The sequence below is a fragment of the Eretmochelys imbricata genome, chromosome 1 (genome assembly GCF_965152235.1).
Source record: "Eretmochelys imbricata isolate rEreImb1 chromosome 1, rEreImb1.hap1, whole genome shotgun sequence".
Lineage (NCBI taxonomy): Eukaryota > Metazoa > Chordata > Testudines > Cheloniidae > Eretmochelys > Eretmochelys imbricata.
This window is the reverse complement of record NC_135572.1, coordinates 355,775,032-355,846,969: the sequence shown is the minus strand read 5'-3', so window position 1 is coordinate 355,846,969 and position 71,938 is coordinate 355,775,032.

Below are 71,938 nucleotides of genomic sequence, written 5' to 3'. Positions count from 1 at the left end.
CTGTTTAGACGAGAAGGAAGGAGGGAACCTAATGGAAGAGTAGGCCCCTGGGGGCCTGGCCAGGAGGGAAAGGTGGACCCAGAAGAGAGCAGGTTGGAGAAGGGAGCCTGTGGGACACAGAGCAGGAAGCAACCCAGGGGGCAAGCAGCAAAGTTGGGGACTGAACAGACCTTGGCTGGGTGTTGTAAGGTCCCTGAGCTGGAGTACAGGGCAGGCCCGGGTTCTCCTACCTGCCCCTGGGGAAGTGACACTGGCGGGGCAGTGAGCTGGAAGACTTCCTGGGTCTGCAGGAGTGACAGGGTCAGGGCACTAGACATGAGGACTGCTGGACACCCCTTGAACAGAGGAGACTTTGAAGGACTCTTCAAAGGGGGGAGCGCTGAGCAACCTGGCCGGAGGGCTGAGTCACTGAGAGGCAGCAGCAGCTCCTGGAGGAAGAGAGGGCTGCAGACCGAGAGCGGGAGTTGGCGTGTGACCGCAGGAAGGGGTGTTGACCTCACAGAGCTAATCCCCAGAATGGCCAGGCACCACCCTCACAGCATGTCAAGCAGCCCCACCCCACCATCAAGCTGTCTTCACATTCCCAGCCGGTGTGGTAGACATCTGCTAGGTCGCCTTCAAGTGTTCCTCACAGCTAGTTTTCATTGTACTTTGGGCGTAAGCTCATTTGCCTCCAGAACAGATGATTGGCCTCTGTGGTGGAAGATCTGGGACAGAGTGGGAGGGGTTTCAGATGGTTTTGCTCACTGGGATTCTGGAGCTGCCGTGGGAGCTTCAGCCTAAATTCGTGTCTGCACAGGAAAGTCTTCTTGACCGTGTTCTTTATGCTATATTTATACAGGTATCACAAACCCGAAGACAGCTTCCGTCACTTGCCTTGTGAAACTCAGTGTCCATACTGCCCTGAAATTAGTGCACAGCATTCTGGGCAGGTATCCAAGGTGGAATCTGTGGCCACTAGGCTCATTGCACAATGGGTCACATATTGCGATGAGTTAAGGGCCACCTTCTGGCATTCTGGGGCTTCTTCAAATTCTCCCCATTCCTTCCATGGGATCCCATAATCAGTCTGGTTTTCACTAGCCGGTCCCATTTTCAGCCAGTTTCAATACAAACGTTCAAAAATGGCTGTCAGGCCACACGGAGGAAGCCCGTCTGGGCAGCGCGATCCTGACAGTTGTTAATATAATCAAGGTGCTCCAGGTGGATGGGAGGCTTTGGAGTAGATGGGAGACTGCTGCCATCATGCTTCCAACGACGCCACATGGATACCGCTAGGGGAGGAGGATGAAACCTGGCAGCTGCTGCTGTGTGATACTTTCCTGAACCAGTGTCTCTGGGCGGAGCACGGATTATGGGCTTGGCCAACCAGCCCTACCTGGTGAGACAGAACAGCAGGGGTGCAATGTCTGTCCTTTTGCAGTTGAGAAAGTTAAAAGCGTCTCTGTTTTCTGGGCTCTCAAGAGGCTGCAGGACAGGGGGAGGCTGGGGTGTTACTCATGAGCGCATGCAACAGGGTTCTCCAGCGAACCTGTTTGCTTCGTCATAAGCTCCGGCATCCTTCCTTGCTTGTCCCCTTTTTTTTTTGTCCGTTTGGTCCAGGCATTCCCTGGGAAACTGCTTAGAATGTTTCCAGCTCTTCACTCTCTTGTCCTGGCCCTGCTGCACGTGTATGGTCAGCATTACCGGGAGACTTGTTTTTGTAATTCTGCTGCTATTCCTTAGCTTGGATATGGCACTGGGAAAATCCCAGAAGTGCCTCGCCTTCTGCGTGCTCTCTGCTGATCTTAACGTTCCAGCGACCGCTGGAAGGATGGAACTGAAGGCACTTCTCTGCCCAGAACATCCAGGACCACCGGGAAGCAGGTGGCTATTGTGGATTTGGGGTCTGTACACTTGCCACAAGCTAGAGTTGCAAACCGTTGCGCTTGGACTTGTGCCAGCATTGAAACAGACATTTGATCAATATGACCCCCAGAGCAGCGGTGAGTGCCCAGTAACCAGACAGGCCAATCCAGACATGAAGCAATGCAGTGTGGGATAGCAGTGGGAGGACTGCTTGACGCCGTATAGTGAATTCCAAATGGGGACACATGCCCATGAGGCTGATGGTGGCATATCTCATTCCATAAGAGTTATGCTGCTTCCAAAGTGGTTTAATTATACGAGGATAAGATGCAAGCTAAAGTGGGGAAATGTCCCTTGTGTGGGGAGGGCAAAGCAGGTTATGCTGGAAAAACTAAAGTGCCACTAGAAACCTTCCCATGTCAAAAAGATCTTAAATCTCCTTATAAACATCCCAGAGATCCTCCCCGCAAAGCCAGTGTACACTGGGCCTAACATTCCTGACATTTTCTAAGAGACCAATCCAGGAGGAAAAACTCCTCACAAAAACCTTTCAGCCCTTCATTACACACCAGCCAAAAAGTAAAAGCCCAGCTTTTAACAAGCCCTTTGCTGGTCACCTCTAAGCAAGCACCAAGCCGGTGGGGTGGGGTGGGGGGGCATCTCTCCATTGTCAGCACCTGGTGCCTCTGCATGGGCAGGTGGTGAGTTCGAGTCCCATGCTGTGCTCAGATCCACAGATGATATTGCATGCAGTATCAGAGGAGGTGCTGGCTCGAGCCCCCACCAGTAACCTGGGACAATTACACACCACCCCGGGTGCCTCTGAGAGGCAGTACTTCCTATCTCGCAGAGCCTGCGTGTAGGAAAGGCACTTTTCATGGAAGAAGGGAAGTCAGCCGACGTTAATGAGGGAAAATGCCACAAGCAGGATTCATAATCATAAACCTGTGAGCAGGACAGCGTGCGGGGGGCAGTCACCTGCTTCTCTACTGTGACCTCTGCAGGTCAGTCTCTTGAGGTTTGTGCCCAGCTCTTAGTAACTTTCAGCTCTCAGCAATTGTCATCTCCTAATGGGGGAATTTCAGAAACGCTGTCCCACAACAGGTGATTTCGGCTCTAGTGAGCACTTAATCAAACAAAGGACTCCTACTGGAGCCTACTTAGCTCTGTCTTTGAACAGTGGGGAGGGACAGGTTAAACCATGCTGGGGGCAGAGTCTCTGAGAGAGAGCCATGCCTCCTGGGTCCTCAATCAGGACAGGCAAAGCCCAGTTCTGCTGCCCTTTACTCATACACTAAAGACAGCAACATTGATAACAACTGTGTCTCTCTGTGCCTCAAAGCAACACCCTGGCACCCCCATGTTCACCACTACCGTGTAATTACGATATGTTTTGTACAAAGTATGCCTTGTAAAGTATCATTCTAAAAGTCTGGATCTGTTGAACATTAATACCCTGTTAGATTGTATGTGCTATCATTGTATGGGAAGTTATGAAGTTTTGCTATGTGTGTGTTACTGAAATATGTTCTGAAGTTGGAAACACCCACGACCAGCCTTTCAGGTACAACAATGAAGAAGCTAGACAGTGCTAATGACCCCATTAAAGGGAATCCACATGCCCAAAGACTATCTCAGGAATTGTTTAAAATGGAGGCTTCCCAGAGGGAGCACGAAGGCAATGGAGGATGCTTGACCGGGGTGGGGGGACCCTCCATCATGAGCAAAGATCTTTCCAGAAAGCTGGAAGAAACTATAAAAGAGGGGAAGTGACACCATCACTTGGCCTCACTCCCCCTACAACACAGTACCCAAAAACATCAAAGGAACAAAGACTGAACTGGGGAAGGAGGTCCCAGGCAGGAAAGAAGAAAGTCCACCAAGCTTTCATGCTGGAGTGTGCTTTGGTCCAAAACTAGCTACTGTGCTATACAGGAGGCCTGTGATATCCGGGGTGGTGGTGGTGGGGGTCAGATTAGATGAGCTAATGGTTTCTTCTGGCCTTAAAGTCTAGAAATCTCTGAAAACCTGAGTGTGGCACATTGAGCAGCCTCTGATGTTTTCATGAGTGGCCTGCTTGATCCCCAGAGCGAGCAGTGAGTGAGTGGGGTGATACAGGGCGAGCAGCTCAAACATCCAAAGGGGCTGACCAGGGGCAGGACATTAGCCCTGCAGGGCAGGGGTGGGTGTGGCAGTGACATCACAAGGGCCTTTTGCAGCACCTCAGCTGATTGGTCAAAGGAGTTTGGGAGGCGGTGATCTCACAGAGAGTCCATGACAATGGCCAGGCAGGACAGGCTGCAGGGCAGGGGGATCTCAGAGACCCCCGGGGCTTTGCTGCCATGAGTCTCCTTCCCGAGGTCTCCACTTGAGGACTGAGGGAGAATTCAGGTTCAGGTACGTGAGCGCGAGGAGGAGCCTCTTCGGAGTTTCCCCCTTTCCCACTGCTAATTTAGCTAGAAAACGGTTTGGAACCTGTTCATCCTGAGCCATCTGGTGCCGGCCAAATTCTGGGCACGGGAAACTCTAGGTTAAGGGGGGAGAATTTTTTCCCCACCTAGGCCTTTGTCCCTTAGAGTCACTGAGGACATTGCAGTTTGTATCTCTTCTGTTTTCCCTTTTCCCTCTTCCCTCCCTCCACTGGCGAGGAGGGGGCTGCTCTCCTGCCCTCGTTGTGGGGGGCCCTCACAAAGCGATGGGACAGGAAGAGTGCTCGGACCGTGATCCCCACTGGGGATCTGGGTCATCCTTTGGGCCAGGTGGTGAGAACCCTCAGCCTTCTGCCCCGCAGAGTTTCAACGCTGATTGGCTGAGCTGGGGGCTAAAGCTGGACTCTTTCTACTCCATCAGTTTACCTGACACCTTAGAGAGTCAAACATGCTGTAGGTCTCCTCCTGCAGCAACAGAACGAGCCTGTTCCCAAGAGCCCTTCCTTGCCGCTGAGTCCTGATGGCCTTTGATCAGGGCCAGGTGCCTGATAGACAATCATGTGCCCTACATGGGCTCTTTGCTTTTAAATTAGCTTCCCATACGTAGCCTGGGCCCAGATTCCCCTTAAAGGGACCAGCAACCCCTTGACACCTCTGCACTGACATTCGTTTGTCTACATGGAGCTATTTATCTAGGTTTCTCAGTTGGTGCCCATCACCATAGTATCTGAGGGCCAAGTATCCGAGTGTCATTTGTCCTGTGCAGAGGCAATCTCTGTTCCCCCTTAACGAGAGACTGACTGTTTTGTTCTAATTCAATATAAAGGTGCATGAGCGATAGTGAGCAGGGGCTTGTTTACACTAAAATGTTGTACTGCCTGATCACTACTAGTATAATTAAAACACTACAATCTCCCTAGTATGGACACAGACATATCAGTATAAAGGGGCTTTATACCAGTGTAATGAGGGGAATAAGCTACATCGGTATAATGCACTTTTATGAGGATATAAACTGTGTGCAGCTAGAAGCTGTGCTGGGACAACTATTAAGGTAGATATAAATAAATGCATCCCTACCCAAAATAGTTATATAAGTACAAAGAACTGTGTGCAGACCAGGCCTTTAAACTTTAGGAAACACCAGAATGAAGGCTGCTTGTACAACCTTAGCAGAGTGTCGGTGTGCATATGTATTATGATACAGACTCACCTGTGTGGCCTTGGGGTCAATTCCCTCCCCCTCTCTGCATCAGTTTCCTCCAAACTACCAGGGGAAGTGGTGGTTTCTCCATCTCTTGACGTCTTCTAATGAATACTAGATGCCTTTCCGGGGTGTGCTTTGGTCCCAAACTAGCCACTGTGCTATACAGGAGGCCTGTGATATCCGGGGTGGTGGTGGTGGGGGTCAGATTAGATGAGCTAATGGTTTCTTCTGGCCTTAAAGTCTAGAAATCTCTGAAAACCTGAGTGTGGCACATTGAGCAGCCTCTGATGTTTTCATGAGTGGCCTGCTTGATCCCCAGAGCGAGCAGTGAGTGAGTGGGGTGATACAGGGCGAGCAGCTCAGACATCCAAAGGGGCTGACCAGGGGCAGGACATTAGCCCTGCAGGGCAGGGGTGGGTGTGGCAGTGACATCACAAGGGCCTTTTGCAGCACCTCAGCTGATTGGTCAAAGGAGTTTGGGAGGTGGTGACCTCACAGAGAATCCATGACAATGGCCAGGCAGGACAGGCTGCAGGGCAGGGGTGACCTCAGAGACCCCCGGGGCTTTGCTGCCATGAGTCTCCTTCCCGAGGTCTCCCCTTGAGGACTGAGGGAGAATTCAGGTTCAGGTACGTGAGTGCAAGGAGGAGCCTCTTCGGAGTTTCCCCCTTTCCCACTGCTAATTTAGCTAGAAAATGGTTTGGAACCTGTTCATCCTGAGCCATCTGGTGCCGGCCAAATTCTGGGCACGGGAAACTCTAGGTTAAGGGGGGAGAATTTTTTCCCCACCTAGGCCTTTGTCCCTTAGAGTCACTGAGGACATTGCGGTTTGTATCTCTTCTGTTTTCCCTTTTCCCTGCTTCCCTCCCTCCACTGGCGAGGAGGGGGCTGCTTTCCCGCCCTCGTTGTGGGGGACCCTCACAAAGCGATGGGACAGGAAGAGTGCTCGGACCGTGATCCCCACTGGGGATCTGGGTCATCCTTTGGGCCAGGTGGTGAGAACCCTCAGCCTTCTGCCCCGCAGAGTTTCAACGCTGATTGGCTGAGCTGGAGGTCTAGTGACAGAGAGGAGATTCAGGACTTTGTTCTCTTTTAAAACCCAGCAAATAAGCCATAACCAATCATCTGCTTGATGGATTGTGCTGCTCCTCTCCATTAATTGTCTCTGAGCCATTCCTGGTTCTCTCTAACGTTCTAGTTCCTCTAAAACATTTGCTGAATCATTACTATGAACAGTGGTTGGTCTGTAGCTCATTTGAGATCACTTTATTCTGATCATTTAGTGTGTGAAATTCAAGATTGACGGTTAGTTTGAAAGTCAGGGACTCCTGGGTCCTATTCCAAACTCTGCCCCGGACCGGCTGTGTGACGTAAGACAAGTTGCTGTACCTTTCTCAGCCTTAGTTTCCCTGCTCTGTCAATTAGGACAACAATCCTCTCATACCTAGCTCGCGGCCGGGGGAGGTTGAGAAGGTGTGACGATCCATTTGAGAGTATCACTAATAGCAGTGTATAATATGCGGCATCCTATCATGTTGAGTCTTGGCAGATTGTGATGTAATGCAATAGAACCCCGTTTATCCGACTCTCCATTATCCGGCTCTCCATATTAACCGAACAATCAGCACACCGCAGTCCAGAAGCAGGCGATTTCTCCTGTGAGGGCTGGATGGTGCTGCAGCCTTGCACTTTCCCATTCTCCAGCTTATCCGAACTTTTGATTATTTGATCTGGCCCCGGTCCCAATTAGAAGTGATAAACGGGGTTCTGCTGTATAATAGCTGAAATATTCTATTCTATTTGTACTTTATTATATTTAAATCATTAAGAGGAGCAGCTACTTAGCCCAGACTGAAGCATCTTCTCTAGTTTTCGAGATCAAAGGGTCTCCTCTTTGTGTGCGATGAGACAGTGTAACTGTATGTGACAAGCAGGAGATGCAACACAACAACAGCAGCAGCTCAGGAGTTGTCAGTGCAGCAATAAGAACAGCAGCAACGCCTCGTCCAACAAATAGCGACCCTCTGTGATGGGGTGAACTCGCCCCGTACTGAACAGGGAAGGGTTAACGCCACACTGTGGAAGCCATGCCCCTCACCTGTTGGGGCAAATTCCTAAAGTTTGTGTTTGTTTTGTTTCTATCATTATGACTCATTGTACTGGTATGGAATCCATTTTGTGACCCAACATGGAGGATTTGGTCATGTGACTGGAAGGGCAGTTGGAGTGTTTCCCGCCCTTTTTAACAGTCAGTGGTGGCGCCAGCGGCAAACAAGGACCAGTTTGGACCGGATTTACTGGGGGATTCTACGGGACTTCCCAAAGGGGCTTGGAGCCAGAGAATCTATCTAAGGCCGACAGTTACCTCAGTTGGGGGCTGCTCATCCGAGAGGCAGGGGCACGGGTGCTGCTTCCACAGGGCGTCGAGACTCCGGACCAATTGTCACCCACGGCCATTACCATCTCCCACGGTCACCATCCACCGTCGTTAGCCGCCCGTGAGCGCCCAGCTGCCACTTCTGCGTCACGAGGAGCTGGAGAGAAGGACAAGCCAGCGCGGGATCACCTCAGCGTTCCTCTCCCGAGGCTCTGTACGAGCCAAAGGATCAAGGTCCTGGGCAGCCCTCAGAAGGGTGATCTTGTAGGTTATACTTACCTTATACTCTTGGGCCTTGGCTTCAGGCCACACATTCACTGAGCTACTGTCCCTGTAAAGCAAATAAGAGTCAGTTCATGTTCATGCATCTTCCCATTCCCATTTGTGTACCTCGGTTTCCCCTAACTCAACACACCTTGTTTGGTTTATAGACGTCTGCTTCCATTGGCATTATTCCATCATAGGGAGGGAAGGGAGGTTATACAATAGCGGGTGGCTGCCAACCCGATGACAGATGCTGTAGAAGATTGTGAGCTCAGGTATAGTTAGGGGGCTCCCTGCTGCCTTTCCGATTTTTTTATTTCTTGTACCTAACAAGTGGTGACCGCAGTAGGACTTCTGAGATTGGTTGTTGCCATCCGGAAGTCCATTTCATTTGGTTTTCATTGGTACAGTGACCAGCATGGCCCAACGGCTCGGGGCGGGATCGCTGGGGGTTTGGTCCCGGCACTAAGGGCAAGAAGGCGCAGAGCCTACGGCTTGCCGGCTTGGATAGGGAAACCCGCTAACACGTGTTTCTTTCCTCCCTTGGTTTAATTTTTGCCGAGAGATAGTTTTTGTCTCGAGAATGGCCGGATCGGGTCCAGGCGCTCGAGAAGTCATTCCACTCGGAGTGACTAGGGGACGGCTTGGCCTCCCCAGGAGTCAAATGGCTTGGCTGCCTTTTAGTAAGGGGCTAGTTCAGCAACCATGAACACTTGACTGAACAGGAGAGGTTTACAGAGCATGGCTGTTGCAAGGCACAGCAACACAGGGGCATCCGTGTCGTTCGCTGTCGCCGAGGGCATTCTGGAAAACCCTCAGGCAGGCCAGCGAAGGCGGAGACCAACCTCTGTAATCTTCCTTTATTTTTGTCTCTGCTGGACAAGTTTTATGGACGGCGGAGGTAAGGCCCTTAGGATTTTTCCTCGAGATGGACCGTGACTTCTCACTGAAAGGATGGGAGTTGGAGTCAAAAAAACTTCCTAAGACTTTGCAGTTGATTTATGTGGCAAGGGTAGAAAGGGTGGAAGGAAGGGGTATTATTTGGCCCTGATGACCTGGCTACCTTTATCACTCTATGGGAACACTACAGCCTATGTAAGAAACAGCCGAAGAAGGCAGAAAGGCGTAGTGCTTTGTTGTACGGCTTAGCGTTGGCTAGCCAGGAATTGCACAGGGCGGTAACTAAACTGAAAGCTGAAATCACCTCTCTCCAGACTGGGAGGGAGGAAATTAAACAGCAGTTAGACCAAGTGGTTTTAAATAACAACGCTGAAAAAACAAGGACTGCTGCATTAACTAATCAGATCTTCAAAAAGAACAGGAGGACTTGTGGCACCTTAGAGACTAACAAATTTATTAGAGCATAAGCTTTTGTGAGCTACAGCTCACTTCATCAGATGCATACAGTGGAAAATACAAGAGGAAAATATATATATACACAGAGAACATGAAACGATAGGTGTTACCATATAGACTCTAACAAGAGTGATCAGGAAAGGTGAGCTATTACCAGCAGGAGAGCGGGGTGGGGGGCAACCTTTTGTAGTGATAATCAAGGTGGGCCATTTCCAGCACTTTACAAGAACAGTAGGAGGGGAAATAAACAAGGAGAAAGAGTTTTACTTTGTGTAATGACACATCCACTCCCAGTCCTTATTCAAGCCTAAGTTAATTGTGTCCAGTTTGCAAATTAATTCCAATTCAGCAGTCTCTAGTTGGAGTCTGTCTCTGAAGTCTTTTTGTCAAAGAATTGCCACTTTTAGGTCTGTAATTGAGTGACCAAAGAGATAGAAGTGTTCTCCGACTGGTTTTTGAATGTTACAATTCTTGACGTCTGATTTGTGTCCATTTATTCTTTTACGTAGAGACTGTCCAGTTTGACCAATGTACATAGCAGAGGGGCATTGCTGGCACATGATGGCATAGATCATATTGGTAGATGCGCAGGTGAACGAGCCTCCGATAGAGTGGCTGATGTGATTAGGCCCTACGATGGTGTCCCCTGAATAGATATGTGGACACAGTTGGCAACGGGCTTCGTTGCAAGGATAGGTTCTTGGGTTAGTGGTTCTGTTGTGTGGTGTGTGGTTGCTGGTGAGTATTTGCTTCAGGTGGGGGGCTGTCTGTAAGCAAGGACTGGCCTGTCTCCCAAGATCTGTGAGAGTGATGAGTCATAGAATCATAGAATCATAGAATATCAGGGTTGGAAGGGACCTCAGGAGGTCATCTAGTCCAACCCCCTGCTCAAAGCAGGACCAATCCCCAACTAAATCATCCCAGCCAGGGCTTTGTCAAGCCTGACCTTAAAAACTTCTAAGGAAGGAGATTCCACCACCTCCCTAGGTAACGCATTCCAGTGTTTCACCACCCTCCTAGTGAAAAAGTTTTCCTAATATCCAACCTAAACCTCCCCCACTGCAACAAGAGACCATTACTCCTTGTCTTGTCCTCTTCTACCACTGAGAATAGTCTAGAACCATCCTCTTTGGAACCACCTCTCAGGTAGTTGAAAGGAGCTATCAAATCCCCCCTCATTCTTCTCTTCTGCAGACTAAACAATCCCAGTTCCCTCAGCCTCTCCTCATAAGTCATGTGTTCCAGACCCCTAATAATTTTTGTTGCCCTTCGCTGGACTCTCTCCAATTTATCCACATCCTTCTTGTAGTGTGGGGCCCAAAACTGGACACAGTACTCCAGATGAGGCCTCACCAATGTTGAATAGAGGGGGACAATCACATCCCTCGATCTGCTCGCTATGCCCCTACTTATACATCCCAAAATGCCATTAGCGTTCTTGGCAACAAGGGCACACTGCTGACTCATATCCAGCTTCTCGTCCACTGTCACCTCTAGGTCCTTTTTCGCAGAACTGCTGCCTAGCCATTCGGTCCCTAGTCTGTAGCTGTGCATTGGGTCATCCTTCAGGATAGGTTGTAGATCCTTGATGATGCACTGGAGAGGTTTTAGTTGGGGGCTTAAGGTGATGGCTAGTGGCGTTCTGTTATTTTCTTTGTTGGGCCTGTCCTGTAGTAGGTAACTTCTGGGTACTCTTCTGGCTCTGTCAATCTGTTTCTTCACTTCAGGAGGTGGGTATTGTAGTTGTAAGAATGCTTGATAGAGATCTTGTAGGTGTTTGTTTCTTTCTGAGGGGCTGCAGCAAACGCGGCTGTATCGTACAGCTTGGCCGTAGACGATGGATCGTGTGGTGTGGTCTGGATGAAAGCTGGAGGCATGTAGGTAAGTATAGTGGTCAGTAGGTTTCTGGTATAGGATAGTGTTTATGTGACCATCGCTTATTAGCACCGTAGTGTCCCGGAAGTGGATCTCTTGTGTGGACTGGTCCAGGTTGAAGTTGAAGGTGGGATGGAAATTGTTGAAATCATGGTGGAATTCCTCAAGGGCTTCTTTGCCATGGGTCCAGATGATGAAAATGTCATCAGTGTAGTGCAAGTAGAGTAGGGGCATTAGGGGACGGGAGCTGAGGAAGCGTTGTTCTAAGTCAGCCATAAAAATGTTGGCATACTGTGGGGTCATGTGGGTACCCATAGCAGTGCCGCTGATTTGAAGGTATACATTGTCCCCAAATATGAAATAGTTATGGGTGAGGACAAAGTCACAAAGTTCAGCCACCAGGTTTGCCATGACATTATTGGGGATACTGTTCCTGACGACTTGTAGTCCATCTTTGTGTGGGATGTTGGTGTAGAGGGCTTCTACATCCATAGTGGCCAGGATGGTGTTTTCAGGAAGATCACTGATGGATTGTAGTTTCCTCAGGAAGTCAGTGGTGTCTCGAAGATAGCTGGGAGTGCTGGTAGCGTAGTTCCTGAGGAGGGAGTCTACATAGCCAGACAATCCTGCTGTCAGTGTGCCAATGCCTGAGATGATGGGGCATCCAGGATTTCCAGGACAGGCCCAACAAAGAAAATAACAGAACGCCACTAGCCATCACCTTCAGCCCCCAACTCAAACCTCTCCAATGCATCATCAAGGATCTACAAACTATCCTGAAGGACGACCCATAACTCTCACAGATCTTGGGAGACAGGCCAGTCCTTGCTTACAGACAGCCCCCCAACCTGAAGCAAATACTCACCAGCAAGCACACAACACACAACAGAACCACTAACCCAGGAACCTATCCTTGCAACAAAGCCTGTTGCCAACTGTGTCCACATATCTATTCAGGGGACACCATCATAGGGCCTAATCACATCAGCCACACTATCAGAGGCTCGTTCACCTGCGCATCTACCAATGTGATCTATGCCATCATGTGCCAGCAATGCCCTTCTGCCATGTACATTGGTCAAACTGGACAGTCTCTACGTAAAAGAATAAATGGACACAAATCAGACGTCAAGAATTGTAACATTCAAAAACCGGTTGGAGAACACTTCAATCTCTTTGGTCACTCGATTACAGACCTAAAAGTGGCAATTCTTCAACAAAAAGACTTCAAAAACAGACTCCAACGAGAGACCGCTGAATTGGAATTAATTTGCAAACTGGACACAATTAACTTAGGCTTGAATAAGGACTGGGAGTGGATGTGTCATTACACAAAGTAAAACTCTTTCTCCTTGTTTATTTCCCCTCCTACTGTTCTTGTAAAGTGCTGGAAATGGCCCACCTTGATTATCACTACAAAAGGTTTCTTTCCCCCCCCCTCCTGCTGGTAATAGCTCACCTTTCCTGATCACTCTTGTTAGAGTCTGTATGGTAACACCCATCGTTTCATGTTCTCTGTGTATATACATATCTTCCTCTTGTATTTTCCACTGTATGCATCCAATGAAGTGAGCTGTAGCTCACGAAAGCTTATGCTCAAATAAATTTGTTAGTCTCTAAGGTGCCACAAGTCCTCCTTTTCTTTTTGTGGATACGGACTAATTCATAGCTGCTACTCTGAAACCTAATCAGATCTTGCAGCTGGAATCACGAGTGGCACAGGCTCACAGACAGGCCACTACAGCAGACAGCGCTGCAGAAATCCATAGCCTGGAACTTAAGGAAACCCAAGCAGCCATTAGAAGGCTGATGCAAGAGGTCAGAGAAAATGCTGCTCAAAAAACAGATCATAGGGAATGCAAAAGAACTACAGAAGAGCTACAGCTGGAGCTGAGCTCCTGTAGAGGTCTACATAGTGCCAGACACCAGGATCCCCTGAAACAAGGAGGGGAGCTGGGAATTTACTAAAGAAATGGAAGAAGGGGAAGCTGTTTATCCCCCTCAGTATACCCCTTGTGCTGCCAAGGAGCGGGCACACTCGGTAAAACCTACTGCACCATGGATGGAAGAAGCCCCTCCAATGGCCCCGATTGTGACTTCAGTCACCAGGTATCATGGTCAGAGTGACCAACCCCCCATGGTAAAAGAGGGGGATAAAGTTCTGACACCAGAACAAGCGCGGGCGTTAGGCAGACAGCTTGTGAAATGTAACAAGGAGTCAGTACTAGAATGTCTCACCCGTGTGTCTATTACACCCCGCTTAACTCAGGATGATTTTATAACATTATTAAGGGAGTGTATGTCTGCTGAGGATTTCCACAATATACCATGTGATATTATATTGACTACTGGTAAAGATCAGTGAGAGGTATTGCGTGGTGTTTATACTATGTTCCATCCTAATGTGAATATTATTGGGCAAGCGTACACAGAGAGGCAGAATAATGGGGAAAAGCCCGAGTGATACTTTATGCACAAGAAGCTTCTATTCTGGCTTGCAGGGTGTTACCAAATTTGCCCGTTACTTTGGGGTATGCTCATTTATTAGGAAAAAGAACGAGGAGTACTTGTGGCATCTTAGAGACTAACAAATTTATTTGAGCATAAGCTTTTGTGGGCTAAAACCCACTTCATCGGATGTATGCAGGGGAAAATACAGTAGGAAGATATACATAGATATATATACTCAGAGAATGTGAAACAATGGGCGTTACCATACACACTATAACAAGAGTGATCAATTAAGGTGAGCTATTACCAGCAGCAGAGAAAATCCCCCTGTAGTGACAATCAGGATGGCCCACCTCCAACAGCCAACAAGAAGGTGTGAGCGACAGTGGGAGCCGGGCGGGGAGAGGGGGGGAATAAGCATGGGGAAATAGTTTTATTTTCCCCCCCGTGCTATCGCACTACTTCTCCCTTCTGCAAGTCCCCTCCCAATGGAGCTATCCAGTGCGTACACACACACACACACACACACACACACATTAACAGAGCAAATCTGAGTGGACCAGGTCAATCAGCACTTTCAAGCTGCCCCCCCTTATATGCCCCTGGGCTCAGCAGACATGCTGGCACGGCTGTGAGCCCAGGTGCAGCCGTTGTTACCGCAGGTTCACACTGCAGTGTGGACATGCTGGCACGGCTGTGAGCCCGGGTGCAGCCGTTGTTACCGCAGGTTCACACTGCAGTGTGGACATGCTGGCACGGCTGTGAGCCCGGGTGCAGCCGTTGTTACCGCAGATTCACACTGCAGTGTGGACATGCGTGCACGGCTGTGAGCCCCGGGTGCAGCCGTTGTTACCGCAGGTTCACACTGCAGTGTGGACATGCTGGCACGGCTGTGAGCCCAGGTGCAGCCGTTGTTACCGCAGGTTCACACTGCAGTGTGGACATGCTGGCACGGCTGTGAGCCCGGGTGCAGCCGTTGTTACCGCAGGTTCACACTGCAGTGTGGACATGCTGGCACGGCTGTGAGCCCCGGGTGCAGCCGTTGTTACCGCAGGTTCACACTGCAGTGTGGACATGCTGGCACGGCTGTGAGCCCTGGACTCAGCGGACATGTTGGTGGACTGGTCGAAGCAGCACTTTCGAGCTGCCACCCTTATATGCCACAGCTTCAGCACGTCCCTCTCCCCGCTTTCACGTCACAATTGTTCTGGTCATAACCCACTTGATGAGCAAACGCCACAGTATTTTGGGGCGCTGCAGGGATCTTTAGCTTAGGTAAAAGAAGTGTTGCTGCAGAGAAAATGGGGGAAGCTAAAAACACAAAGAGTAAAGTGCAGAGAGAGAGAGGGAAGCAACCAGCTTAACCGTAAAAGTTATTTATTGAATAATAGTGATAACTACACAAGGAGAGCCTAAACCAACATAACAGTTACATTATTACAGGTTACAAAAATCATATATAAAGAACTATACCTGCCTGAGGTAGAAAAGAAAACAGAGAGCAAGAGAGAGAGAGATCTCACCCACTCCAGGAGGCTTGAACTGGTCAGGGTTCCCAGGGGATGGTGGTAGCTCAGGGTCCTGAGTGCTGGAGACAGACAGAGCCCCCAGCACAATCAGGCAGGAGAAGATGAAATCCCAGTGGAACTGATTCAGAGTTTGGATCCAGGCATCAGAACACTTACTGGAGCGTGAGTAGGGGTTTTTGTAAGGAAAATACAGTGGTTCAAGGGAGAACACTAGATTTGTTTATGTGTAAACTGATGAATCAAGGGTTTTCTTAAATTGGTTAGTCTCTAAGGTGCCACAAGTACTCCTTTTCCTTTTACAATAGGAGCTGATCACTCATGGCTATGGGTGGTGTTTCTTCCAGGGAGCTCACAATGCAACTAGGTTGCTTCAGTATTTTGGATATCAGTCAAGGATTCATTACTAGAATTGGTCTGATATCTGCTGAGCTGGGTGTGTGCAGGCATAGGTTCATTAACATCTGGAGCAGAGATCCCCCAGGATGCAGTGCTTCCCTGCTTTTCTGGTCCCAGAGTTCAGTGCAGTTCTTGCCTTGGAATCTCTATTTTCCATTCTGTATGCTGATGGAGATGCCTCCCAGTCGCATCTTTGATTCCGGGAGGTCCCGGAAACGCCCTGACCGCCTGTGACGTTATTGACATGAAGTGTGACCATATAGAGATCATTGTTGCAACCAAGGTCCTGTAGTTGCACCAAATCTGGTACAAAGGAGGTCAAGTGGGATGTCTATGGGAAGGTTATGATTTGCTGGTTATGATGATACTATCTGTATGCATGTATCGTTATTGTATTTAAAGTTATAAGTATTGGTCTCTCCTGTCTGTAGTTCAAACTTGTCCTATGCTTCTGGGTGACACTCCAGACTCCACCTCTGCACTGGCATCGAGGGAAACCCTGATTTACTCAGAAATTCCTTTATTAAATCCAAAGGCCAAATGGGGCTTACAGAATTTCTCTAACCATGCCTGGAAAGCCTAACTAATAAGTAAGCCCCTTCGTTTTCCATTTAAACTGATTTTCACTGGAAATTGCCCAGGTTTTACAAAAGCATTATTCCATTTTTTCTGATTTTCACCCTATTTTTGTAATATCCAAATATATAAAAAATAACTTGTTGTATTAAGAAAATACAATCCATTCCATGAGATATCTGTGTTACGAGAATACTTTAGCCTGTGTGTGTGCAAAGCTGCCTGTGGAAATAAGGCTCTGTATTAGTCCAGAAGATACACACACTAAACAAACAGGCACACAGGCAAGCGCTGAAGTGACTGCGCATCTGAACGTACTGATGAATCTCATGCCCACCGTGTAAACATTTCAAGCTGTTAGCAGATAAAGATTTGACACACACTAAAATGGGAAGAAAACAAAAATCGGAATCAGAATATGGTTCAGAACACAAGGAAGTATTCAAAAGTTTAAACAAAAACAAAAACAGGAAAAAAGGATGGAGTTGAGTGTATGTGCTGCAAATGGTGGGGCCCAATTATTAAATGTAAATAGTTATAGGCTCATAGTTCTAAGTCTACAACAGTAAACTGTTTATTCAAATGAAAAGTTTTGCTTGGGGATTACAGATGTATTGTGTTCTTAAGCTCTGAGACGGCGTTCTGTTTTAGTTCTGCAGCAAACCACCCTGATGAACGGAATTCAAAGCATTAATCTACTGAATACTTTTCCCCCGTCTTTCCATCCACCAAAATAAACCCCAATATTTACCCAGAAAAATTCTTTATAGATTTTTTGCACTATTTTCATCTGTTCTTGTTGTTGTGGTAAAACACACTGGTAAATTCCCAGAAAAAATTAAATAAAATAAAAACTGAAAACTTCGAGCAGGGGGTTGGACTAGATGACCTTCAGGGGTCCCTTCCAACCCTGATATTCTATGATTCTATGATTCTATGATTCTAAGGGCCCTATTAATAAGCAATTTATTACAGCCAAACAGTAACAAAACATTGGTAAGCTCTTGATCAAGATACTTACAAATGGGCTCAACCCAGAGATGCTTAGACCCGTATTGATCGGCCCCAACGTGATCAGGTATTAGCAATAAACCCTTTAAGAGTTTCCCTTTAACAAACAAACAATGTTGCCAGTTACTGACTTCAGCTAAAAACCAATTGGCGACAGTTCACCCTGATTTCCAGTCTTAATCCAGATAAGATTCATAACCTCCTTTCTCCCCAAGGCCTTTCCTCATCTCTTTCCCTCCTTCCTCCTGACCAGCTGCTTTTTTGTTGCACCTGGATTCATATAGGAGAAAAACACTACTTAATTTGTGCCAGGGCTGAGCCCCGGCACCTCGGGGCCTGGCAGGTCAGAGCCCCGGCGCCTCTTGGCCCGGCAGGTCAGAGCCCCGGCACCTCTGGGCCCGGCAGGTCAGAGCCCCGGCACCTCTGGGCCCGGCAGGTCAGAGCCCCGGCACCTCTGGGCCTGGCAGGTCAGAGCCCCGGCACCTCTGGGCCCGGCAGGTCAGAGCCCCGGCACCTCTGGGCCTGGCAGGTCAGAGCCCCGGCACCTCTCGGCCTGGCAGGTCAGAGTCCCGGCGCCTCTGGGCCCGGCAGGTCAGAGCCCCGGCGCCTCTGGGCCCGGCAGGTCAGAGCCCCGGCGCCTCTGGGCCTGCAGGTCAGAGCCCCGGCTCCTCTGGGCCCGGCAGGTCAGAGCCCCGGAACCTCTGGGCCTGGCAGGTCAGAGCCCCGGCACCTCTCGGCCCGGCAGGTCAGAGCCCCGGTGCCTCTGGGCCCGGCAGCTCAGAGACCCAGCGCCTCTGGGCCCGGCAGGTCAGAGCCCCGGCACCTCTGGGCCCGGCAGGTCAGAGCCCCGGCACCTCTGGGCCCGGCAGGTCAGAGCCCCGGCACCTCTGGGCCTGGCAGGTCAGAGCCCCGGCACCTCTGGGTTCGGCAGTTCAGAGCCCCGACACGTCTGGGCCCGGCAGTTCAGAGCCCCGGCACCTCTGGGCCTGGCAGGTCAGAGCCCCGGCGCCTCTGGGCCTGGCAGGTCAGAGCCCCGGCACCTCTCGGCCCGGCAGGTCAGAGCCCCGGCACCTCTCGGCCTGGCAGGTCAGAGCCCCGGCTCCTCTGGGCCCGGCAGGTCAGAGCCCCAGCACCTCTGGGCCTGGCAGGTCAGAGCCCCGGTGCCTCTGGGCCCGGCAGCTCAGAGACCCAGCGCCTCTCGGCCCGGCAGGTCAGAGCCCTGGCGCCTCTCGGCCCGGCAGGTCAGAGCCCCGGCACCTCTCGGCCTGGCAGGTCAGAGCCCCGGCACCTCTCGGCCTGGCAGGTCAGAGCCCCGGCGCCTCTGGGCCCGGCAGGTCAGAGCCCCGGCGCCTCTGGGCCCGGCAGGTCAGAGCCCTGGCGCCTCTGGGCCTGGCAGGTCAGAGCCCCGGCACCTCTGGGCCCGGCAGGTCAGAGCCCCGGCTCCTCTGGGCCCGGCAGGTCAGAGCCCCGGCACCTCTCGGCCTGGCAGGTCAGAGCCCCGGTGCCTCTGGGCCCGGCAGCTCAGAGACCCAGCGCCTCTCGGCCCGGCAGGTCAGAGCCCCGGCACCTCTCGGCCTGGCAGGTCAGAGCCCCGGCACCTCTCGGCCCAGCAGGTCAGAGCCCCGGCACCTCTGGGCCTGGCAGGTCAGAGCCCCGGCTCTTCTGGGCCTGGCAGGTCAGAGCCCCGGCAACTCTGGGCCCGGCAGGTCAGAGCCCCGGCACCTCTCGGCCCGGCAGGTCAGAGCCCCGGCACCTCTGGGCCCGGCAGGTCAGAGCCCCGGCACCTCTGGGCCTGGCAGGTCAGAGCCCCGGCACCTCTGGGCCCGGCAGGTCAGAGCCCCGGCACCTCTGGGCCTGGCAGGTCAGAGCCCCGGCACCTCTCGGCCTGGCAGGTCAGAGTCCCGGCGCCTCTGGGCCCGGCAGGTCAGAGCCCCGGCGCCTCTGGGCCCGGCAGGTCAGAGCCCCGGCGCCTCTGGGCCTGCAGGTCAGAGCCCCGGCTCCTCTGGGCCCGGCAGGTCAGAGCCCCGGAACCTCTGGGCCTGGCAGGTCAGAGCCCCGGCACCTCTCGGCCCGGCAGGTCAGAGCCCCGGTGCCTCTGGGCCCGGCAGCTCAGAGACCCAGCGCCTCTGGGCCCGGCAGGTCAGAGCCCCGGCACCTCTGGGCCCGGCAGGTCAGAGCCCCGGCACCTCTGGGCCTGGCAGGTCAGAGCCCCGGCACCTCTGGGTTCGGCAGTTCAGAGCCCCGACACGTCTGGGCCCGGCAGTTCAGAGCCCCGGCACCTCTGGGCCTGGCAGTTCAGAGCCCCGGCGCCTCTGGGCCTGGCAGGTCAGAGCCCCGGCACCTCTCGGCCCGGCAGGTCAGAGCCCCGGCACCTCTCGGCCTGGCAGGTCAGAGCCCCGGCTCCTCTGGGCCCGGCAGGTCAGAGCCCCGGTGCCTCTGGGCCCGGCAGCTCAGAGACCCAGCGCCTCTCGGCCCGGCAGGTCAGAGCCCTGGCGCCTCTCGGCCCGGCAGGTCAGAGCCCCGGCACCTCTCGGCCTGGCAGGTCAGAGCCCCGGCACCTCTCGGCCTGGCAGGTCAGAGCCCCGGCGCCTCTGGGCCCGGCAGGTCAGAGCCCTGGCGCCTCTGGGCCTGGCAGGTCAGAGCCCCGGCGCCTCTGGGCCCGGCAGGTCAGAGCCCCGGCTCCTCTGGGCCCGGCAGGTCAGAGCCCCGGCACCTCTCGGCCTGGCAGGTCAGAGCCCCGGTGCCTCTGGGCCCGGCAGCTCAGAGACCCAGCGCCTCTCGGCCCGGCAGGTCAGAGCCCCGGCACCTCTCGGCCTGGCAGGTCAGAGCCCCGGCACCTCTCGGCCCAGCAGGTCAGAGCCCCGGCACCTCTGGGCCTGGCAGGTCAGAGCCCCGGCTCTTCTGGGCCTGGCAGGTCAGAGCCCCGGCAACTCTGGGCCCGGCAGGTCAGAGCCCCGGCACCTCTCGGCCTGGCAGGTCAGAGCCCCGGTGCCTCTGGGCCCGGCAGCTCAGAGACCCGGCGCCTCTCGGCCCGGCAGGTCAGAGCCCCGGCACCTCTCGGCCTGGCAGGTCAGAGCCCCGGCACCTCTCGGCCCGGCAGGTCAGAGCCCCGGCACCTCTGGGCCTGGCAGGTCAGAGCCCCGGCTCTTCTGGGCCTGGCAGGTCAGAGCCCCGGCTCCTCTGGGCCCGGCAGGTCAGAGCCCCGGCACCTCTGGGCCCGGCAGGTCAGAGCCCCGGCACCTCTGGGCCTGGCAGGTCAGAGCCCCGGCGCCTCTGGGCCTGGCAGGTCAGAGCCCCGGCACCTCTCGGCCCGGCAGGTCAGAGCCCCGGCACCTCTCGGCCCGGCAGGTCAGAGCCCCGGCACCTCTCGGCCCGGCAGATCAGAGCCCCGGCTCCTCTGGGCCCGGCAGTTCAGAGCCCCGGCACCTCTCGGCCTGGCAGGTCAGAGCCCCGGCGCCTCTGGGCCCGGCAGGTCAGAGCCCTGGCGCCTCTGGGCTTGCTGCATCAGTTATGAATGTAAAAAAATTGCTTCAGCCCCAGCATCTCTTTCATTACAAATTAAGCGCTGGAAATAACTCTGATGGGTGGGGTGGGAAGGTCCATGTTGGCTCCTTTTAAGAGAGATTCTTCTTGTCTTGTTGAAAACCATCTGCAGTCACCTCTCTCGGTCAGAGGCCTTTTTAGAAACCGCCCCTCATTTTGTTAGTTATTCTTGGAACCAGACATCCGCCGTACTTTGGTCCTTCTGGCCTTATAGCTCATTATTTTCAAGGCCTTCCTTCTGCTTGCTACTCACTGGTTTTCTTTAACACACACACACACACACACACACACACACACACACACACACACACACACACACACACACACACACACACACACACACACACACACACTTCCTTACCCAAACTTAAGCTAACTTTAATTCTTCAATGTTATGCGTATTCTACATTCATAGAATCACAGAGTATCAGGGTTGGAAGGGACCTCAGGAGATATCTAGTCCAACCCCTGCTCAAAGCAGGACCAATCCCCAACTAAATCATCCCAGCCAGGGCTTTGTCAAGCCTGACCTTAAAAATAACTAAGGAAGGAGATTCCACCACCTCCCTAGGTAACGCATTCCAGTGTTTCAACACCCTCCTAGTGAAAAAGTTTTTCCTAATCTCCAACCTAAACCTCCCCCACTGCAATTTGAGACCATTACTCCTTGTTCTGTCATCTGCTACCATTGAGAACAGTCTAGAGCCATCCTCTTTGGAACCCCCTTTCAGGTAGTTGAAAGCAGCTATCAAATCCCCCCTCATTCTTCTCTTCCGCAGACTAAACAATCCCAGTTCCCTCAGCCTCTCCTCATAAGTCATGTGTTCCAGACCCCTAATAATTTTTGTTGCCCTCCGCTGGACTCTTTCCAATTTTTCCACATCCTTCTTGTAGTGTGGGGCCCAAAACTGGACACAGTACTCCAGATGAGGCCTCACCAATGTCGAATAGAGGGGGACGATCACATCCCTCGATCTGCTGGCAATGCCCCTATGTATACAGCCCAAAATGCCATTGGCCTTCTTGGCAGCAAGGGCACACTGCTGACTCATATCCAGCTTCTCGTCCACTGTCACCCCTAGGTCCTTTTCTGCAGAACTGCTGCCGAGCCATTGGTCCCTAGTCTGTAGCTGTGCATTGGGTTCTTCCGTCCTAAGTGCAGGACTCTGCACTTGTCCTTGTTGAACCTCATCAGATTTCTTTTGGCCCAATCCTCTAATTTGTCTAGGTCCCTCTGTATCCTATCCCTACCCTCCAGCCTATCTACCTCTCCTCCCAGTTTAGTGTCATCTGCAAACTTGCTGAGGGTGCAATCCACACCATCCTCCAGATCATTTATGAAGATATTGTACAAAACCGGCCCCAGGACCGACCCTTGGGGCACTCCACTTGATACCGGCTGCCAACTAGACATGGAGCCATTGATCACTACCCATTGAGCCCGACAATCTAGCCAACTTTCTATCCACCTTATAGTCCATACATTGTCAAACAATTATTTAGATTAGCCAGGGCCAGAGAGCACTATGAGGAATTTGAGAGACCTAACAAAGCCAGGAAATGGGCAACACGATGGCCGATGAAATTCAGTGTTGAAAAACACAAAGCATTGCACATTGGAGGGAAAAGATTAAATTACTCATACACCTTGCAGGGCTCTAAATGAACTGTATCAATTAAGGAAGGGACCTTGGCGTCGTTGCAGAGTGCGCAGTGGGCAGCTGTGGTCGGAAAAGCAAACGAGATGCCGGGATGTGAACCAATGCACAGGTGCAGGAACTAGGGGTGCGGCGGGTGCAGCTGCACCCCCAGGTTACACTGTGGAAAGTTTGCTGGTGCTGTCAGGACGAAGTTAGCGTTATTCCGTGAATCCTGGAGCTGTGCTGCACCCGTGTGGTGTGAGCGGGAATTGCACTTTGCTTTTGGACACACACACACACATGGTTTAAAGAACAGGAGGACTTGTGGCACCTTAGAGACTAACCAATTTATTTGAGCATAAGCTTTCGTGAGTTACAGCTCACTTCATCGGATGCTGTAGCTCACGAAAGCTTATGCTCAAATAAATTGGTTAGTCTCTAAGGTGCCACAAGTCCTCCTTTTCTTTTTGTGAATACAGACTAACACGGCTGTTACTCTGAAACCTGTCAATTTATTTGAGCATAAGCTTTCGTGAGCTACAGCTCACTTCATCGGCTGCATCTGATGAAGTGAGCTGTAGATCACGAAAGCTTATGCTCTAACAAATTTGTTAGCCTCTAAGGTGCCACAAGTACTCCTTTTCTTTATACGGATACAGACTAACACGGCTGCTACTCTGAAACCTGACACATGGTTTAGTTTCCTTAGCTGGCTTTCAGCCCCCCCCACCCCCCCTCCCCCGCCCCCACCACCACTATAAAAAGTGCCACTGACGGAATGGGATGGAGAATAATACTGAAAACAAACATAATGCCTTTACCTAACTCCGTCTGCCCTGGATGCCGTCTGCAGTGCTAGTTAGCCCATCTCAGAAAGGATATTGCAGAACTGGCGGTTCTGAGAAGGGCAGTGAGAGTGACCAAGGGCCTGGAAACATGCTCTGACCAGCGGAGATTGAAAGGACTGGGATTATGACATTTGAAAGTATGTGAATAAGAGAGGACGTGACAGACATAAATAATACAATGAATGGTTCAGAAAGTAGCTTGGAAGCTTTTCTGCATCTCAACAACTCTGGTCTTCCTAGCCTCTTCGTCAGGCCGAGTGGACTTTGGCACATGTCCTTGTCCCACTTTCTCACAAAGCACAGAAATAACCAGAGAGGATAGTTCATACTGCTGGAGGAAACACCGGGCAATAGGATAAATGTACCCAGATGTGCTTCTGCACCAGGGAATGCAGCATATCATAGAATCACAGAGTATCAGGGTTGGAAGGGACCTCAGGAGGTCATCTAGTCCAACCCCCTGCTCAAAGCAGGACCAATCCCCAACTAAATCATCCCAGCCAGGGCTTTGTCAAGCCTGACCTTAAAAATAACTAAGGAAGGAGATTCCACCACCTCCCTAGGTAACGCATTCCAGTGTTTCACCACCCTCCTAGTGAAAAAGTTTTTCCTAATATCCAACCTAAACCTCCCCCACTGCAACTTGAGACCATTACTCCTTGTTCTGTCATCTGCTACCACTGAGAACAGTCTAGATCCATCCTCTTTGGAACCACCTTTCAGGTAGTTGAAAGCAGCTATCAAATCCCCCCTCATTCTTCTCTTCCGCACACTAAACAATCCCAGTTCCCTCAGCCTCTCCTCATAAGTCATGTGTTCCAGTCCCCTAATCATTTTTGTTGCCCTCCGCTGAACTCTTTCCAATTTTTCCACATCCTTCTTGTAGTGGGGGGCCCAAAACTGGACACAGTACTCCAGATGAGGCCTCACCAATGTCGAATAGAGGGGAACGATCACGTCCCTCGATCTACTGGCAATGCCCCTACTTATACATCCCAAAATGCCATTGGCCTTCTTGGCAACAAGGGCACACTGTTGACTTATATCCATCTTCTCGTCCATTGTAACCCCTAGGTCCTTTTCTGCAGAACTGCTGCCGAGCCATTCAGTCCTTAGTTTGTAGCGGTGCATGGGATTCTTCTGTCCTAAGTGCAGGACTCTGCACTTGTCCTTGTTGAACCTCATCAGATTTCTTTTGGCCCAATCCTCTAATTTGTCTAGGGCCCTCTGTATCCTATCCCTACCCTCCAGCATATCTACCACTCCTCCCAGTTTAGTGTCATCTGCAAACTTGCTGAGGGTGCAATCCACACCATCCTCCAGATCATTTATGAAGATATTGAACAAAACCGGCCCCAGGACCGACCCTTGGGGCACTCGGCTTTATACCGGCTGCCAGCTAGACATGGAACCCTTGATCACTACCCGTTGATCCTGACTATCTAGCTAGCTTTCTATCCACCTTATAGTCCATTCATCCAGCCCATACTTCTTTAACTTGCAGGGAAGAATACTGTGGGAGACCATGTCAAAAGCTTTGCTAAAGTCAAGGAACAACACGTCCACTGCTTTTCCCTCATCTATAGAACCAGTTATCTCGTCACAGAAGGCAATTATATTAGTCAGGCATGACTTGCTCTTGGTGAATCCATGCTGACTATTCCTGCTCACTTTCGTCTCCTCCTAGTGCTTCAGATTGATTCCTTGAGGACCTGCTCCATGATTTTTCCAGGGACTGAGGTGAGGCTGACTGGCCTGTAGTTCCCAGGATCCTCCTTCTTCCCCTTTTTAAAGATGGGCACTACATTAGCCTTTTTCCAGTCGTCCGGGACCTCCCCCGATCGCCACGAGTTTTCAAAGATAATGGCCAATGGCTCTGCAATCACATGCGCCAACTCTTTAAGCACCCTCAGATGCAGTACATCCGGCCCCATGGACTTTTGTGCTCGTCCAGCTTTTCTAAATAGTCCCGAACCACTTCTTTCTCCACAGAGGGCTAGTCACCTCCTCCCCATCCTGTGCTGCCCAGTGCAGCAGTCTGGGAGCTGACCTTTTTCGTGAAGACAGAGGCAAAAAAAGCATTGAGTACATTAGCTTTTTCCACATCCTGTGTCACTGGGTTGCCTCCCTCATTCAGTAAGGGGCCCACACTTTCCTTGACCTTCTTCTTGTTGCTAATATACCTGAAGAAACCCTTCTTGTTACTCTTAACATCTCTTGCTAGCTGCAACTCCAATTGTGCCTTGGTCTTCCTGATTACACCCCTGCATGTTCGAGCAATATTTTATTGCTCCTCCCTGGTCATTTGTCCAAATCTTCCACTTCTTGTAAGCTTCTTTTTAGTGTTTAAGATCAGCAAGGATTTCACTGTTAAGCCAAGTTGGTTGCCTGTCATATTTACTATTCTTTCTACACATAGGGATGGTTTGTTCCTGTAACCTCAATAAGAATTCTTTAAAATACAGCCAGCTCTCCTGGACTCCTTTCCCCCTCATGTTATTCTCCCAGGGGATCCTGCCCATCAGTTCCCTGAGGGAGTCAAAGTCTGCTTTTCTGAAGTCCAGCGTCCATATTCTGCTGCTCTCCTTTCTTCCTTGTTTTAGGATCCTGAACTCGACCATCTCATGGTCACTGCCTCCCAGGTTCCCATCCACTTTTGCTTCCCCTACTAATTCTTCCTGGCTTGTGAGCAGAAGGTCAAGAAGAACTTTGCCCCAAGTTGGTTCCTCCAGTATTTGCACCAGGAAATTGTCCCCTACACCTTCCAAAAACTTCTTGGATTGTCTGTGCACCGCTGTATTGCTCTCCCACCGGATGTCAGGGCGATTGAAGTCTCCCATGAGAACCAGGGCCTGCAATCTAGTAACTTCCATTCGTTGCCGGAAGAAAGCCTCGTCTACCACAGCCCCCTGATCTGGTGGTCTATAGCAGACTCCCACCACGACATCACCTTTGTTGCTCACACTTCTAAACTTAATCCACAGACTGTGAGGTTTTTCCTGCAGTTTCATACCAGAGCTCTGAGCAGTCATACTGCTCTCTTACATACAATGCAACTCCCCCACCTTTTCTGCCCTGCCTGTCCTTCCTGAACAGTTTATGTCCATCAATGACAGTGCTCCAGTCATGTGAGTTATCCCACCAATTCTCTGTTATTTCAATCACGTCATAATTCCTTGACTTTGCCAGGACTTCCAGTTCTCCCTGCTTGTTTCCCAGGCTTCTTGCATTTGTGTATAGGCACTTAAACTAACTCACTGATCATTCTGCTTTCTCAGTATGAGCCAGGAGCCCTCCCCTCTTGTGCTCTCCTGCTCGTGCTTCCTCCCGGTATCCCACGTCCCCACTTACCTCAGGGCTTTGGTCTCCTTCCCCCAGTGAACCTAGTTTAAAGCCCTCCTCACTAGGTTAGCCAGCCTGCTTGCGAAAATGCTCTTTCCTCTCTTTGTTAGGTGGAGCCTGTCTCTGCCTAGCACTCCTCCTTCTTGGAACAGCATCCCATGGTCAAAGAATCCAAAGCCTTCTCTCCGACACCACCTGCGTAGCCATTCATTGACTTCCACAATTCAACGGGTCTCTACCCCGGCCTTTTCCTTCCACAGGGAGGATGGATGAGAACACCACTTGTGCCTCAAACTCCTTTATCCTTCTTCCCAGAGCCCGTAGACTGCAGTGATCGGCTCAAGGTCATTCCTGGCAGTATCATTGGTGCCCACGTGGAGAAGCAGGAAGGGGTAGCGATCCGAGGGCTTGATGACTGTCTGAGTTGTGGCACCGGAGAGAATCATGCGCATGTCAGTTTGTATCTTGGGGCTGGTGATAGCAACTCATTACGGAGGGAACTGAGGGTGCACGGGAAGCCACATCCCCTTACACAGCCTTTCCTGGATAGTACCAGGGCTCCCCAGTGGTCAGAGCTTGCCAAAGTATTCCTGCATTTGTGGGGTGTGCAGCAACATCCCAAGAGTGGGGAACAGCCCTGTTAGTGTTCAAAGGAAAAATTGCCAGTTTCAGGAGAAGTCTCCTCCATCCCTTGTGTAGGGCTGGAAGGGCCTGCCTGCGTCACTGAGCCAGTCTGCTGCTGCTGCAGGCAACCCCGTCATGAGATCCCATTCATAAACGTATCCAGCTCCATCGTACAGCGAGTTAGGTTTACACCTGTTGCTCTTACAGCTGGCAGTGCCACATCCCAGGCCCCTTTAGGGCAATCGTTTGCATTTCAGTAGGTGCGCGTGGCAGATAGAACACTCGGCTGGAGGTCTGTTCTGAGCAAGGACATGAAATAATGGCCAAAGCCTGACTTTCCAGTAGCCTTGTAAATATGTAAGAGATGCAGCTCGTAGAAAAGAGATAGTAGGGTGGTAAGTGTGATAGCTTGCAGCTGTGGCTGAGCATGTAGTGCAACACATGAACAGCTCATGATCTAGACGGGGGCTGTCTACAAAAAATAGGAGACCAATCATTAAGTGTGTGATGTGGTAACCAGTAGTATTATATATAAGTGTGTATATAAGCTGATTCATGATTATGTACGTTGGATGTGTGGTATACCCTGTACCCATCCTCTAGGCTTGAACCTGATCAACTCAAGGATAGTTTGATTGTATACCAATAAAGAAACCTCAGGAATGAGTTCAGAGTTGAGCTGAGTTCTTGGGAACTGAGTGGAGAAGGTCTCAGAAGCCACCCTGACATAAACGCAACCTTATCCAAGTCCCATCGTAGCATAAAACCTTAAATCCAACCTCAGCGATGTTGAGACAGAATAACTGAAGAAGGGACTAATTATGAATCTATGAAAAACCTTTCCTCCTACTAGATTCCAAGGCCAGAAGGGACCATTGTGATCATCTATAACACAGGCCAGAGAACTTCCTCCAAATAATTCCTAGAGCAGATCTTCTAGAAAAACATCCAGTCTTGACTGAAAAATTGTCAGTCATGGAGAATCCACCATGATCATTGGTAAATTGTTCCAATGTTCAATTACTCTCACTGTTAAAAATTTACATCTTGCTTCCCGTCTGAATTTGTCTAGCTTCAACTTCCAGCCATTGGATTGTGTTAGACCTTTCTCTGCTAGATTGAAGAGCTCATTATTAAATATTTGTTCCCCATTTAGGTAATTATAGACTGTAACCAAATCATCCCTTGCCCTTCTCTTTGTTAAGCTAAATAGATTGAAATGCTCCTTGAGTCTTTCACTATAATGCAGGTTTTCTCATCCTTTAATCATTCCTGTGGCTCTTCTCTGACACTTCTCCAATTTATCTACATCTATCTTGAATTGTGGGCACCAGAACTGGACAACCAGCAGTTGCATTAGTGCCAAATATAGAGGTAAAATAATCTCCACTCCTACTTGAGATTCCCTGTTTATGCATCCCAGGATCACATTAGCTCTTTTGGTCACACCATCACACTGGGAGCTCATGTTCAACTGATTTTCCACCATGACCTCCATATCTTTTTCAGAGTCACTGGAATAAAATGCAACATGGTTTTACAAAAGGTAGATCATGCCAGACCAACCTGATCTCCTTTGTTGAGAAGATAACTGATTTTTTAGACAAAGGAAATGCAATAGATCTAATCTACCTGGATTTCAGTAAGGCATTTGACACAGTTCCACAGGGGAAATTAGTGAAATTGGAGAAGACTGAGATTAATATGGCAGTTGAAAGGTGGATAAGAAACTGGTTAAAGGGGAGACTACAACGTGTCGTACTGAAAGGTGAACTGTCAGGCTAGAGGGAGGTTATTAGTGGATCAATCTTGGGACCAATCTTATTTAACATTTTTATTAATGATCTTGGCACAAAAAGTGGGATTGTGCTAATAAAATGTGTGGATGATACAAAATTGGGAGGCATTACCAATACGGAGGAGGACCGGAATATCATACAAGAAGATCTGGATGACCTTGTTAACTGGAGTAATAGAAATGGGATTAAATGTAATAGTGCAAAGTGCAAGGTCATGCATTTAGGGACTAACAAGAATTTTTGCTATCAGCGGGGATTTGCCAGTTGGAAGCGAGAGAGGAGGAGAAAGACCTGGGTGTATTGGTTGATCACAGGAGGACTATGAGCTGCTAATGTGATGCAGCCGTGAAAAAGGCTAATGCAGTCCTAGGATGCATCAGGCGAGGTATTTCCAGTAGAGATAAGGAGGTGTTAGTACCATTACACAAGGCACTGGTGAGACCTCACCTGGAATGCTGTGTGCAGTTCTGGTCTCCCATGGTTAAGAAGGATGAATTCAAACTGGAAGAGGTGCAGAGAAGGGCAACTAGGATGATCCAAGGAATGGAAAACCTACTTTATGAGAGAACAAGCTTGGCTTGTTTAGCCTAACCAAAGGAAGGCTGAAGAGAGATGTGATTGCTCCCTATAAATACATCAGAGGGATACATACCAGGGAGGGGGAGGAGTTATTTAAGTTAAGTGCCAATACTGGCACAAAAACAAATGGATATAAACTGTCTAATTTCAAGCCTAAACTTGTTGATGGCCCAGGGTTTCTAACCATCAGAGGAGTGAAGTTCTGGAACAGCCTTCCAAGAAAAGCAGTAGGGGCTAAAAACAGGGATGCTCTTTCAAATTTTGGTTGTGGGGGACAACTTTAACTGTGATTCTGGGGGCTACTTTGGCACCAGAAAACTCTAGTTTTTCTGCAGATAATAACCTTGAAATTAGCTGACAGGAGCATTGTATCTAATTCCTATCTAAAGAAAGAAAAAATACACACACACACACACACACACACCATTTAAAGCCATATTTTAAGTTTATATGTAAGTTTAGAACAATCAGGAGATACTACAGCAAAATATTCCTAGTCCCAAGTCTTGAGGTATCAGTTCTGGAGCTCTAACACAGATCTCAGAAATACACGTTTGATACTTTGTACACTCTCTTTAGTAGAGATAAATAAAACCTGCTTACCCCTGCAATAATTGTTGTTTTTTAAATGTCTTGTGTTCCAAATTGCGAAGAGGAGAATGAGACAGTTAATTTGTTCCAGGAATGCTTAAAGGTAAAGAAATGATTGCAAACAAACAAAAACGACCCCAGAGACAAGCTAAAACAATAGATAACGCCCTGGTCTCATCTTGGCAAAGCTGCCAATGGCCTGATATCCAGGTGTTTTGAAGTTTCACATTCACAGGCTAAAGTTGCCAAGTTATTTAAGTGCCCTGCTCCCACTGTGGATCATACATAGTCCTTTACTCTCTTGAGCACAGAGAGGTACCTCTCCTTTGATGCTGTAGAAACTGGAAGGCTCAACACAATATCTACAATAGAAAGTGAAAACTGGGAACCCCTTAGTAAGTAAGTCAATTTTTTGGTGCAAAGTGCTTCTTGGCAACTTCGACTTCTGCATCCAGATTGCCAGAATTGGTGCCCGTTGATCCATAGTGAAAATAGTTGCAGATCAGTTTATCATCAAGAACATGTTCATTCTTTGTGTCACAAGCAGTTAGTGCAGAAAGCCAACTGGAATTGGCGGTGAATCGTCTATCAAGCTCTACAAGAATTCTGTCCAGAACGGGATAGTAGAAATCAGATTTTATAGATTCTTGAGCGCTCTTGGGAACATCATGTGTACATGACCGACCCAGTGTACTAGAACCAAAAAACAAGGCCAGCTTGGTGGAGATTTTGTGAGGTTTTCTTGCCTTTTTTGTATTGCTGTGCAATTTCCTTGGTAATTATTTCAACTTCCTCACATAGCTCCTTCCATTTGCTTTCAGATGGTCTCATTTCTTGAAGAGCAGCAGCATTGCTTGCTACTAATTCCATGGCACTTAATAAATTCAGGTTTTCATTTTGCAGGTCGTCTGAAGCACTGTTCAAAATCATGAACGTTCTTTCCAAAACCGAGCACCTCAACAGGAAGGAATAGCTCTTTAGCCTGGCCATCAAGCCCTTTGCTAGTTGATGGTCCGTCAGTCTTCTGAACTGAAATGGCTTCCCATGTTTCCACTACCGTGCCATATCTTGCATGCCGTTTGCGGAGGGAGTCATGCCGGCAAAACCAGCGAGTTTCACATTATCTACCTAGCTCAAGTACCTTCTGACCTAGCTTCTGCTGTGATATAACAAACAGTTCCTGGTGCTTGTTACTACGGCTAAAGAAGACGTACGGGTCCTTAGCACATGCAAAGACTTCCTGGCACTGGGTGGTGCTGGAACATGTGTCCGCAATGACTCAGACTGTGAGCATGACCGTGCACATAAATGGCATGTGTAATCCTTTCCTGAATGTGAGCTCATACTCCTGGTAAATGCCCACTCAGCACAGAATCACCATAGAACGATAGAAGTGTAGGACTGGAAGGGACCTCGAGAGGTCATCTAGTCCAGTCCCCTGCACTCACGGCAGGAGTAAGTATTTTCTAGACCATCCCTGGCAGGTGTTGTCCAACCTGCTCTTAAAAATCTCCAATGATGGAGATTCCTCAAGCTCCCGAGGCAATTTATTCCGGTGCTTAACCACCCTGACAGTTGGGAAGTTTTTCTAATGTCCAACCTAAACCTCCCTGGCTGCAATTTAAGCCCATTGCTTCTTGTCCTAGCCTCAGAGATTAAGAACAATTTTTCTCCCTCCTCTTTCTAACAACCTTTTATGTACTTGAAAACTGTCATGTCCCCTCTCAGTCTTCTCTTTTCCAGACTAAACAAACCCAGTTCCTTTAGTCATGTTTTCTAGACCTTTAATCATTTTTGTTGCTCTTCTCTGGACTTTCTCCAATTTGTCCACATCCAGAGGCAGTGGTGAGCTGGAGTTCGCGCGAACGGGTTGTTAAATTCTGAAGCAGTTTAGAACCGGTTATTACCCCACTTCCCTGCAGGGGGCGCTGAGGTTTTGATGGGCTCCGGCTGGGAAGTGATGTCATTCCTCCTCCCGCCACCGGGGGCGCTGCGCTGTGGGAGCCATGTGGGCTGCCGCCTGGCCCTGGGCGCGAGCCCTGGTGCTGCTGCTGCTCCCCCGACCCCTGGCCCTGGGGCTCCCGCTGCAGCCTGGTGGGTCCCCGGCTGCTCTGCTGGGCCTGGGCTGCGTCCTGCTGCTCGGGCTGCTCCAAGCCACTCTCCCCTTGAGCACCCACCACCCTGCCCGCAGCCAGCCCCTGACCCCCCCTGTGTCCAGCCAGTCCCTGCCTCCAGCCACCCCTGCACACCCTGCCCGCAGCCACCCCCTGCACCCCCTGCCCTGCCCGCAGCCAACCCCTGCCTCCAGCCACCCCCGCACCCCCTGCCTCCAGCCAGCCCCTGCCCGCAGCCACCCCCTGCACCCCCTGCCCTGCCCGCAGCCAGCCCCTGCCTCCAGCCACCCCGCACCCCCTGCCTCCAGCCAGCCCCTGCCCGCAGCCACCCCCTGCACCCCCTGCCCTGCCCGCAGCCAACCCCTGCCTCCAGACACCCTGCACCCCCTGCCTCCAGCCACCCCCTGCACCCCCTGCCCTGCCCGCAGCCAACCCCTGCCTCCAGACACCCCGCACCCCCTGCCTCCAGCCAGCCCCTGCCCTCAGCCACCCCTGCACCCCCTGCCCTGCCCGCAGCCAACCCCTGCCTCCAGACACCCCCGCACCCCCTGCCTCCAGCCAGCCCCTGCCCACAGCCACCCCCTGCACCCCCTGCCCTGCCCGCAGCCAACCCCTGCCTCCAGACACCCCGCACCCCCTGCCTCCAGCCAGCCCCTGCACCCCCTGCCCTGCCCGCAGCCAACCCCTGCCTCCAGACACCCCGCACCCCCTGCCTCCAGCCAGCCCCTGCCCGCAGCCACCCCCTGCACCCCCTGCCCTGCCCGCAGCCAGCCCCTGCCTCCAGCCACCCCGCACCCCCTGCCTCCAGCCAGCCCCTGCCCGCAGCCACCCCCTGCACCCCCTGCCCTGCCCGCAGCCAACCCCTGCCTCCAGACACCCTGCACCCCCTGCCTCCAGCCACCCCCTGCACCCCCTGCCCTGCCCGCAGCCAACCCCTGCCTCCAGACACCCCGCACCCCCTGCCTCCAGCCAGCCCCTGCCCTCAGCCACCCCTGCACCCCCTGCCCTGCCCGCAGCCAACCCCTGCCTCCAGACACCCCCGCACCCCCTGCCTCCAGCCAGCCCCTGCCCACAGCCACCCCCTGCACCCCCTGCCCTGCCCGCAGCCAACCCCTGCCTCCAGACACCCCGCACCCCCTGCCTCCAGCCAGCCCCTGCACCCCCTGCCCTGCCCGCAGCCAACCCCTGCCTCCAGACACCCCGCACCCCCTGCCTCCAGCCAGCCCCTGCCCGCAGCCACCCCCTGCACCCCCTGCCCTGCCCGCAGCCAACCCCTGCCTCCAGACACCCCGCACCCCCTGCCTCCAGCCAGCCCCTGCCCGCAGCCACCCCCTGCACCCCCTGCCCTGCCCGCAGCCAACCCCTGCCTCCAGACACCCTGCACCCCCTGCCTCCAGCCACCCCCTGCACCCCCTGCCCTGCCCGCAGCCAACCCCTGCCTCCAGACACCCCGCACCCCCTGCCTCCAGCCAGCCCCTGCCCTCAGCCACCCCTGCACCCCCTGCCCTGCCCGCAGCCAACCCCTGCCTCCAGACACCCCCGCACCCCCTGCCTCCAGCCAGCCCCTGCCCACAGCCACCCCCTGCACCCCCTGCCCTGCCCGCAGCCAACCCCTGCCTCCAGACACTCCGCACCCCCTGCCTCCAGCCAGCCCCTGCACCCCCTGCCCTGCCCGCAGCCAACCCCTGCCTCCAGACACCCCGCACCCCCTGCCTCCAGCCAGCCCCTGCCCGCAGCCACCCCCTGCACCCCCTGCCCTGCCCGCAGCCAACCCCTGCCTCCAGACACCCCGAACCCCCTGCCTCCAGCCAGCCCCTGCCCGCAGCCACCCCCTGCACCCCCTGCCCTGCCCGCAGCCAACCCCTGCCTCCAGACACCCCGCACCCCCTGCCTCCAGCCAGCCCCTGCCCGCAGCCACCCCCTGCACCCCCTGCCCTGCCCGCAGCCAACCCCTGCCTCCAGACACCCCGCACCCCCTGCCTCCAGCCAGCCCCTGCCCTCAGCCACCCCCTGCACCCCCTGCCCTGCCCGCAGCCAACCCCTGCCTCCAGACACCCCACACCCCCTGCCTCCAGCCAGCCGCTGCCCACAGCCACCCCCTGCACCCCCTGCCCTGCCCGCAGCCAACCCCTGCCTCCAGACACCCCCGCACCCCCTGCCCGCAGCCAGCCCCTGACCCCCCCTGTGTCCAGCCAGTCCCTGCCTCCAGCCACCCCTGCACACCCTGCCCGCAGCCACCCCCTTCACCCCCTGCCCTGCCCGCAGCCAACCCCTGCCTCCAGCCACCCCCGCACCCCCTGCCTGCAGCCAGCCCTTGCCTCCAGCCACCCCCGCACCCCCTGCCTGCAGCCAGCCCCCGTCTCCAGCCACCCCCTGCACCCCCTGCCCGCAGCCAGCCCCTGCCCGCAGCCACCCCCTGCACCCCCTGCCCTGCCCGCAGCCAGCCTCTGCCTCCAGCCACCCCTGCATCCCCAGCCTGCAGCCAGCCCCCATCTCCAGCCCACCCCCGCACCCCCTGCCCACAGCCAACCCCTGCCTCCAGACACCCCTGCACCCCCTGCCTCCAGCCAGCCCCCGTCTGCAGCCACCCCCGCACCCCCTGCCCGCAGCCACCCCCCGCACCCCCTGCCTCCAGCCAGCCCCTGCCCACAGCCACGCCCTGCACCCCCTGCCCTGCCCGCAGCCAACCCCTGCCTCCAGCCAGCCCCTGCCCACAGCCACCCCCGCACCCCCTGCCTGCAGCCAGCCCTTGCCTCCAGCCACCCCCGCACCCCCTGCCTGCAGCCAGCCCCCGTCTCCAGCCACCCCCTGCACCCCCTGCCCGCAGCCAGCCCCTGCCCGCAGCCACCCCCTGCACCCCCTGCCCTGCCCGCAGCCAGCCTCTGCCTCCAGCCACCCCTGCATCCCTGCCTCCAGCCAGCCCCCGTCTCCAGCCACCCCCGCAACCCCTGCCTGCAGCCAGCTCCGCACCCCCCTGCCCTGCCTGCAGCCAGCCCCTACCTCCAGTCAGCCCCTGCCCTGCCTCCAGCCAGCTCCACACGCCCTGCCCTGCCTGCAGCCAGCCCCGCACCCCCTGCCTCCAGCTGGCCCCATGTCCACTGGTGCCCTGCAGTTCCCAGGGCAGTAACCCTGCACACCTGCTTCAATGAGGGGGGCAGGGAGCAGCTGGGATGCACACATGTGCACACCTCAGGGTGACCAGACAGCAAGTGTGAAAAATCAGGACAGGGGGTCGGGGGTAATAGGAGCCTATATAAGAAAAAGACCCCAAGATCGGGCCTGTCCCTATAAAATCAGGACATCTGGTCACCCTAGCACACCCCCAGGGAGTGGCGGGGACCTACACATGAACCGGAGCTCATTTCTAGTTCAGGCCCATCTTTCTGAAAAAGAACTTTAGGCAGGGTTAACACACACCCATATTTTCCCAGACAGGTCAGGCTTTTTGGTTCTTAAATCGCCGTCCAAGAGGAATTTTTAAATTTTAAAAATTCCTCCCGGGAAAATACGGACGTATGGTAACCCTGTTGGTACAAAAAATACATACTGGGGCACATCCCTTAAATCAGAACTTTTTATAGGGAACTGGTTGTTAAGATTTTGGCAGCTCATCACTGTCCAGAGGTGAAAGTAAGCCAGTCCGGTCCAGTCCGGTGTACCGGCAAGAGCCAGTACACCGTGCCGGACTGGCTTCCCCAGCTGGCACTTTAAAGGGCCCCAGGCTCCACGCAGCCGCCTGAGCCCCACTGCCGGAGCCCCTGGGGTAGCGGCGGCAGGGCTCCGGCTGTGCTTTAAAGAGCCCGGGGCTCCGGCTGCTGTGGGGAGCCCCGGGCCCTTTTCAGCAACCCCAGGCCCCCCCAGAGCAGCCAGAGCCCCCGGGCCCTTTCAAGCGCCCTCTGAGCCCTTCTGCCGGAACCCCAGGGTAGCGGCAGGGCTCCAGCGCTGATTTAAAGGGCCCGGAGCTCCGCTGCGGTAGCGGTGGCCAGAGCCCGGAGCCCTTTAAATCGGCCCTGAGCCCCAGGGCTCCCAGCTGCCTCTGCAGCTTGTAGCTCTGGAGGTGATTTAAAGGCCCCAGGGCTCCCAGCTGCAGCTGGAGCCCTGGGGCCTTTAAATCTTGATTTAAAGGGCCTGGGTATTTAAAGGCCCCACGTCTTCCAGTTGAGGCCACACCTCTTCCTGTAAAGGCCACGCCCCCTGCTCAGTACTCCAGAGTACTGGTAAATCCTTTAAGTTACTTTCACCCTGTTCACATCCTTCCTGAAATGTGGCACCCAGAACAGGACACAATACTCCAGTTGAGGCCGTATCTGCGCGGGGTAGAGTGGAAGAATTACTTCTCGTGTCTTGCTTACAACACTCCTGCAAATACAGCCCAGAATGATGTTTGCTTTCATTTTTGAAATTGTGTTACACTGTTGACTCATATTTAGCTTGTGATCCACCATGACCCCCAGGGCCCTTTCCACAGTTGTGCTTCCCAGGCAGTCATTTTCCCTTTTGTGTGTGTGCAATATGTCACTGCCCTGGGCAACAGTGTAATTAATAACATGCTTCAAATGCTGTTGTTCTTCAATAACCATTTTTGAAACAGATTCAACACTTAGATTTTCCACATGGCACCAGCCCATGGCACTGCTTGCTGAGCGAGTCCTTTCCCATGGTAGCGTAAAAGGATCCACAGCTGTTCTTTTTTAGCCGCAGCTTTAGTTTCATCAACAAGGGGAGACAAATATTTGGTGTGTCTTTTTAAGCCCTGTCACTTAGGGTGTGTCTACACAGCAAAAGCTGTGCACAGGTCAGCCTACCTGAGGCAGCTTGACTCCAGCTAGCCAGGGAACAATAGCAGGGAAGACAGCACAGTGCAAGTCTGGGAGGGGCTTTGGGTGCACACGTGGCTTGCTAGCCCATTCTGAGGGCTGTGCTGTGCTCTCTTCGTGTCTATTGCTCCCCGGGCTAGCTGGATGCAAGTTAGCTTGGAGAGATGAGCACACGCGCAGCTTCTGCTGTGTGGACATATCTTTAAACCTGGTGATGACGACAGAGGCTGGTGGCACCTTGTCTACATCAGGACTCCCAGATACAATGCTGGTAGTTCGGTGGGGAACTTAGCCAAGTTTAGCAGTGAGTGAATTTCCTAGTGCAGACAAGGCCATTGTCAGACTTAATATCAGTTTCTTCTTCTGGAAAGTAGGATAGTATTACCTTAATCAAGCATAACCTCCACCCATGCTCTGTGACATCGTCAGATTTTAATTTGTGTGCATTTGTCCTGTTAATGGGAGGAGGGGGAAATAGTCCTGAGAGTTGAACTTCTGTTCTGTATGCAGGGATGTGCGTTGTATTTAAGAGTCTGCATGTTTCCTATTTTGATTTATTCTAATAATTTAGATCCTCAATATATTAGCCCCCCACTCTCAGTCTAAACCCTTAGCCCTGGCCAAGCTATCATTTGCCATGAAAAGAAAATTAGTGATTACCGTATAATGAAATCACACACCAGCAAATCATTTCCTGAGTTACTAAAACAGAGATCTCTCTTTTAATTACAGTATGATGTGTATGGTTTACTGACTTTCATAAGCTCATTTGTGTAGTTAATATTTTTATTGTACACTAAAACTGGATTACATTTTTAACCACAGAGATCACTTCCACTCACATTTGACAGCTAGCATTAATGAAAGACATTTGACACGAGGTTAGACATCTTTGTGAGGAATGACGTGTCTATTGTAAATCTCAAATGAGACCACAGAAAAATGGCTTTGTGGTTAGGACATATTTAAAAATTAACCAAGAATGACCTTCAGTGGGTCACTGCAGACTACGTGACTCTGTGAAGATGGATAAAGTAGTTTAAGATGCAAGTCATGTTCTTGTCCATCCTCCCTGTTGAAGGAAAAGGCCCAGGTAGGGACCATTGAATTGTGGAGGTAAATACATGGTTGTGCAGGTGCTGTCGGAGAGAGGGCTTTGGATTCTTCAACCATGGGATGTGGTTCTAGGAAGAATGATTGCTAGGAAAAGATGGAATCCACCTAACGAAGAGAGGGAAGAGCATCTTTGCAGGCAGGCTTGCTAACCTAGTGAGGAGGGCTTTAAACTAGGTTTGCCAGGGGATGGACACCTAAGCCTAGAGGTAAGTGGGGTACTGGGAGGAAAGCCAAGGAGGAGGCCTCCTGATTCACACTGAGAAAGCAGGGCAATTGGCTAGTTATCTTAGGTGCCTGTACACGAACGCAAGAAGCATGGGCAACAAGCAGGAAGAATTGGAAGTCCTGGCACAGTCAAGGAACTCTGATGTGATTGGAATAACAGAGACTTGGTGGGGTAACTCACATGACTGGAGCACTGTCGTGGAGGGGTATAAACTGTTCAGGAAGGACAGGCGGGGGAGAAAAGGTGGGGGAGTTGCACTGTATATAAGAGAGCAGTATGATTGCTCAGAGCTCCAGTGTGAAACTGGAGAAAAGCCCATTGAGAGTCTTTGGATTAAGTTTAGAGGCGGGAGTAACAAGGGTGATGTTGTGGTGGACGTCTGCTATAGACCATCAGACCAGGAGGATGAGGTAGACAAGGCTTTCTTCGGACAACTAACAGAAGTTTCCAGATCACAGGCCCTGGTTCTCATGCAGGACTTCAGGTCACCCTGACATCTGCTGGGAGAGCAATACAGCAGTGCACAGACAATCGAGGAAGTTTTTGGAGAGTTTTGGGGACAACTTCCTGGTGCAAGTGCTGCAGGAACCAACTAGGGGCTGTGCTCCTCTTGACCTGCTGCTCACAAAACAGGGAAGAATTGGTAGGGGAAGTAGAAGTGGATGGGAACCTGGGAGGCACTGACCATGAGATGGTTGAGTTCAGGATCCTGACAAAAGGAAAAAAGGAGAGCAGCAGAATACAGACCCTGGACTTCAGAAAAGCAGACTTTGACTCCCTCAGGGAACTGATGGGCAAGAGCCCCTGGAGACTAATATGAGGGGGAAAGGAGTCCAGGACAGTTGGCTGTATTTTAAAAAAGCCTTATTGAGAGTGCAGGAACAAACCATCTCGATGTGCAGAAAGAATAGCAAATATGGCAGGTGACCAGCTTGGCTTAACAGTGAAATCCTTGCTGATCTTAAACACAAAAAGGAAACTTACAAGAAGTGGAAACTTGGACAGATGACTAGGGAGGAGTATAAAAATATTGCTCGAGCTTGCAGAGGTGGAATCAGGAAGGCCAAAACACAACTGGAGTAGCAGCTAGCAAAGGATGTGGACGGTAACAAGAAGGGTTTCTACAGGTATGTTAGCAACAAGAAGGTGGTCAGGGAAAGTGTGGGCCCCTTACTGAATGAGGGAGGCAACCTAGTGACAGAGGATGTGGAAAAAGCTGAAGGACTCAATGCTTTTTTTGCCTTGGTCTTCACAGACAAGATCAGCTCCCAGACTGCTGCACTGGGCAGCACAGTATGGGGAGGAGGTGAGCAGCTTTCAGCGGTGAAAGAACAGGTTAAGGACTGTTTAGAAAAGCTGGACGTGCACAAGTCCATGGGGCTGGATGCAATGCATCAGAGGGAATTGGCTGATGTGATTGCAGAGTCATTGGCCATTATCTTTTGAAATTTGTGGCAATCCAGGGAGGTCCTGGACAATTAGAAAAAGGCAAATATAGTGCCCATCTTCAAAAAAAGGGAAGAAGGAGAATCCAGGGAACTACAGACCAGTCAGCCTTACTTCAGTCCCTGGAAAAAGATCATGGAGCAGGTCCTCAAGGATTCCATTTTGAAGCACTAGGAGGAGAGGAAGGTGATCAGGGACAGTCAACACAGCCCCGTTCTTTGCATCTTTTCCTCAGGGCTACAATTGTCAGGCCCTCTCTTTCCCAGATCAAGTGAACACAACCAACTGTACTCCAGTGGGCACAGCTAAGGCATCAGCCAGGAGCTGAACTGCTCAGATCCTGCAGATCCTTTTATCTGAGCCTGATGGATGCTGATTGGCTGCTTCTATGCTGCCTCTCTAGGCAGACCTGGAGGACCATCTCTGCTACTCTTTTCCCAGGGCGGAGTGTGTGGAAGGACCGGGGGGTCTCTAATGGGCAGCCTGGAAGCGTCAGGTGCACCTCATCACAGCCCCTCAAGAAGGTATTGTCGCTTCTGGGTAAAAATGTGACAAATCTTTTCAGAGAATGAATTAATTCCCCAATGAGAATAAATATTTTGTACTCAAATGGCTTCTTATATTAGTAACCAGTTATAGCAAGATAATTTAATTATATGTTAATACATTAAAAAAAAGTCTTACTATTCACACCGCACTGGTAAAAGGCTGATTTTGCATTAGATGTTTGCATTTAGATCAGGGGCGGGTAAACTTTTGGGTCTGAGGGCCACATCAGGTTTCTGAAATTGTGTGGAGGGCTGGTTAGGGGAGGCTGTCCCTCCCCAATCAGCCAGGCGTGGTCTGGCCCCTGCTTCTCACCCTCTGAGAGCCCCCCCAGGACTCCTGCCCCATCCAACCACCTTGTCCCCTGGTGGCCCCCCTAGGACTCCTGCCCCATCCACCCCTCCCTGTCCCCTGACCACCCCCGGACCCTCCGCCCCTGACTGCCCCCCGCCACCACATCCAACCCCTCCTCTCATTCCTGACTGCTCCCCTGGGACCCTTGCCCCATCCAACCACCCCTTCTCCCTGACTGCCCCCAGAACCCCTGCCCCTGACGGCCCCCTGCCGCCCCATCCAACTCCCCCTCTCCTTCCTGACTGTCCCCCGGGACCCCTGCCCCCATATGCTGACACTTTCTTAAAACAACATATTAGAATGGGGGGCAGAATCTCATTCTCCCGTGCTGGTCCCTTTTGCAGAACCTGCCTGCTGGATTTCCAGTTCAGAGAATGGCCTGGGAGTGGGAGGGACAGCTCAGTGGGTGATTTGGTTGAGCCTTATTAAATAAATAATGGCACTTCAGAGGGCTCTGTTTTGCGCTGCCCAGCTGGGATGTAGAAAGGTGGCCTGTTAGAAATTCACTGGAATTGTATTTGTTTATTTGAATAGGAAAAGAACCTTAAAACTTGCAGACTATGGATTACATTTGCCAAAGTAACGAGTGATTTTGGGTACTTGCCTTAAAGGGGCCTGATTTTCAGAGGTTGGGTGCTCAATCATTTAAGAAAATCAGCTGCCTTCAGGGTGTCTCAAGTTGGGCACCCGAAATCACTAATCACTTTTGAAAATATAGGCCCATTTACACAGCTAGTCTCTGTACCCTCACGGGCAAGAGAGAAACTATGTCAGCATCCTGGGTCTTGTGTACAATAATATGCTCAAATTGAGTGTGTTCTCGGGCCCCTCACAACCATGCAGAGAAACTGGTGCACATGCAGCCCTAGCATGAGACGCGCACCAAAGCCATATGCCAGAAGGAGACTGAAGGGACTAATGCCAGGAAAAGTTCCACACGCAATGCTCAGTGGTGGAAATTGAGGGAGAGGGGGAGCGCTCCTCGGCCATCTGTTGCTAGGTGGCTGGAAACAGGCAGCAGACATGGGTGAAATGGTAATACCAACCCTTCGGCCTTCTCTAGCACCTGCCACCGAAAGATTTGAAAACACTTTGGTGGGATTTTGGAAAAAAAAGCCAAAGTGATTTAAGAACATGAGTCTGTCGTGTAAAAACTTCCACCCTTTATTCACACCAGCCACTTGAGCCCCTCCCCTGTGCAGAGTTTGGTAGCTATTAACACCTCTGTTTTACAGACTGGCATTTCTTAGTACCTCTGGTTACCTAAGATAACAAAGTTCCTAGGAGAGAGCCATGACCCAGACTGGGGCTGCCTGAGACTTGTTCACCCTGATACATTTGAGTAGGGCCAAGTTCACTGTGATGTGATCTCCAGTTACACCAGGGATAGAATGGGCCCTGTGTGATGCATAAACACAGCCTATGGCCTTGATCTTGCAAACACTTTACTACTGTGAATAGGCCTCACTTCAATGAGCCTGGTGGTGGTAGTGAAGTTAAGCACATGCATAAGCTTCTGCAGGCTTGAGGTGTGTGTAACAAAGTAGCTTCTCAGAGCTGTGATGGGTGGTAGGAAGTGGGCCTAAGGGAGAGTCCTAGAGAGAGCCCAGGTAGGGACTGTGGAGAGGCTTAGAAACAGAGAAAGAATGTTGAGTTAGCATTTCAATTCAGAAAAAGAAAAGGAGTACTTGTGGCACCTTAGAGACTAACCAGTTTATTTGAGCATAAGCTTTCGTGAGCTACAGCTCACTTCATCGGATGCATACTGTGGAAAATACAGTGGGGAGATTTATATACATAGAGAACATGAAACAGTGTGTGTTACCATACACACTGTAACGAGAGTGATCAGGAAAGGTGAGCTATTACCAGCAGGAGAGAAAGAAAACCTTTTGTAGTGATAATCAAGGTGGGCCATTTCCAGCAGTTGACAAGAACGTGTGAGGAACAGTAGGAGGGGCGGAATAAACATGGGGAAAGAGTTTTACTTTGTGTAATGACACATCCACTCCCAGTCTTTATTCAAGCCTAAGTTAATTGTGTCCAGTTTGCAAATTAATTCCAATTCAGTACTCTCTCGTTGGAGTCTGTTTTTGAAGTCTTTTTGTTGAAGAATTGCCACTTTTAGGTCTGTAATCGAGTGACCAAAGAGATTGAAGTGTTCTCCAACCGGTTTTTGAATGTTACAATTCTTGACGTCTGATTTGTGTCCATTTATTCTTTTACGTAGAGACTGTCCAGTTTGACCAATGTACATGGCAGAGGGACATTGCTGGCACATGATGGCATCTATCACATTGGTGGATGTGCAGGTGAACGAGCCTTTGATAGTGTGGCTGATGTGATTTGGCCCTATGATGGTGTCCCCTGAATAGATATGTGGACACAGTTGGCAGCGGGCTTTGTTGCAAGGATAGATTCCTGGGTTAGTGGTTCTGTTGTGTGGTGTGTGGTTGCTGGTGAGTATTTGCTTCAGGTTGGGGGGCTGTCTGTAAGCAAGGACTGGCCTGTCTCCCAAGATCTGTGAGAGTGATGAGTCGTCTTTCAGGATAGGTTGTAGATCCTTGATGATGCGTTGGAGAGGTTTGAGTTGGGGGCTGAAGGTGACGGCTAGTGACGTTCTGTTATTTTCTTTGTTAGGCCTGTCCTGTAGTAGGTGACTTCTGGGAACTCTTCTGGCTCTGTCAATCTGTTTCTTCACTTCCGCAGGTGGGTATTGTAGTTGTAAGAACGCTTGATAGAGATCTTGTAGGTGTTTGTCTCTGTCTGAGGGGTTGGAGCAAATGCGGTTGTATCGTAGAGCTTGGCTGTAGACGATGGATCGTGTGGTGTGGTCTGGATGAAAGCTGGAGGCATGTAGGTAGGAATAGCGGTCAGTAGGTTTCCGGTATAGGATGGTGTTTATGTGACCATCGTTTATTAGCACCATAGTGTCCATAGTGTCAACTCAGAGAGACACCTGTTTTCCATAGCCTCACTGAAGCGGGAAGACATGCCTTTTTCGTTCAGGGCTCGAGTAGCTGGTATTTGGATCTAGCCATCACTCTTTCAGTGGCTCAGCACCTTCAGGGGATGGTCGTGGTAGCACCTTTGGCTCATGAATATGCAGTCTTGCTCATGCATATGCAGCAGGGCTGTAATTCTTCCGCCTCCTGGCTGTTGCTTTTCGGTGTGTTTGTGGGGAGAAATTCTCAGGATGAACTTAAAGCTAAAATCCCAGCTTTACTCAGTTCCCTTACTGAGATCCTTTAGGTCCATCAGAGTTTAAGAGGAGTTGAAAGTTGTTTCAAAACTAGGCCAACTATTTTATGTACACGTCTTTCCGCTTTCTAAACCTTTCTTTTGAAAGATAATTAGGCATGTAAGGGTTAGATTTGTCTTGGTAAATGTCCATAAACATGGATTTCACTGCATGCCCACAAACCAATGAAACGCGATTTCCATCCAGGATAACCCAAATGTACGGACAGGCAAAGAAAGGCAAACGCTGCTTGAAAAGCTCTTGGAGTTTGATGTGAGGCTATTCCCTTTGCATGCTTTGGGAGGGAGGGGGCAGGAGCGGGGGGCGGTGCGCTGTGGGGGAGTTGGAGAAGAGGGGGGCGGGGGGGACTTGGGGGAAGGGGGTGGATGGGGCGGGGCGGGGTCCAGCGCCGAGCACTCACCCGGAATGGGGGAAGCGTCGCCTTTGCCCGCGTTTGCGGGGAGCGGCGGCGGAGGTAAGAAGCGGCCCAGGCTGCGAGCGGCTTCCTCCGTCTGTCCCGCTCCGAGCTGGGGGGTCCCCTGACCGGGGCGGGCGACGTGTCTCTCCCAGCTCCCCTTAACGGGGGGGGGTGTCCCGTCCCCGTCCCCCCGCGCTTCTCTGGCCCGTGGTTAATTTCTGGGGCGTCCCCGGGGGCCCGCTAAGCGCGGTGGGACCCCCGCCGCACCCCCTTCCCCAGGACAGAGCCCGCCGGGGATCAGAATCGGGATCGGGATCCCCCCGAGCGGGCTGTGGGTGGCGAGCGGAGGGAGTCACGCCTGGGGCGGGAGGGTGTCCCCAGTCTTGGGTGGGGGAGACACAGCCCGACCCCTGCCCCCTTACTAGCGATGGGCGCCCTCCGCTCCGCTGGCGCCTGGGGGGTTCCCGGCCAGCGGCGGGGATGGCGCTGCTGGCCAGCCGGCTTCATCCCCCCAATATTCATGATTAACTATCTGGGGATCCTTCCTCCCTCGCCTTCGGCTGGCGCTGGGCTGCGCCTTGCTCTGGGGGAGGCTGAGCGACCTGGTGCTTTGTTTAGCCGAGTCTCTTTCCAAGTCTGCCGGGGCCCCCCCGCTGAATGCCCGCTTGCCTGTTTCAATATACAGACACATCTCGGCGGGGACTGTGAGAGTTTGGAAAGGAGGAGATGAGGGGGCCATGGCAGCCCTCTTCAAATACTGGAAAGGCTGCCTCAAAAAAGAGGGAGAAAAGTCGTTCTCTCTTACCGCGGAGGGCAGGACAAGGGGCGATGGGTGCAACTGCAGCCCGGGAGATTTAGCTGAAATCTCAGGAAACACTTCCCAACCACCAGAGCCGTGGGACCCTGGGACAGGCGCCTCGGGAGGTCGGGAAATCCCTTTGCTAGCGGTTTTGGAAAGGAGGCTGGGTAGCCACCCGTCCGGGATGGGTTAGACCCAACAAATCCTGCATCTTGGCAGGGGTGGACTCCATGAGCCTTGTGGTCCCCTCTAACCCTTTGGGTCTGTGATTCTAGCCCCGTAAAAAGAGATGGCCTCAGGATGGACCATAGGTATGAAGGCAGGATGGCCCATGGAAAGAAGTGAACTACAGTGGTCATTCCCACATCTAAGGTGGAAGAAAAATTTAGAGAGTTTATTGTGCTCAAAGTAGGAGGACCGGATAATTTCCATCAGGGTGGGTTTGATTTAAATCAAATTGATTTAAATCACGATTTAAATCACTAGTCAGGAAGACTCCGTTTAATCATGGATTTCTACATAAAAGTGCATTCTTGTTGGTGGTTATAACCTTAATACATATTCTTCACAACTGGGAGAGAGATGTAGGTTTCATTTTTAGAAGGGACAGGCTCTACATTTTTAAACAGTGATTTATTTTGAAACCCTTTCAGGTTTAGTTTTACAGCTATATCAGACAATGATTGTTTGATTATTTCATTTACTAGAGGTAACTGAAGCAGATAGTTATGAAGCCATTGGGAGGTGCACTATCTCCAATTCAACAGGTTAATCATGAATATTGGGGGGATTTTCTTGCCAGGCTGTATTAGGAGAACATCACCAGACAGACATTTAAATTGTTTTATTTAACTAAAAACAACAACGTTAAGTATTCCGGATTTTTTTCTTCAACAGCAAACATATAATATTGTAACAAAACAAGCACCTGAATTTTTGAATTTAGTTAAACAGTCACGTTTTTTAAAATCAGGTTTGCTTTTGTTACATTGTTTTAAACTAAAATAGTTACATGAAATCAATTTTTAAAAAACAACAGCAACCACCGTTTTTGCTCTTAACAAGCAACATGCTTGGAGACGCAAATCCACAGTTTGAGAACTGCAAAACTCAGCATCTGCATGGCCCGGGCGCGGAGTGAGCGCGCTGCGGGTCTCTACGCACACACGTGTGTGTTGGCTCCCGACTGGCAGTGACTGCAAGCAAAAGAGGACTTGGGCCAGGAGATCTGACGGGAAAGTGCATGCCCAGGAAGCGGCTTGTGAGAAGGGCAGGGCGGATTTGGTGCCGTTTCACTTTCTTGCGTCTCGTGTGAAATCTGTGAAGGGACAGGACCTGGCTAAGTACTCGTTTACATTAATGTAATGGGAGGGAGATTCCCAAACCTGAGCCGTCCTTTGTAGGTGACAAATCTGAGGAATTGTCACAGATTGAAGTGACACTAGAGGAGGGTTTGGAATTAATTGAGAAACGTAACAGGAACAAGTCACCAGGCCCAGATGGCATTCACCCACAAGTTCCGAAAGAACGCCAATGGGAAATTGCAGAACTATTAACTATGGTTTCTAACCGGTCCTTTAAATCAGCTACTGTACCCAGTGACTGGAAGATAGCTAAGGTAACACCAATATTTAAGAAGGGCTCTAGAGGTGGCCCAGCAATTACAGACCGGTAAGTCTAACATCAGTACCGGGCAAATTAGTTGAAACAATCATAAAGAATAAAATTGTCAGACACCTAGAAAAACATAAATTGTTGGGCAAAAGTCAACATGGCTTCTGTAAAGGGAGATCATGTCTTACTGATCTCTTAGAGTTCTTTGAGGGGGTCAACAAACATGTGGACAAGGGGGATCCAGTGGACATAGTGTACTTAGATTTCCAGAAAGCCTTTGACAAGGTCCCTCACCAAAGGCTCTTACGTAAATTAAGTTGTCATGGGATAAGAGGGAAGATCCTTTCATGGATTGAGAACTGGTTAAAAGACAGGGAACAAAGGGTAGGAATAAATGGTAAAATTTCAGAATGGAGAGGGGTAACTAGTGGTGTTCCCCAAGGGTCAGTCCTAGGACCAATCCTATTCAACCTATTCATAAATGATCTGGAGAAAGGGGTAAACAGTGAGGTGGCAAAGTTTTCAGATGATACTAAACTGCTCAAGATAGTTAAGACCAAAGCAGACTGTGAAGAACTTCAAAAAGATCTCACAAAACTAAGTGATCGGGCAACAAAAGGGCAAATGAAATTTAATGTGTGTAAATGTAAAGTAATGCACATTGGAAAAAATAACCCCAACTATACGTACAATATGATGGGGGCTAATTTAGCTACAACTAATCAGGAAAGAGATCTTGGCATCATCGTGGATAGTTCTCTGAAGACGTCCACGCAGTGTGTAGCAGCAGTCAAAAAAGCGAACAGGATGTTAGGAATCATTAAAAAAGGGATAGAGAATAAGACGGAGAATATATTATTGCCCCCACATCTTGAATACTGCATACAGATGTGGTCTCCTCATCTCAAAAAAAGATAAACTGGCATTAGAAAAGGTTCATAGAAGGGCAACTAAAATGATTAGGGGTTTGGAATGGGTCCCATATGAGGAGAAATTAAAGAGACTAGGACTTCTCAGCTTGGAAAAGAGGAGGCTAAGGGGGGATATGATAGAGGTCTATAAAATCATGAGTGGTGTAGAGAAAGTGAATGAGGAAAATTTATTTACTTGTTCCCATACTATAAGAACTAGGGGCCACCAAATGAAATGAATGGGCAGCAGGTTTAAAACAAATAAAAGGAAGTTCTTCTTCACACAGCACACAGTCATCTTGTGGAACTCCTTGCCTGAGGAAGTTGTGAACTAGGCTATGACTATAACAGGGTTTAAAAGAGAACTAGATAAATTAATGGAGGTTATTAAGTCCATTAATTGCTTTTAGCCAGGATGGGTAAGGAATGGTGTCCCTAGCCTCTGTTTGTCAGAGGGTGGAGATGGATGGCAGGAGAGAGCTCACTTGATCATTACCTGTTAGGTTCGCTCCCCCTGGGGCACCTGGCATTGGCCACTGTTTGCAGACAGGATACTGGGCTGGGTGGACCTTTGGTCTGACCCAGTGTGGCCATTCTTATGTTCTTATTAGAAAGTTGCTGTGGTTCTTGCCCCCCAGCCCATTCCCAGAAGCTAATGGTTAAGATGTTGCAAAGGGCTCTGTGGACCCCTTAAACCAGGCTTGTTTCATTAGGAATTGCCTTAAGCTAAATTGAAGTAAGCCGCTCTTAAACCGAAATACAGTAGGTGTGTGCACAGAGAGCTTGGAACTGATTTGATGAAAAAGCAAGTGGAGAAAAAAGTCCCACCCTCAGGGACTGAGCATCAGCTGACATAGAAGGGAACAAGGATTGATCTTGACTTAACTTCTAGGTCGACACAGCCATGGGGGGCGGGGCGGGGGGAAGTTCCCTACAGTGGTGCTGGAACAATTTTTATAGTGGGGGTGCGGAAGATGGAAACCATGTGTTTGGTGTTTGTTAGTACTTCAAGCTGGGGGTGCAGCAGCACCCATAATTCCAGCACCTATGGTTTGTGTGTCGCTCCTCACCTCCAGCAGCTGGCCTTAGCCTGCCCCAAGACCCCAGAGCCCAAGGAAGTACAGATGTAAGTGTGGGGGACCCAGGCTTCTCTGAACCGGGTTTAACCCCTCTGAGCCCAGCTCTTATTCTCTAACTTTTTCCCTCTCTTCTCCCCCCCCCCCCGTCACCTTTTTTCACTTGTGTTCTTTTCTCGCTCTCTGCCTTTTTTCTCCGTGTTTCTCTCTCTTTTTGCATTCTCTCCTGGTTTTTTCTCACATTCTTCACCCCCCCTCCCCCACACAGACAGAGAGAAGAGATTGTTTTCTTCATTTCCTCCCCCCAATTTTTATTGTCATTTTTGTTTGTAACTTTGTTCACATGTCAGTATAAACAGGCAGCAAAATCCCTTCTCCCAGAAGCTGGAGGGGTGAGTCTGGCCTGGGGGACTTCAGTCTGTCTGTCCCCTGATGTCTGTCCCATTCAAAGGTTTTGATTGCAGCCATCACTGTAGTATCTAAGGATTCTCCTGCTCGGCTTTTAAAATGATGCCCCATCTGACATTGTGAAAGGTGGATGCCTGGACGTTGCACGGGTAGGGGAGCATATGAACGTGGGGGGATGGGGACAGATGGGGTTGCATGCCAGTGGATTCGTATCTGTGAGATGTGCACATCCTGGGTGGGGCACGTGTGTACGAGGAGATGGCTTAGTCCAGGACAGTATTCAGTATTGCATCACCCCATACGAGTTCAGCCGAGTGATGCTGGACCTGCTTCCTCCTGGTCTGACACCGATGACTAACCCGTGCCATTGTGTCATTGAACACAGCTGTTGGCAGTCGGGCTCAGACATGGTGGAATTTTGCTCCTGCATGAATGAGTCGCTGCTACCTGGCTAACGCATTTCTCCTCCCAGTCGCAGGAGTGAAGCACTAGAGGAATGTGCATAGGCAACTTCTTACCCTGAAGAGTCACACTGAAGCCTGTGTCAGCTCAGACATGGTTACACCCTGCCCCCTTTTTGCCCCCATCAATTCTAGTCTCTTGTCTGTAGTCTAATCTGTTCCTGGGCTGCGGGGAGCCAGCAGCCCGCATGCCAACAGCTTCCTATGGATGGTTGAAATATGTGAGGAAGACTTATTCACGAAAGTCATGGCTTTACAAGTTCAGGCCTTTGCTGGACTCCTCTTTACACAATGGAAGGAGAACTATTATGTCCTCTATGGCTGCAGATGCTGGGCCAGTTTCTCCATGTCCTGCATTTTGTGTAGTCACTTGCAAAGGAGAAAGTTCAAATTAGAATAGCAGAGATTTTCACTCCCTTTGCATTGGTGTTACTGACCATGCAAGTGCAGGGCACTGGTGATGTCACGGCAGAGTTAGGAAGGCAGGTGCAGCCTTACACCATATAATGGCAGACAGCTAAAACGTGACACATTTTATAAGTGCTTGTATACAAATGCTAGATGTCTAAATACTAAGATGGGTGAACTGGACTGTCTGGTATTAAATGAGGATACTGATATAACAGGCATCACAGATGTGACCAGCGCCTATCATGCTGACCAACAGAGTCTCGTCTGTTTCCTTGTGTTCCTCCTGGCTGGGTCCCACTGTTGTCTCTTCTCTCATACTTAAACTGTGAACTCTTTGGCTATGTCTACACAGCAGCTGGCAGCCAGCCTCCCAGCCTGGGTAGACAGAATCATGCTCACAGGGCTCGAGCTAGCATGTAGCTGTTGTGGCTCGGACCATAATTTGGGTCCTCCAGCTTACCTGACCCGTATTTTTAGCGTGCTGGCTTGAGCCTCGCTGGTGTAAGTCTGTCTGCTCGGGCTGGGGGGCGCACTGCCAGCTGCAGTGTGGCCGGTCCCTGGCCCCCACGGGCATGTCTTCCCATGTGTGTGCACAGCACCCACACAATGGGGCCCTGGTCCATGATGGGGTCCTGAGGTACTGCCATAATATTACTGATAAATTATCCTGTAAAATGACCCAAGCGCCGAGCTGGCCTCTCTTCCCAAGTGGATCAGCTTGCCAGGGTTACTAGGACGGTTTGGACTTTCTGTGCTGGAGTCCTGCAGACGTATGTGATGGGATGACATTATTTATTTTAACAAGCAGGTCAGAAGAGGGTCTGAAAACCAACGACAGAAATGGCAGCGCACATCAGCGTTTGGGTATTGGCTGGACTTTTGCCCCTTGTCCTGGCAGGTAAGGTGACCGATCTACTCTCTTGCTACCTTTTTACCAAACTGGAGAAAGTCCCACTGTTTCCCCTCATGTCTCTGCAGCTCTTCAAACACTCTTGTCTTCAGTGTCCCTGACTTGCAACCCTGATGTCATGGGGGTAACCGGGTGGGTGGCTCCGTGCTAATAGGTCTCATTGCTGCAGGGCAGCTGCTCCCGGAGCCGGCTCCGTGCTCTTGCTCAACTTTCTATAAATACGTAAATGCACCCAGCCCTGCTTCCAGCCCCTCTGTGTACCCGGCCAGCACTTGGTCTGCGGGTTCAAAACCCAGCCTGTGAGAGTTGTTTGGGGGGGCAGTTGTCACTCCGCATCAACCCCCCCCTTCCCTCCTCCCCCACACCCCAAGCCTGGCTATAGGCCAAAGAATGAAAATGGGCCCGTACAGAATGGGGGAGAGGGGACTGTGGAGTCAGTATACGGAGCAAAGCACACGGCGAGGTGTGGCCCTCACATGACAGAGGGGAAATAGAAGCTTCAGTACAAACATCTGGCCACTTCCCTTCACACCTGCACTGCCTCAGTCCAGCACATGCTAAAATGATGTGCCTTCCCCCACTCTGGCTGTCCCTGTACCAGAATCCTGCTAACTAGGGTTGTCAACTCTGACTGAAGCTATTCCAGGAGATTATTCCCTCCCCGCCCCCCACGACAATGTCATTTTATTAAAATATCCCATTAAAATCTCCTGGGCTGGTTTCAATAGTCACCGGGAAATCAATGCCGATTCTCCCAGGAGACTCCAGGCCAAGCCTGGAGCGTTGGCAACCAGAATCCTAACCCCTCCTGCCCCCCGCTGTGTCCTCTCCCAACCTTCAGACCTGTTCTCCTGCACGGCTCACGGGCAGAACGTTTATTACGGTTCTGGGGAAGCAAAACAAACCAAGTGACCTGCTTCTACCTGTGGATTTCCCAGTGTGCTTTGCCTTCCGGGTGTCTGCCTTTTCGACTCTTTGGGACAGGGGTTGTTTCTGTACTGTGCTGTATTGTACACTGGCTGGGGAGAGGGGACGACCCCAGGTGTTGTAGGGCGGTGAGGTTAATTTAAGTAAGGGGCAAATTGGTAAGAATTAAAGTTGTTGATAATCTGCCACAAAAGCAGTGACGTCCAGGGTGCAGGCCTGCTTTCCCAGGAAGGGTCTCATTTTTGGAAAGCACTTGAATTAATCACAACCTCTGGGTAGGTGATTTCTCCACTTTGCAGATGGGGAAATTGAACTGAAATGACTTGCACGAAGCCCCGCCGCTAGTCAGTAGCGAAGCCGGGAGTCCTGCGGCCTGGTCTGCACTGCAGAGTTAGATCGACGTGAGCTGCCTTGGGCCGCACGAGCTGTGGAAGTGTCTTTGCTTCCGTTTGGCTCCCGCCGACGTAAGCGCCTCTCGGTGCTGATTTAGTAACACCACCTCCCCGCGCGGCAGAGTCAAGGTTGATGGAGTTAGGCCGATGCCGTGTCAGTGTAGACACGGCGTCGCTTGTGCCGATTGTTCCTGGCTCTCCGGAACCGTCACACAATGGCCCACGCTGACAACAGAATCGCTACAGCGCACCAGGTGAGAACGCGCACGGCCGACACAAGGGGCCACGTGTGCGCCTTAACTGCGGTGGCTGTATGTTGATGTACGTTAGGTTGACGTAATCTGCCCTGGGTCTTAGGCCAGCCCTACACGACAGACTCACGTGGGTATAACTGCATTGCTCAGAGCTGTGAAATATCCCCACCCGCAGCAACGTAATCCTGCAACCGAAGCCCCGGCGTAGGCAGCGCTGTGTCGAGGGAGAGCTGCTCCCGTCACAGAGCTACCACCTCTGGCGGAAGTGGATTAACTACGCTGGTGGGAGAAGCTCTCCCGTCGGCCTAGGAGCACAGCGCCACTGCTGCAGCCTTACAAGTGTAACCTGCCCTTGGTCTTTCCTCTCTAGTACAGAGTCTGCACCCTACAAATCACTTTCTTTTCCCTCCAGCTGGGAAGCACTGGGTGTAAAAATACGTGATGAAATCAATCATGCCAAGCTCCTTTAGTTCCTTTCTCTGACACCACAGCTGGGTGGGCAGTGGAAACGAGGTGGTAACACAGCAGTGCCAGTGATTAAACTCCCCGTAACTCCACTAACTTCGGGGGGTTGCCTGGGCTGCGTTTAGCCAATGGAGCAACTTCTTCATGCTGTTCTAGGACTTTACAAGTTCTTCCCCTTCTCTCTTTGTACACAGGAATTGTCCTCTCACATCAGACCAGTCGTCCATTTAGCACAGTAGCACGTGGTCCAGAGAACAGTAAAAGAACCAGCCTTATGGGTTGACCCCATCACAGGGGTTCGCTCCCTGCTAGTGGCGCCTCCTGCTGGCCGTCCTGGAGATTAGCTCCAGCCAGGCATTGCGCCCTCCGCTCGCGGTGCCTCTCCTGTCGTCCTCTAGCCCTGCGGACCCCTCTCCCTCTCCAGGAACTGCAGCCTCCTCTCCATCACTCGGTCAACTGGGCACGTCGCCATACATGTCCCCCCCTCCGCCTTCCCGGGTATCAAAGTCTTTCTTGACAAATGGGCTCTGGCAGTCTTCCTGCTCCTTGCCCTGCTCATGCCACTTCATCAGTGGCTGGTCGCGGGCCCCGGCCCTGCTTCTACTCCAGATCCTGGCTCACAGGCCTTCTCATCGGGAGCCAAGGTTTGACTTACCCCATACCTTGCTGCTTTCCCCCTGAGCCTTGCCTGCCTCTCTGGCTCTCCCCCTTCTCTGGGCTTGCCAATCCACACTCCCAACTCCCCCCTCTCAGGGAGTAACCATGGACTACCCACTGTAGCCCCAAACACACCTCCCTTCTCCCAGGGAGTGAGTTCAGACTTCTGCCCTGCAGCCCCCTTCTGCTCTCAGCTCCTGGACTTTCTAGAGGCCCTGCCTGTTCCTGACCAGCTGAGCCTCATTTAATCAACCCCCGCTCCCTGGCTCCTCCTCCAGGTGCAGCTTGGGCAGTTACTTGGCCCACCTACCACCTTTGCCCCTTTAGGCCTTGTGTGGGGTGGACACCCTGTCACTCCCCCCATAGTCCTATTACTGCATGTCTTTTCCATATCCCTGAACCAGCCTCCCAGATGGAGCAGTTTTATCCCTTATTAATCCTGTTTTATGCAACACTGCCTTCGAGACTTATTGGAATAATAGGAAAATCCTTTGTTTGAGCCCTGGAGGAAGCTGCTCCCCTAGGCGAGACACCCGTAGCTTCCGGGAAACTTCCCTGACCTGAGAAAGAGGGTACCAGAGTTCAGGTCTCCTGTCTAGCTGCTGTTCTTAGTCCCATGCATGTATTGCCCAATGCCACGAACCCCAGCCGTTGCAGGCAGCTGCTGAATGCCCCCACCACACCAACATTTCAAAACAATAATCTAGAAGTGAGTTCATAGCAGCTCACAGCTGACCCCGAACTCGGGTCTCTGTCATGACAAACCCTGATCTTATCCCCGCACCCCACTGGTTTTCAGAGTGGGGAGCCAAACCAGATTTATTCTCTCTAACTTCTCCCGGAGCCAGGGAGAGAATCCAGGATTCCTGAACACCAGGATTCTACTGATGACTAGTAAATGGTTGTGTAGCCCATTGGGGTTGTCTGTCAAGGCCTCCGCTGGTGGCTGGCCTGCAGAGGAGCTAGCAATTACTCCAGGGCCCTGTAGCTCAAAGAGTGAGGTCCTAGCACAGGGCTCTGATGGTCAGGGGCTCAAGCCCTGCTGCTGGTCTCTGGGTTGGGAAGGAACGGGATGGCTGCATGTCATTCACACGGTGCAAAGGCCTCTGTAAAGGAGATGATGTACTGAACTGTGATGAGCTGTACATCCTGGTGGGAATCTGCACGCATCAGGCATGTGTTACATATTTGGCTTGTATAACTGAATGGGGGGACGTGGGGTTGTGTGACGCATCCCTGTATGGTCACGCCCCACAGGTGGAGAGTCTGTGACAGCTCACTGCTTGTGAGCCTGGCTCTTTACAGCTTTTACAAAAGACTCGCTCCCGCTTTTTGCTGTGAGGTCGTTGGTTCAATCCCCGTTGTCAGCCAACCTGGTGACTGTCCCGCTTGCAGCTGTCCCACTCCGGCATGTTTAAAGGTTGAGAGGGGGGCTTCATTCTGGCAGAAGTGGGGATCCCAGAGGCAGGGGGGTGCAGTAGGTCTGCACACACATGATTTCCTGAGATGTCACTGCCTCCCACGCCCTTCAGGAGCCGCTTCTGCAGGAAAGTGTCCCCCCGGCAGGTGCAGGTCTCTTACTCACTGAGCAAAGCCCTGCTGTTGGCCTCAGCAACGCTGGGGTGTTCTGGTCTGATCCATAATGCACGGAATGTGTGGCGATGGATCTGCTGCCAGCCAAGCCTCTGGGGTTTCCCTGCGAGTGCGAGTGTGATGACACTGGGGAACCTATTGCTGTTGGAGGTCTGTCAAAGATGGGAGCTGAGCATTGGCGTGTGTTATCGACAGCATTGTGGACAAGATGAGGATGGACAGGAACGCAGGGGCCGTTCTCCTTACCTACGTCCCTTTGTGCTTTTAAGGCTTCGGGTGGACGGGTTATGTCCTGAGGCAACTTAGCTGCCCCTGAACCTTTGGTTCTTGACTTCTCATTAGAATTAGCACTGTGACCCCAGCCAGCCACGGCCCTAGAGGCTGTATCCCTTGACAAGGGTAATAGAAATTGTTTCAGCTGACTTTGAGTAATGCCATGTTCTCCTTCTCTCTTTCAGCCTGTGACCATGTCGGAATTGAAGCGGATGTCGGTGAAGATGTGCTCCTGCCCTGCATTGTCAAACGTGGAGACGCTATCAGTCTTTCAAACCCTACAGTTAACTGGCAAATTAACTGGTTAAATGGGAGTTGTGAAGTCGTGAACAGCTACTACTATGGCCAGGACCATCCAGAGTATCAGTGTGGACAATATAAGGGGAGAACGGAGTTCTCTTCTCAGGGATTGTCCGATGGCAACGCTTCTCTCCTCCTGAAGAATGTGACCCCCGCTGACTTTGGGAACTACACCTGTCATGCCAGTTTATATGAGAACACTCCCCAAACTTTACAGATTGTCCTGCTTATGCAGAAAAAGACCCAAGGTAGGTCAGCGACGTTCCCTTATCAACGGTGCTGTGACGGTTGTCCTTTCAGTGAGAACCCCACGAGCCCTTGAGCATAATTTTGAAGCAGGAGCCTGCTGTGATAAGTGACATTAAGAGAAGCATCCTGGGGATCAGTTTTTTTTCTCCATTACTCTGTGTCTACCACGATCTGTTATTAGAAGTAGAAATGGAGCTTTAACTGTCAGTGCCATGATGGGAGAAGGAAGTGTAGATCGAGTTGGGTTATTCCTTCTCTCACTCCATCACCAGTAATAGGGACACTGCAGGGTGAATGATGCCCTCTTTTGATCCCCTGTAACCCCATTAGGCTTCCGTGGAAACGTTCCAGTGTAACTAGGGGCACAGTTTGCCATATCGGATCTCTATTTCTGCTGATGTTTGAGGCGGGAAGAGCCCAGCTTGACTCTCAGATCCCAGGATGGGTTTGCGGAGTCTGTCTCTGCCTCCTGGGGGTTTTCCCTACTGGCAGGCGCCGCAGTCCCTGTGCTTAGAGGAGTGCAGTGTCTGGGATTGTGGTTGGTTCTGTAGGGGGGCCTAAGGTGTTAGCGCGTCTTCTAGCATAGCTTTCTGCTTGGCCATTAGCACCAGGCCAGACACACTGTGTGGCCCAAAATGTGCTTTTTCAAGCTGTCTTTCGGATCATGTACTAAACACACCAGAGATGCAGTGACGCATTTGAACTCCTTCTGGTGAGACAGGAAGCTCAGTCAAAGGTTTTCAGGGTTTGATTCATGTAGAACTTAGGGAATTTTTATCTTTCAATTTACGGGGAAATAAAAAGCACCAATCCCAAGTTCTAGGTGTCCTGTTATCTCCCTCTTTGTGACCCTCCATTCCCACCATCAGGCTTCCCTGGTGCATTCAGGAAACCGAATTCTGGAATCTGAAACCCCAAGACTCCGGTTTAATAAGGGACATGGGGGGTGTTTCGGATCCTGTATCTTCAGTGCTCCAATTCTGCCAATAGCATTGTGCCGGCACACGTGAGCGCTCTGTGGCTCACTGCTGCAGCTACCCATTCTGGCCAAACTTCTTCCCCACCCCATTTGCAATTTTGCTCTGGGTCACCTAATTGCTAGGCCATCAATCCATCTGCTACTGGCCACCTTGAGATGAGCCAGACCCTTGCTGTGTCTCAGCCTGCTGCTCTTATTGCTACCCACCTGGATGTCTAGTGTCCCTTCCCCTTAGCATTTCTGCATTTCCTGCCGAGAGCCACCACCATGTTCCCCATCTTTCCTGTGCATTCACTCCTGATTGCCCACCTGTGGGTTTTAAGCCCATAACCCTTATAGCAGAATGCCTGGCCGTATGGAGCAAGCTGTAGTAACAGCTAATTGCAACTGGGAGGGAGGGTTTATATTGGAAATGGCTGGAGGCAGTTCCAGCTTACTTAATCATTTTACTGCTTTGCAGGTGCAACTGTTCAGACAGATGCCTACGTTCCAGGAGGACATGAAAAACGACTCCGCGTTCGAAGGGTTTGCATGCCATTGAGCGCACTAGTGATTCTTGTAGTAGGGAGCTTTGCAGGGTGGTGTTGGTGTAAAAAGAAGACTACGAAGGCTAAAGAAGGTATGTGCAATAGTGTGTGAGAGACGAGTCGTTTTAAAAATCAGTTTTCATTACAATGCCAAACCAGTAAAGAGAAACAAAGGTCCTGTCAACCATGATATCCCCTAGGCAGCAAGACAAAAATATTTGCAAAATAAGGTTTTAACCTATTTCTTTCTGAGACAAACAAATCTTAATATTTGCCCCTCGGACAGCTGGAGCGTCCGTTACTAACATAAAGGCACTGAAGCACTATGGCCTAGTGGAAAGAGCACTGGAATGGGACTCTCAAGACCCAGAGTCTATTCCTGGCTCTGCCATTGGCCTGCTGGTTGACCTCGGGTAGGTCACGCCCCCGCTCTGTGCCTCAGTTTCCCCAACTGTAAAATAGGAATGACACTCCCTTGTAAAGCGCTTGGAGCTCTCTAGGTGAAGAGCTAGGTATTATGGAACAGTTGTAAAGGTTTAGTAATGCACTTGAATACCTAAATAAGACCTTTACACAACAAAGGTATAGACAGCTGAAGAGCATTTCAATAATGGTGTCTTAGAATCATAGAATCATAGAATATCAGGGTTGGAAGGGACCCCTGAAGGTCATCTAGTCCAACCCCCTGCTCGAAGCAGGACCAATTCCCAGTTAAATCATCCCAGCCAGGGCTTTGTCAAGCCTGACCTTAAAAACTTCCAAGGAAGGAGATTCCACCACCTCCCTAGGCAACGCATTCCAGTGTTTCACCACCCTCTTAGTGAAAAAGTTTTTCCTAATATCCAATCTAAACCTCCCCCACTGCAACTTGAAGCCATTACTCCTCGTTCTGTCATCTGCTACCATTGAGAACAGTCTAGAGCCATCCTCTTTGGAACCCCCTTTCAGGTAGTTGAAAGCAGCTATCAAATCCCCCCTCATTCTTCTCTTCTGCAGGCTAAACAATCCCAGCTCCCTCAGCCTCTCCTCATAAGTCATGTGTTCTAGACCCCTAATCATTTTTGTTGCCCTTCGCTGGACTCTCTCCAATTTATCCACATCCTTCTTGTAGTGTGGGGCCCAAAACTGGACACAGTACTCCAGATGAGGCCTCACCAATGTCGAATAGAGGGGGACGATCACGTCCCTCGATCTGCTCGCTATGCCCCTACGTATACATCCCAAAATGCCATTGGCCTTCTTGGCAACAAGGGCACACTGCTGACTCATATCCAGCTTCTCGTCCACTGTCACCCCTAGGTCCTTTTCCGCAGAACTGCTGCCTAGCCATTCGGTCCCTAGTCTGTAGCGGTGCATTGGATTCTTCCGTCCTAAGTGCAGGACCCTGCACTTATCCTTATTGAACCTCATCAGATTTCTTTTGGCCCAATCCTCCAATTTGTCTAGGTCCTTCTGTATCCTATCCCTCCCCTCCAGCGTATCTACCACTCCTCCCAGTTTAGTATCGTCCGCAAATTTGCTGAGAGTGCAATCCACACCATCCTCCAGATCATTTATGAAGATATTGAACAAAACCGGCCCCAGGACCGACCCCTGGGGCACTCCACTTGACACCGGCTGCCAACTAGACATGGAGCCATTGATCACTACCCGTTGAGCCCGACAATCTAGCCAGCTTTCTACCCACCCTATAGTGCATTCATCCAGCCCATACTTCCTTAACTTGCTGACAAGAATACTGTGGGAGACCGTGTCAAAAGCTTTGCTAAAGTCAAGAAACAATACATCCGCTGCTTTCCTTTCATCCACAGAACCAGTAATCTCATGATAAAAGGCGATTAGATTAGTCAGGCATGACCTTCCCTTGGTGAATCCATGCTGGCTGTTCCTGATCACTTTCCTTTCATGCAAGTACTTCAAGATTGATTCTTTGAGGACCTGCTCCATGATTTTTCCAGGGACTGAGGTGAGGCTGACTGGCCTGTAGTTCCCAGGATCCTCCTTCTTCCCTTTTTTAAAGATAGAGCTTATATCTTATAGAGCTAGATAAGCCAATATCCATGGCAGCTTCCTTATCTTACCCATCAAATTCTCTGCCTCTTAGCCTGCGATTCCAGAAAAGCACAAGCTAACAGGGCTCGGGGGTGGCTTTGCCGTGAGACCCGAGCAAGGGGCAGCTGGAGCAGCCCATAAGGCAGAGTGTGATTGTTGCTCTGAGGGGAAGAATCCAGTGGCAGGTCTGCACCTGGTGCAGGTACTTCCCCAGCATGCTGGCAGAACAGCGCTAGGTGGGGCTATGGGGGGTGGATGCAAAGCCCACTCTGCCCGCTCCACATCCTGTCCCCTCTGCTTGCACGGTGGGCCACATACCAGCTCCCCGGAGGCTGCTCTCCTCACCACGCTGCTACCTACGATCCAGGCAGCTGGACACGGGATTAAGGAGGCGACTTAAAGTTTAAAGAATCCGGTCACTAACCCTTCCCCAACCCCTCTGGCCAGCCCTGTGCAGAGACGTGTGACTGAATTAGGAATCGGGTTATAGCTGGATGGGGGAGAGGAGTAAAAAATGTTTCCTGGAGTTACCCAAAGTTCCTAAGGCTTCACTGGTTATTAAAGCGTTTAGCCCTCGCTAAGGCTGGAAATGTGCTGGCTGCTGCTTCTCTGAGGAGCTGTCACTCCCTAAGCCGCGCTGGCTAGTGCTTGATGGCCCTCAGCAAATGTGCTTGTTCTCCCGTTTCCTTCCGTACCCTCCCCACGTTACCGGATGTCGGGATCTTCCTGGGGGCTGTGAGAACCCAAAAGGCTCCTGTGGGCGATCCGTGTGCAAAGCTGCATGCTCAGCACTTCTTTCAGCTCAGGTTCTACAGTCTAGTGTTTCCTGGTTTGTGTTTGGCGTGTATTTTTGCAGGTGATGAGGAAGCAGCTCAGGCAAGGGAGGAAGTCACATGCCCGAGGAACTCAGAAATACTTCAAGGAACGTCCCTACGCAGCACTGGGTAGCAAGGCTCGATCCTGGGAAGCAGTGACTGAAAATGGTTTTTGGGGGGGGTGGAGAGCAAGCAGCTGCACATGAGCTCCCGGTGTGATGCTGCTGTGGTCAAAAGGGCTAATGTGACCGTTCGGTGCATGAGCAGGGATGCATCTCGAGCAGAACTACAGAGGGTATTTTACCTTTATATTTGGCACTGATGCAAATGCTGTTGGAATCCTGTGTCCAGTTGTGGTGCCCACCATTCCAGAGGGATGTTGATGATAAAGTGGAGAGGGTTCAGAGAAGAGCCACAAGAAGGATTAAAGGATGAGAAAACCCACCGGACAGTGATAGACTAAAGGAGCTCAATCTGTTTAGCTTGACAAAGAGTAGGTCAAGGTGTGCCCTGATTACAGTCCAGGTATCTACATGGGGAAGAAATATTTAATAAATAATATTTAATAATATTTGTTCCTGAGACAGCAAAACTCTGTAGTGAATGGGGAGTGCCTGGTGCTAAGGTGGACTATCAAGGTCCTGAGGCACTATTCGCTCGGTGTGTCTTTTACCCTCCTCGCTGACCAGGCCCCTCTGCAGGGCTGCATGCTCTGAGAGACATGAACCCCAGGTTGACCTGGCTCTGCAGCCCTATGTGCTTATGGTTCACCCCCAGTCCAGGGCCACCCTGGTGTGAATGTGGACTATATTTCTCATGAGGAGGGAGGCAAAGAGTGCACCGACTTCACTCTTGAGAGGGCTGGGGAGGTGTGTAACAGGACAGCCTGTCTCTGCAAGGACCGTGGGGGCCAGGAAGCAGCCAAGCCCGTCCCACAGAGCAGCCCAGCAGCCCGGTGCTGGGAATCAGCCAACCTGGCTTGACAGCATTTAGAGACTGGGTCTGATTCCCAGCTGCAGCTGAGGGATATAAATGGAGGGTCCAGGAGAGGGCTGAGCATGCTGGTGCGACCCCCCTCACCCCCCCACCCCCACCTTAGACTGGGGAAGGTGGTCCAGAGCCTTTAGCTCCCACAGGCCTCACAGCATCAGCTGAGAACAGGGCAGTTGCTTTTTGTTATTCCATGTTTCCTTTTGGATGGATGCTGAGGAACACACCGATCCCTGAGCAAAGGGCTACAAACGGAACTGGGGGTGGCCAATTTTGTCCCAAAGTGGCAATGGGGGTCCACCAGCATACCCTCATCTACAAAGGCATGAAACTGAATCAGTTGCGCTGCTCTGATTGACAAATGCCTATTTGTAGGCAACGGAGGTTTCAACTCCCACTTACAGTTTGCTTCAGGACTCTATTTTCTCCCCAGAAAATAGCACAGAAAACACAGAAAACATCCATCTTTCTAGCACCAGCAGCCCATTGTTCAGGCCTGTTGCCAAAGTTCTAGAAAGCTGAATGAGGCAAATCTAAAGTACTTACACTCCAACGAATGAGAAAACTATTAAAAATACTATCTCCACTCTACAGTGAGTCAGGAACGCTTGACTGGTCTTGGTATTCTTGCAATCGAACAAGACATCACTTTGTCTTTGTCATACGATGATATTATTACTGATTGTGCAGCCAAAAAGGCAAGAAAGATTGCTTTTAATTAAAAGCAAATCCTTGTTTCAATACCTCTTCATAGAAATGTCCAATAAAATGTTGACAAATTCAAAACATGATATTATTTGTATCATTCTGTCAATAAATCAGAATTTTTTCTATAGTGCTACTTCTTTAGTGCAAGTATAGGCCCTCAGCTTCATAGTGAGCTTAATTAGTTTAGGATGGTTTTAATAAAGGGCACATGGCAAGGTTTCCATTACTGTCAGCTTATGTTTGTGTTGCTAAGAGCAAGTCGGGCATAGGGGCACCAGTTTCATAATACTGTGTAGGGCCCCATAAATCCTAAGGACAGCCCTGCATCTGACCTTAACATTGTCCAGTCCGTAAATTGTGCCTTATTTTTGTTTGGAAAGATGTTAGCAATCGCAGCACATTTTGGGCACTGCCAGAAATACATGATAAATCACTGCCGCTAAAGTTCCATCAAAACCTGACATTTTCACAGCTCGAGCATGATCTGCTGCACAGATTCTTCACAAGGAAGTGTCCCTGGCCTTTTTAACTCATGTTAACCATGTATTTACTTTATAAAACTTGGACGAAACATTGTGAAAACTTAAGACATTGGCTGCCCAACCTCTGGGCTGGCAAAAACTATACTGACTCCCTGAAAACAAACCAAGAGAATCTTAGTACGACATATGGTCACTCTCTATGCTAGTCAGGAGATGAGCATATTCCAGTTGTTGGAAGTCTTTGTTTAGCAGTAAGAGGGTTAAAGGAAAGCTTGTTAACAGGTTTTGTTTCTCTGATGATGGCCCACTCCCTCCCCCAAACCAAACTTGTCACAAATAATTGTCAACAACTTAATATTCTGGTTTTGGCTAAGATATTGATTTTTTTTCTTTCAATATTGAAATTGGATGCAAGCATTTTTGGCAAACAAAGTTGTTAAATGACACTCTAAATGGCAACACAGTCCTGCTTCCATGCTTGGCTCTCCCCCAGCCTGCTGGTCCAACAGCTGCAGTAGAGGAGGAGATAGGTGGAAAGATGCAGGACCCAAAAATCCACCTTTTGGGGTGCAGAGTGGCAACAGCAGCAGCAAACCCTCAGGTCAGACTACACGCCACTGGGCACCGCTGCCAGCACCATGGACCATGGTGAAGTTAATGCAGCATGCTGCCACTGATCTCATCCTGCCCCACATGGCTCCCCCCCGATCAGATGGATCACTGCCAGCCCGGGGGAGAGACATGTTCCCCAGCCCAGCCAGCTGTGTGTGAGCATTCCAATCCAGCCCATGTTACTTTGTCTACACTATGAAATTAGATCGAATTTATAGAAGTTGTTTTTTTTAGAAATTGTTTTTATATAGTCGATTGCGTGTGTCCCCACACAAAATGCTCTAAGTGCATTAAGTGCATTAACTCGGTGGAGTGCTTCCACAGTACCGAGGCTAGCGTCGACTTCCGGAGCGCTGCACTGTGGGTAGCTATCCCACAGTTCCCGCAGTCTCCGCCACCCATTGGAATTCTGGGTTGAGATCCCAATGCCTGATGGGGCAAAAACATTGTCGCAGGTGGTTCTGGGTACATGTCGTCAGGCCCCCGTTCCCTCCCTCCCTCCGTGAAAGCAATGGCACACAATCGTTTTGCGCCTTTTTTCCTGGTAACACATGCAGACTCCATACCACGGCAAGCATGGAGCCCGCTCAGCTCACTGTCACCGTACGTCTCCTGGGTGCTGGCAGACGTGGGACTGCATTGCTACACAGCAGCAGCCCATTGTCTTGTGGCAGCAGACGGTGCAATAGGCCTGATAACCACTGTCCTCATGTCGTAGGTGTTCTTGGCCGCCTCAGTAAGGTTGGTCAGGAGCACCTGGGCAGATATGGGCGCAGGGACTGAAATAGGAGTGACTCGACCAGGTCATTCTTGTTAGTCCTGCTGGCCATCGTATTGCACCGTCTTCTGCCGAGCAGCCAGGAGATGAGGACGGCGAGCAGTCCTACTGAACCGTCTGCTGCCAGCCAAAGATGTAAAAGATAGATGGAGTGGATCAAAACAAGAAATAGACCAGATTTGTTTTGTATTCATTTGCTCCCACCTCCCTCCCTCCCTCCATGAAATCAACGACCAACAATCATTTTGGTGAGGTCTGTCAGGGGCACCTTGAAAAGTTTAATGGAGATTCAGTACTGCCTGGAATACCTGGGGGAGGGATAGCTCAGTGGGTTGAGCATTGGCCTACTAAACCCAGGGTTTTGAGTTCAATCTTTGAGGGGGCCATTCTGTGTGACAGTTGTTTTTGTTTCTCCTTGATGTAAAGCCACCCCCTTTGTTGATTTTAATTTCCTGTAAGCCAACCCTGTAAGCCATGTCGTTAGTCACCCCTCCCTCCATCAGAGCAATGGCAGACAATCGTTCCATGCCTATTTTCCGTGCAGACGCCATACCACAGCAAGCATGGAGCCTGCTCAGATCACTTTGGCATTTAGGAGCACATTAAACACCACACGCATTATTCAGCAGTATATGCAGCACCAAAACCTGGCAAAGCGAAACCGGGCGAGTAGGCGACATCAGTACGGTGATGAGAGTGATGAGGACATGGACACAGACTTCTCTCAAAGCATGGGCCCTGGCAATGTGGGCATCATGGTGCTAATGGGGCAGGTTCATGCTGTGGAACGCCGATTATGGGCCTGGGAAACAAGCACAGACTGATGGGACCGCATAGCGTTGCGGGTCTGGGACGATTCCCAGTGGCTGCGAAACTTTCGCATGCGTAAGGGCACTTTCATGGAACTTTGTGACTTGCTTTCCCCTGCCCTGAAGTGCCAGAATACCAAGATGAGAGCAGCCCTCACAGTTGAGAAGTGAGTGGCAATAGCCTTGTGGAAGTTTGCAATGCCAGGCTGTTACCAGTCAGTTGGGAATCAATTTGGAGTGGGCAAATCTATTGTGGGGGCTGCTGTGATGCAAGTAGCCAACGCAATCAAAGATCTCCTGATATCAAGGGTAGTGAGTCTCGGAAATGTGCAGGTCATCGTGGATGGCTTTGCTGCAATGGGATTCCCTAACTGTGGTGGGGCCATAGACGGAACCCATATCCCTATGTTGGCACCGGAGCACCCAAGCCGGCGAGTACATAAACCGCAAGGGGTACTTTTCAATAGTGCTGCAAGCACTGGTGGATCACAAGGGACATTTCACCAACATCAACGTGGGATGGCCAGGAAAGGTACATGACGCTCACATCTTCAAGAACTCTGGTTTGTTTCAAAAGCTGCAGGAAGGGACTTTCTTCCCAGAGCAGAAAATAATCGTTGGGGATGTTGAAATGCCAGAAGTTATTCTTAGGGACCCAGCCTACCCCTTAATGCCATGGCTCATGAAGCCATACACAGGCAGCCTGGACAGTAGTCAGGAGCTGTTCAACTACAGGCTGAGCAAGTGCAGAATGGTGGTAGAGTGTGCATTTGGACGTTTAAAAGCACGCTGGCGTAGTTTACTGACTCGCTTAGACCTCAGTGAAACCAATATTCCCATTGTTATTACTGCTTGCTGTGAATTCCACAATATCTGTGAGAGTAAGGGGGAGACGTTTATGGCGGGGTGGGAGGTTGAGGCAAATCGCCTGGCCACTGGTTACCAGACACCAGGGTGGTTAGAAAAGAAAATGTGTATGTATCTATCTGTGTGTGTGTAAATATGTAAAGTTCTAAGGATCAATTAGTTTTGTTTTAAATAATGCCACTAAAAATCCATTTGACTCTTTAATTCAAAGTTGCAAAACTGACAGACCTTTTTGCTAGACACAGGTGATTAGTGTTGTTTAGCTTTGGGATTTGGCATTTTACCCTTAAAAGGTAACTCAATGCTTTACAAAATGTAAAATGTTTTTAAGTTGTGGCTGCAGCAGGGCATTCAAAATCAGGAGAATAGAAAAAAACAATTCTGGATTCTTTTTGGTTGGTTGGTTGGTTGGTTTTTGTAACAAAATAGCAGATGAGAACTGTAGTAAAATAAATAAATAAATAAGAAATTAAAAAAGACAGTGCCCTTCTGAAGCAACAGCAGGGGTGAGGTGCACAAAACAAAAAGAAGCAATGTTAGAAACAGTGAGTCTTAAAATGGCTCTGAGTAATCAGACTGTCACTTTGATAAAGGTACATGAAAACTCTGTAAGCAAAAAAAAAAAAAAGAAATAGTTACACCTTATGTAAAAATTGATACGGATAATGTTATAGAAGTTAAACTATGGAAGAAATGTGCATTTGCCCCAGAACATGTGCAGGGTATATTGTAGAAGGGACAAAAGAAATGCAAACATACCATGCTACTTAATTGAAATGCTATTAGGGCTCCAAAGGGAGCCACAATACGTTGGGTTTTCTTTTTCAGATTGCTGTGTGTTTTGGAAGCAGAAGTTAAAAAAGTAATCAAAACTCTGGTGAAAGTTGATTGTGTCCCTTTTAAGATAGAGTCTCTGAGCTGCTGATGATTTTAAATCCAAAAGCAGGAAGCGTCTGTGAAAATGCAAATTATCTAAATGATAAAGGAAGGAAAGAACTAGCAGCACAAAAGAGCTGCAGATAAAGGACAAACCTGGTCAGCAAACAAATTGTCTAAATAAAAGGCATGGTATAACAAGATAATTTTAATAAATTTAATGATAAGTACCCCTGTAACAATGTATAGTGTGTATGAATAAATATGAAACTGAATGGAATGTTATAGCGATAACTAACTGCTTATTATGATTCTTTCTGTATTCACAATAAATGTGGCATTTTGCCTTTTCCCCTTTAATAAGATCCTGCTGGTTTTTATTTTATTGGTAGAACATTTCATTCAATTTCATATTTATTCACACATTCATTCATACACACACACACACACACACACAGGTTCTGCAAGGTTGTTATCATAGTTACCAGCCTTAGAGTTGCTCATGCCAAGCCACTGGCCAGGTGGCCTGGACAGGAGGAGGCAGCAGGGCCTTGTCAGATGCTCATCTGATGCTCCTGGAAGTTGGTTTGCAGAATCAGACCCCAAAGTTCTCACTTTCCAGAGTCCATTTTTATAGGAATTGCTTCATCATGCTGTTGCTGAATCAGTCAGCAGATGGCACATTCCTGACGGCTCCGTGCTGCCAGATGTTATCTTGTTCTTTGGTTCTCCCATTCTTGAGGCTGTTGGGTGGATTCCAGTCTGCCCTCCGGGGGGTCCTCTGGTTATTTCCACTTGACACCTTCTTCGGCAGATGGACACTGGATTCTTAGGCTGGCACCTCCCTGTTCCTTCAGTTATTATCCACACCAAGCATCCATCCACATACATCCTCTATCTCTGTTTTAATCACAATTGTTAACAAAGCGAGATGAATACAACAAAAGGGTGGGGAGTCCCTGAGTGCTGTTTCTGTTGTTACAGAGTATTGCTTTGAGTCTCTCTCTGTGTGAGGAGTTGTTGTTACAAAGAATTGCTTTGAGAACAGACTCTGTCTTAGAATGTACTAACACAATTAGCAGCTTGCAAGTTTCACACAGAGAGGGAGAGAAACAGTACCAAAAACCAAGAGACCTCTCAATTAGTAATACCCTGGAATTTAAACTTTGGGGAATCAAACTCATTTGTGATTTTAATACAGAACTTCTTTAATATGATCCAACACTGGTTTGGCATTATAATGAAAATTGATTTTTAAAACGACTCGTCTCTCACACACTATTGCACATACCTTCTTTAGCCTTTGTAGTCTTCTTTTTACACCAACACCACCCTGCAAAGCTCCCTACTACAAGAATCACTACTGCGCTCAATGGCATGCAAACCCTTCGAACGCGGAGTCGTTTTTCATGTCCTCCTGGAACGTAGGCATCTGTCTGAACAGTTGCACCTGCAAAAGAGTAAAATGATTAAGTAAGCTGGAACTGCCTCCAGCCATTTCCAATATAAACCCTCCCTCCCAGTTGCAATTAGCTGTTACTACAGCTTGCTCCATACAGCCAGGCATTCTGCTATAAGGGTTATGGGCTTAAAACCCACAGGTGGGCAATCAGGAGTGAATGCACAGGAAAGATGGGGAACATGGTGGTGGCTCTCGGCAGGAAATGCAGAAATGCTAAGGGGAAGGGACACTAGACATCCAGGTGGGTAGCAATAAGAGCAGCAGGCTGAGACACAGCAAGGGTCTGGCTCATCTCAAGGTGGCCAGTAGCAGATGGATTGATGGCCTAGCAATTAGGTGACCCAGAGCAAAATTGCAAATGGGGTGGGGAAGAAGTTTGGCCAGAATGGGTAGCTGCAGCAGTGAGCCACAGAGCGCTCACGTGTGCCGGCACAATGCTATTGGCAGAATTGGAGCACTGAAGATACAGGATCCGAAACACCCCCCATGTCCCTTATTAAACCGAGTCCTGGGGTTTCAGATTCCAGAATTCGGTTTCCTGAATGCACCAGGGAAGCCTGATGGTGGGAATGGAGGGTCACAAAGAGGGAGATAACAGGACACCTAGAACTTGGGATTGGTGCTTTTTATTTCCCCGTAAATTGAAAGATAAAAATTCCCTAAGTTCTACATGAATCAAACCCTGAAAACCTTTGACTGAGCTTCCTGTCTCACCAGAAGGAGTTCAAATGCGTCACTGCATCTCTGGCATGTTTAGTACATTATCCGAAAGACGGCTTGAAAAAGCACATTTTGGGCCACACAGTGTGTCTGGCCTGGTGCTAATGGCCAAGCAGAAAGCTATGCTAGGAGACGCGCTAACACCTTAGGCCCCCCTACAGAACCAACCACAATCCCAGACACTGCACTCCTCTAAGCACAGGGACTGCGGCGCCTGCCAGTAGGGAAAACCCCCAGGAGGCAGAGACAGACTCCGCAAACCCATCCTGGGATCTGAGAGTCAAGCTGGGCTCTTCCCGCCTCAAACATCAGCAGAAATAGAGATCCGATATGGCAAACTGTGCCCCTAGTTACACTGGAACGTTTCCACGGAAGCCTAATGGGGTTACAGGGGATCAAAAGAGGGCATCATTCACCCTGCAGTGTCCCTATTACTGGTGATGGAGTGAGAGAAGGAATAACCCAACTCGATCTACACTTCCTTCTCCCATCATGGCACTGACAGTTAAAGCTCCATTTCTACTTCTAATAACAGATCGTGGTAGACACAGAGTAATGGAGAAAAAAAACTGATCCCCAGGATGCTTCTCTTAATGTCACTTATCACAGCAGGCTCCTGCTTCAAAATTATGCTCAAGGGCTCGTGGGGTTCTCACTGAAAGGACAACCGTCACAGCACCATTGATAAGGGAACGTCGCTGACCTACCTTGGGTCTTTTTCTGCATAAGCAGGACAATCTGTAAAGGTTGGGGAGTGTTCTCATATAAACTGGCATGACAGGTGTAGTTCCCAAAGTCAGCGGGGGTCACATTCTTCAGGAGGAGAGAAGCGTTGCCATCGGACAATCCCTGAGAAGAGAACTCCGTTCTCCCCTTATATTGTCCACACTGATACTCTGGATGGTTTTGGCCACAGTAGTAGCTGTTCACGACTTCACAACTCCCATTTAACCAGTTAATTTGCCAGTTAACTGTAGGGTTTGAAAGACTGATAGCGTCTCCACGTTTGACAATGCAGGGCAGGAGCACATCTTCACCGACATCCGCTTCAATTCCGACATGGTCACAGGCTGAAAGAGGGAAGGAGAACATGGCATTACTCAAAGTCAGCTGAAACAATTTCTATTACCCTTGTCAAGGGATACAGCCTCTAGGGCCGTGGCTGGCTGGGGTCACAATGCTACTTCTAACGAGAATTCAAGAACAAAAGGTTCAGGGGCAGCTAAGTTGCCTCAGGACATAACCCGTCCACCCGAAGCCTTAAAAGCACAGAGGGACATAGGTAAGGAGAACGGCCCCTGCGTTCCTGTCCATCCTCATCTTGTCCACAATGCTGTCGATAACACACGCCAATGCTCAGCTCCCATCTTTGACAGACCTCCAACAGTGAGCTGTCACAGACTCTCCACCTGTGGGGCGTGACCATACAGGGTGCGTCACACAACCCCACGTCCCCCCATTCAGTTATACAAGCCAAATATGTAACACATGCCTGATGCGTGCAGATTCCCACCAGGATGTACAGCTCATCACAGTTCAGTACATCATCTCCTTTACAGAGGCCTTTGCACCGTGTGAATGACATGCAGCCATCCCGTTCCTTCCCAACCCAGAGACCAGCAGCAGGGCTTGAGCCCCTGACCATCAGAGCCCTGTGCTAGGACCTCACTCTTTGAGCTACAGGGCCCTGGAGTAATTGCTAGCTCCTCTGCAGGCCAGCCACCAGCGGAGGCCTTGACAGACAACCCCAATGGGCTACACAACCATTTACTAGTCATCAGTAGAATCCTGGTGTTCAGGAATCCTGGATTCTCTCCCTGGCTCCGGGAGAAGTTAGAGAGAATAAACCTGGTTTGGCTCCCCACTCTGAAAACCAGTGGGGTGCGGGGATAAGATCAGGGTTTGTCATGACAGAGACCCGAGTTCGGGGTCAGCTGTGAGCTGCTATGAACTCACTTCTAGATTATTGTTTTGAAATGTTGGTGTGGTGGGGGCATTCAGCAGCTGCCTGCAACGGCTGGGGTTCGTGGCATTGGGCAATACATGCATGGGACTAAGAACAGCAGCTAGACAGGAGACCTGAACTCTGGTACCCTCTTTCTCAGGTCAGGGAAGTTTCCCGGAAGCTACGGGTGTCTCGCCTGGGGGAGCAGCTTCCTCCAGGGCTCAAACAAAGGATTTTCCTATTATTCCAATAAGTCTCGAAGGCAGTGTTGCATAAAACAGGATTAATAAGGGATAAAACTGCTCCATCTGGGAGGCTGGTTCAGGGATATGGAAAAGACATGCAGTAATAGGACTATGGGGGGAGTGACGGGGTGTCCACCCCACAGAAGGCCTAAAGGGGCAAAGGTGGTAGGTGGGCCAAGTAACTGCCCAAGCTGCACCTGGAGGAGGAGCCAGGGAGCGGGGGTTGATTAAATGAGGCTCAGCTGGTCAGGAACAGGCAGGGCCTGTAGAAAGTCCAGGAGCTGAGAGCAGAAGGGGGCTGCAGGGCAGAAGTCTGAACTCACTTCCTGGGAGAAGGGAGGTGTGTTTGGGGCTACAGTGGGTAGTCCATGGTTACTCCCTGAGAGGGGGGAGTTGGGAGTGTGGATTGGCAAGTCCAGAGAAGGGGGAGAGCCAGAGAGGCAGGCAAGGCTCAGGGGGAAAGCAGCAAGGTATGGGGTAAGTCAAACCTTGGCTCCCGATGAGAAGGCCTGTGAGCCAGGATCTGGAGTAGAAGCGGGGCCGGGGCCCGCGACCAGCCACTGAGGAAGTGGCATGAGCAGGGCAAGGAGCAGGAAGACTGCCAGAGCCCATTTGTCAAGAAAGACTTTGATACCCGGGAAGGCGGGGGGGGGACATGTATGGCGACGTGCCCAGTTGACCGAGTGATGGAGAGGAGGCTGCAGTTCCTGGAGAGGGAGAGGGGTCTGCAGGGCTAGAGGACGACAGGAGAGGCACCGCGAGCGGAGGGCGCAATGCCTGGCTGGAGCTAATCTCCAGGACGGCCAGC